Here is a 51,724-nt window from a genome sequence, read left to right as displayed (position 1 = left end):
AGCGTATTCCTCACATCAGTAAACAGATAAATCTTATGAGCAGGTCAAATGCTATATACAACATTTGCAAATTTCCTAACTTTTATTTTGAAGGATGAGAGTAGTGCAAGAAAGCAGACTGTGGAATACTCTTCTGTATGCCACTACTTTGGTCAGTGCTTCCCAAATGTAATCCGCAGACTACCCACCATGGGAACATTTGCAGTGCCAGCTGAAGTGAAAACATCCAGGTTCCATTCTTGATGTGCTGGATGAGAATCAGAGAGTAAGTTGGGGAAGAAATGAGCTTCTTCACGTTGGACACCCTCCTCTGATCATGTGTGCACATGTTCAAGTAGAAAACCATTCTTTTGAGGAGTCAACTGTGATTAGGACACACTTAATGGGTAGGATTTCCAGTTGTAAACTCAGAAATAAAATGTATCCTTAGGTAGAGGTAAGAGTGCACGGTGAAGAATACAAGGAGGATGTGGATGTCTTCAGCAAAGAAAAGTCTGGAGAGAGAAACTCGGAGATGCCAGGGTTCACAGAATTGAGGTGGGTTGAGGGAAAAAGTCTCATCATAAAGGGAGTTGACAAGGACTTTGAGGTTGCCTGTGCCAACCTCCCAGCTGCAACATAAATCCTTTCCATAAGCACACTTGACAGAATTTCATTAGTGGAGGTGTCCAGGGGCCTAAACTCAGTGTTTTTTTTTTTTTTTTAATAGACAAATGTAGTTGCCAGGATATTTTTTTCTCAATTAACTGGTCCTGCTCATGATGATATCATACAAGTAAGGGAGCATGGTCAGGTTTTGTGGAGGCTAAACTTTGGGAGAGCTTTATCTCAAGAATATGCACACACCTTGAACTTACACCTTTCGTTGGAACAGGCTTTGAAAGATACTACTTTGCTGTTTATGTTTTGAGCTCATTTCTCGTTTTCAATTTGTCTCCCTATGCAATTTATCTGTGCTGCCACTAGGGGACAGAAGGATGCCATTGTTTGTGCACTGAAGTTCAAGTGTTGAAGATTGTGCTCTCTGTGAAATGCAAAATGATGGCTCTTTGCTCACTTTGGCTCCTTGGTCAAAACAGATTGTTAGAGAGCTCTAGCTTTTCCTTTAAAACATATCCTTTTGTTCAAATGTTTGGAGTATGCCTACCTTTAAGCTCATCACACTGGAGCCACAGGCTCTTGTAATGTAAGTGGGAAAAACAGCAGCATTCTCTGGTTTGTTACAACTCTTCCCCAGAGAAAACACCAGAATTCTTATGCTTCTTGTTTTTCAAGGTCTCTAAGCTATGTCTCATTTGTATTCCGTATTAGCCCTTTCAAGGCCTCTTTTGTCTGACTTTTGAAGACATATTCTCCTTGCCTGGTCTTTTTCCCACATGTAAACAACAAGGTTAGGTCAGTAATTCATGCGGCAAATATTTACATTCACTATGTACCAGACATATGTCAAATTTTGGGAAAATTAATAAATCCTTTCCCTCATGGAGCTTACATTCTAGTGAAGAGGTAGACAATAAAAAAAATATGTCATGGGGCTGGGGATTTAGCTCATCGGCATAAGCGCCTCCCTTGCAAGCAGGCAGTCATGAGTTCGATCCCTGGTACCGATAAAAAAAGGAAAAAAAATATAGTCAGGTGGCAATAATGTTATGGAGAAATGATAAGTAAGAAATAAAGAATCAGAGGAGAATTATAAGTAAATAAGTTAGACAGAAATTAGTATACAGTCCATAAGGGACTGGAGTCTCAAAGAAGCCAGGAGAAAGAATGGATACCTTGTAGTTGAAATGGAGGTGCACCAGAAAAAAGGCCAGGCCTCAAGATAAAGATGCAATGGGCAGGCCTGTATGCCTCCATAAGGAATAAACAGTAAGTTGGAATTATAATTAGCATCACTTTGTCCAGTAAAGTCCATATAGACATCAGTCAGCCAGGTAGGTGCCAAGAGTATCTGAACCCATCCCTTCCCAAAATATTGCCTTTGCTCTTCTTATGTACACTTGCTGTGTGACTGGCTTCTCTATTGGATTAATATTATTAGCTCAGCAGCTACACTTACAATTCTTTAGGTTTATGGCAGTTTGATCCATATTGTACTCACATTGTGACTGCTGTATAAATTAACCCTGACCAGGGGTCTTGATGGAAACCTATTTCTGAGACCCTCAACTCATCTCTCAGGAGCCATTCCTATTCCCCAACTAACCTTTTGTACTCTTAACTTCCCTTGTTCTTTGGAATTCACTATTCAATTTCAAGGAATATGAACTAGATATATTTGACATCTAGCAGGTTGAGAGTTAAATTTTCCCCTGTATCAGGAGGACAGGGAGTATAAGAAAGGGAGGATACTGGGAAATTTTCTGTTTCAGATGAGACTGTCAGAAATATCTCTCTCGTAAAGATACTATTTCAGCTGCAACCTGAAGGAGGTGAAGGAACAAGGCACACAGATATTTGGGAGAACAGTGTTTCAGACAAGGGAAACACAAATGTAAAAATCTTCAGTTGGAACCAATCTCAGGATGTTTGAGAGACATTATGGTGGTTAGTATCACTGGAGCTCAGTGAGAAAGGGACAAAATGATGGGAAATGTGACCAAATAGGCAATTAGGGTCACATTATATAAGACCATCTCTTAAGATGATGCCACATTGGCGCTTTTGAGTAGAAGAGTGACTTGAGAGTGTGAGAAGAGAAATAATCTGGAAATGTTTTGAATGTAGGGCTTGATACTGAACTTCATGTGGTATGTACAAGAAGGAAGAGTTGGGGATATGCTAGGGTTTGGGCCTAAAGAAATGGAGTTCCCATTTTGGGGGATGGAAAAGACTGTAGGACAGGCAGTGACATGAGCAGAAATGAGCAGAAAACTAAACATTTTCTGTGGAGAGTATGATTTGCAAGTAGGAGGGACTGATCAATTGTGTCATACACTAATGAGTTAGTTGACATCTCATCTGGCTGTATCTGTGGCTATAATTGCTACTTGCCTCACAGCCTTAGTGTCATCAGTAGGCTTTTCTGCCATGTCAACTACATCCAAGTGTGAGTCTGTTCTATTTGACCTCAGAACATAATGGTTCTCTCTGCTCTGTCGTCAGTTTCTAGTTTCTCAGCATTCCAATAGATAATAGACAACAGATAATTCTACCATGTCAGGAGACAAAAGAACAAACCTCTTGAAGTTTGCATTCAAAAGCCTCCTCTCTACCACTCCCTGTGCAGCTCTTGGAGTAAGTCTGTGAGGCCAAACCTGTTTCCTCAATTTAGAGGGGTGCTCCTCCAGGTAGAATGCTGCTTGGGGTTGAGGATTTTATCTCATCTCTTCACGTAGTGCCAAGGGCTTCAAGCAACTCTGCTCCCTCATGACCATTAATGAACCCATGCATCCAATCCACACAGATAACACTATGTGTTCCAAGACACACAAGGGCCCTTGATTTAGAATTCACATTGTACTATATTTAAGGATTATGCTTTAATCATTTTGTTGAGTAAATGTGTTTACTAAAATAGATGCATATTATTCTCACCCAACTTTTTACTGTTTATTTAGTATCATGACCTAATTATACTTTTTCTGTAACTGTCACTCAATAAAATTCTCGGTTTTAAATTTGTATTCTCTTCCACAGTTAGTTTTTGAAATCAACTCCTACCTCTTTCCCCATTCCAGTGAATTTTCATCTCCATTCATTTACCTTGATCATTCATCATTATGATGAAGGTATAGCATAACTTTTGGGGGAACCACACTGTCCTGACTCAAAGTCTAACATTTTTTTGTTTCCTAGAGGCATAATATTGGAGAAATTGCATAACGTCTCTGTTTCAATTTCCTCTTCTGGAAAATACAGTTGATAATGGTTCTGAAAGTTAAATAAGATAAAGCATATAAAGTTCATAGCATGTAGTAGAAGCAAAGTAAAGGAGCTTGCTAGGCTGGAACCATAAGGGAGGAAAATGTTGAACAAACTCTCCGTCCCCAGCTAATGTGAAATAAATATATAAACAGTAGTAAATTTTTGTCGGTTTAAAATATTGAGATTTTGGAGTTATTTGTTGTTGTAGCACAACCTACACTTACTATATCAAAAATTGATTTTGGAAGCAGAGCTTACTTCTTATGGTTATATCTACACACACAGATGGCATATCTTTTTTCTCTTTCAAGTCTTGTGGATATTCCACTCATTCTATTGTGCTTTAATGATATATTGTTATGGTTGATAACTTACAATTTATTTTTAACCTTAGCTACATCTTCTATGATTTTTCTCTTAATTATGTCTATTTTTTGATAATGGGTAATAAACTCAGGGCCTTTGCACTGGGCTACATCCTCAACCCTTACATTTTTTCATTTTAAGTCAGGGTATTGCTAAATTGTCCAGGCTGAGCTCAACTCTACAACCTTCCTGCCTTAGCTTCTCAGAAAGCTGTGACTACAGGTGTGTACCACCATGATCAGCTTCTACTAATTAATTCTAAAATCAGAAAACTAATGAACAGTTATCGTTATTTTTCAGATTGATATGTGTCATATACTAGGATTAGTGTTCTCTGTGTTTCTAATGTCATACCATAACATTACAACGAATTTTTTGTTTTTTTGGGTTTTGTTTTTTGAGACAGGATCACACTCTGAAGTTCAAGCCAGCCTTGAACTCACTATGTAACCCAGACTGGCCTCCCACTCCTGGTGATCTTCCTGCTTCAGCCCCCTGAGCTCTGGGATTACAAGCATGTACCATTATGCACAGCCCAACTGAATATTCTTAGAGCAATGTTTGATTAGATTCCTCCTCTCGAGGAGAGGAAATGCAAAGTCACATTACAGAGAATACAAAGAGGCAAACAATTTGGTTTGATCTGTAATCAGTCTAGGTATCATTTATTTTTTTAAAGTAAAGAAAAGTATTCTATTAATTTTAATATTGTCTAGCTTGTTTCTTTTTTCTCTAATTAATGCAGATGCCATCTATTTGTTTCACTTTTCCTTTTCTATCTCCTCACACTTTGATATACAGTGTCTTAAAGCAGATTTTTCAAAATATAATTTTATTTAGAGCCAATGGATTGTAAAGTTTTGCTCATTATTTTCAATAATAAAAACGCAAAAACTACCAAAGTTACAGGTTATCTTACAGTTTACTACCTTTGTAATTTGGACATGGTTAAACTCATTGTTACGTTTGATCTCAATATGGCCACAGGCACATTGGTCCCTGCAAAATAGATCTTCTGATAATGAACACAGCAGGAAGATGGCAGTGTGTATGTCTAAGTGTGATGCTTCAGCCTGTGGCTGAATGATACAGACCTCCCAACTGGAAAACAATGATCAGATAGCTCTGCTGACCTTCATTAGCAAGGTCTGGATTAACTACCTTGCCAATAAAGTGCCTTGGTGGCTTCCAGCAAATACAGACACTCACTGTTCTCCTTGGATATAACTAGATAGCATTTTTTCTTATCAAACAAGTCAAAGATATCTGAGATTTGCTCTAACATCTCTTTAGAAGAAAAAAGGTGATTAATTTCATATGCTCTGACATGTCCCCATCTGACTCAAAAGAGTAATGTTTAGCTTTTTCTGTGAGTGTGGCTAGGAGAGTGATTTTTATTATTACTTAACTGGCAATTGCATAACTGAAAGAAGAAGTAATATTTAGCAATCAAGTGATCTAATGTAATGATAATCTTGTGATTATTATTTTAGTATAATTTTAAGATTTATGAAGGCATTTTGAATTTGATTTTTTATATAAGTCAGTTTCCGTCTCTTCAACAGTCCCCTCTAAAGGGTAGTTTCAAAATACAATATTGGGTGTTTTTTCTAAAGATCGACAAGTACAATCTCCATACTATTTGATATCACAGTGATTTCTGCCCAAGATCTCACTATGCAGCCCTGTGGACTCAAACTCACAGTGATCCTCCTGACTCAGCCTCCTGAGTGCTAGGATTACAAACTTGCACCACCACACCTGGCTAGCTGACTCTATTAGAACAACAGCCAATGTATAACTTTGAGTACCTATGCTTATCTGACCTGACTGAATTGTGAAATTAGGACATGAAAGACCAGTGGAATGGAAAACTAGGTCGTACTAGGCCTTCCATGTCTTCAAAATTTTATCCGACACTTCCTTATGCCAGTGCTATAAGATCATTAAGACACTGGCACAGAATTTAGTCACCAGTTTTCCCTTCCCAATCTATAAACCATGCAGTGTTTGGCATGTCATCTACAGAAGTACAAGTAATTTCATTCCTAGTAAGGCAGAGAAAAATCTCTGCTACCTGAAGTCACCCATTAGAACCAAAAATAATAACATGCAGACATTCTGTGTGTCCATTACTTTTAATGTTTAAGTGCAATTTTAAAAATTATTCCTAGAAATTACCTCCCAGATGCCTCCCCAAATAAACTATGCCCAAAGTCTGCAAGTATTTGAACTTCATAAACACAATATTGCAAAAGCAGGAAAATTAAGAAAAGCCTTGAGATTTAAAAAATGCTTCATTATTCTTTCTTAAAGTACCTGTTTCCTAAATGCTAAATACTAAACTCTAAAAAAACTGTGCTGCCAATGGCTGATAGCTGGTGACTAGAGACTTGGGAGAACAAAGAAGGAATCTCTCATAATGACAAGCACTTTTTCACTGATTTTTCATCTCATGACCAGAATAACATAGGGCAGACCTCTCTATGTTGGCAACTACTTTGGTATCAAATGTAAAAAATGCTGGAGCATCATTCTCCAAGCAAGAGTTGGGTTTAGATTATGTCACGTAGTTTAGAAAGAAACCGAAATTCTTGTATTCCATAAAACTGAGGTTCGCCCTCTTGCTCATACTTTGTTATAAAGAATTTGAAACTATGCATACAACTCCTGAGTCATAATAATAGAACAATAAATATTTGCTGAATAACTGAACTAATAGGGTTAGCCCTCACTTTTTCCAAGTGGAAACTTTCCTGCACATTTCTGAGAGGTGATGTTTACACACACTGGAGGACTTTATTTGTGAGAACCCTCCTCAATGCTTTGAAGATCCTGGGAAATCAAAGCAACTGTGCTACTGTAAGAAATGACTGAATTCTCAGTTTATCTTAGTCCTTCATATATGTGCACTCAGAATCAAAAATGTGACCAGAATATAAAAATATCAGTACTATGAGTAATCAAAATAAGGTAAATCTGTGTACCCCTTCTTCAATTACATCCAATACCTATAAAACTAAGAAATCTGGGATAGGCAATAACCAAAATGAGACAACTCCCTTACTTTTTTCTTCTGTGGTTTTGCTTTCTCTCACTGTTCTTGTTTCTTCCTCTCCTTCCTTCCCTTTCCTTCTGATAAACCTTGTGATTTTCTGCCTTTCTGTTTTTCTTCCTCATTACCAAAGCTGAAGGACCCTGGGGGGTGGGGCAGATAAAGCTGTTTTTTTAGTTCCTGGAAATGGGAACAGTCATAATAAAAACAACTGTTTCTGGCCACACTAAATGATTTAGAACTGTCGTTGAATTCACGGATATCCAGGACATTCTACTAGGTGTGATTTCAATATCAACAGAGTTAACTGGGGATTTCAGTCTCCAGGATGTATATTTCAGGAATATGATGGCAGCAGTGGTTGTGATAATTTAATAATAAAAATAAACCATTGCTCATACATATAAGATCTACTTTTGTATTTATACTAAACAAGAGATGGCCTGTATGAGCCCAATGTGCATTATCAGATACATATTTGTCATAATTCTGATGTTCCAAATTTGCAAGGAATGGTTAAAGGAGACTTTCTGGTAGTAAACTAGTGTACTTTTTTTTTCACAGATTAGGGAGCAGGATTAGAAGAGTCGGTCAGATTTATGACAGGATATTAGTTCCCTTCCTTCATCCTTCATTCCTCTGTGCTTCAAATAAGAATGTGAGGAACCACGCAGGCCATCATATAGGCTGGTGTCCTTAACCTATTCTGTACCCTCCAGAGAGTAAGGATATTTTGGTCTGTAAGAGTGACAGGAATCATCTCCTCAGATAATTCTGTATAATGTTTTGAATTAGTTCTATTCTGACATTGTTTGGTTCTGAATCTTATTCATTCAATAAATTGTCCTATAGTACCCACTGTGTGCCAAGTAATATGGTAAACGATGAGTACTGAATAAACTCCAATCAGTGTAATATTCTTTGGTAGGCAGAATCTCTGATCTTATTTTGCTGCTGTGTTGGAATGCTGGAAAGTACTGAGGTGTCAACGCTGACATTAGTATGTGTTAAATCACTTTCAGCCTATATTAGTTCCTATCTGGAAAAATCTCCCTCAGTATAACAGTAATAACCAAGATGGCACAAAATGGAAAATGAATAGCTACTCTTTAGTTTACATCTTTGGGAGACTATAAAAACTGATTTTCAAAACAGACTGCTGTGGAAAGAATACCAAACCTGGGGTCAGGTGGCCAAGATCTGGTCTCAGCTACATAGCCTAAGGAAGCCACTAAAGCTGTCTGAGATATCATTGTTTCGTCCTGAAAATGATTCCAGAAGTCCTTACCCTACCTTTTGCTGGCGGCAAAGAGATGAAAATGAAATGAAATGCTGTGAGAAACATAAAACCCCATATAAACATAATATCATTTGCAAACAATCTTTCAACAGAAATGTTACATTGTAGTTTCTTTTCTTCCTTTTTTTCTTTTTCTTTCTTTTTTCTTTTCTTTTTTTTTTGATGAAAGGAATTTATATTCTTAACCAATAATATCTGGGTTCATGGTAATGTAATCCAATTTTTCCTTCTGGGAGAGATGAGTTAGAAGTTTTCCTTGTTGAAAATGAAATGCACTCCCCGAGGAGCAGAGTCGGAGTTGGAGATGCACTGTTTATTGAGGGTTTTTGCCAAGGCTTCAGGTCCACAGAGGAAAACTCCTATTCTGGTACTTTTGGGAAAGAAAAAAGAAAAAGAGTTTTAGGCTTTGGGATGAGATAGACTACAAAGCATGTGGGAGACTTGCCATTGATTTGAGGCCCTAGGGCCTAAACTCCTGTGTTTTTTTTGTCTTTTCCAAAAATGGAAAGAGTTCAGATTACTTTGCAAGATGGTGATCAGCTCAGATTATGGAAGAGCTGCATAATTTAAAAGACAGTTGATTTCCCTGGAAAATGAAATCCAAGCAGAGTTTTGGAAAACTTCTACCACAGGAAAAAATGTTAAGTAGAAGTCTGTAGGGCTAATTTTTCACTGAGCTCTATGCCTCCAAAACATTTCTGGCACTTTGTGATCAAGAACAAAGCCTCTTTAGTTATCCTAACTCTGGCAACAGCTTGCTGTGGCTTCTTTCTTCTAAATCTTAGAGTTTAGATTCTTGTTCTTCAAGGTGCAACTCTAGACTGCTAGTCTAAGTATTAGCTTTTTAAGAATGCAGATTCTTGGTCTTCACCCCACATCTACAAAATCGGAATCTGCATTATAAAAGTATAGCCAGATGATACGTGTGCTCACTGAAGTTTAAGAAACAATAGTCTGAGGATCACATTTATGGGGAGTCCCTGAGTTTCTCATGAGTTCCAGAAAGATATGGGATCCCTCAAGACTTCCTGATGGCTGAAGCTTTAGGAGAGAAGAAAAGATGTAGGGACATCCATGGATGGACTCATGGTTTTAGACTCAAAAGCTAAAAGTGAAACTGAGGGTGTTGTCTCCGTAAAATTAAGTATAAATCATATCAAATATTTAAAAGAAATTAATTCACTAGTAAAATTTAGGCACTAAATAAAAGAACTAAGCTGTGGTTCAGCTTGGAACAAGGGATTGGGAAAGTTTGAGATGGGAAACTGAGAATTTTTGTTTTTAATAATTCTTCAGACACTTTTGATGTGATTTAAGGATTTTCTCTTAAAGTCAGAGCTATCTGAAATCTTCCATTGAACATGAATTCAGTCCCATTACAGTGACATGGGTTTCTTAGTTTGTGGAATTTACAAGTCTAGCCATGTTTGGATATAATGCTTCAGGCAAACCACAGTTTAAAAATGCCTTAGTTGTAGAAGGAGATTGCTGCTTACTTAGGGTGTTGACTCCCAATTGTCTTGAACTCATTATCCCAGTTAGGGCGTCCATACAAAGTCTTTTGTTTTAGGCCTGTGATCACGTCTTTCTCTTCATCATGGTGAACTGCAAAGTGATTGGCCTGTAGCAAAGGACATTAATTCAGAAATAGAGACATAGTATAAAATACGGACAGAGATAGTTCCATATTATCAAAGCAAGTTCTTAACTGCCTGTTCTTACTAAGTACACACGCGCGCGCGCACACACACACACACACACACACACACATATAACAAAAGATAAACAAACTTTCCCTCAAGCAATTTCCATTGCTAGAAGAGGACACTTTAAAAACTAAATAAAAATTTGTAAAATAGGTTCTGATGCGTGCATAGACGAGACCCAAACATCATAAGAAGAACAAAGAAAGTAGAATAAATAGATAAGAGAAAGTTTAAGGCCACTATATTTGAGTTAGATACTGAAATGTGAATAGTGTCTCAGTTTTTCTGTTGATTATGTGTTTCTCTCCTCTAATAAACTCCCAAACTTTTGAGAGAATCACTAAGAAGTGAAATAATCATAAAATAAATTACATTTGTATTTTGGTAACTTGAAACATCAAATCAAACCTCAAGTTTTGTGTGTACATACATGCTATTTTTCTGCTGTCATTCTAGGGGCATGCAGCTTAAACAGGTACTTTTCATAACAGTGACTAATTAAATGTATTTTACTTATTTATTTATTTGAGACAAGGTCTCACCATGTAGGTGCAGGCTGACTTTGGACTCACTTATGTAGCCCAGTCTGGGCTCAAACTCATGGCGACCCTCCAGTCTCAACCTCCTGAGTGCTAGAATTATAGGCATATACCACCACACTTAGCAAATTAAGTGTATTTTAAAATAAGTCAGGTTTTAAATTTACTAGACAGCAGATAGGTGATGGGGATGGAGAAGGCCAAAAAACGTGGTCACACTGGTGTAATAATCCCATAGTGACCAGTTCTGCAAAGAAAAATAATTATTTTTAAAATGATTTATTTTTCAGTGCAAATAAATGTCTCATTTAAAACTGTTTTGTTTTAGAAAATATCAGAACTGTAAGATAATTTATAAATTATACTGTTTCTCTCAGTTTATTTCTTACTTTTGTGTGTGTGTGGTATGGTGTATTAAACCCAGAGAATGTTTAGCTGCATTCCTAACCTTTTGTAAAGTTTTATTTTGAAACAGGGTCTCACTAGTTGGCCCAATCTGATCTTGAACTATTAGTCCTTTTGCCTCAGCCTCCTGAAGTGGGATTATAGGTCTGTGCTTCCATGGGTTTTATTTTTACCAAAGGGGTTGTATTCTGTTTTTAAATTGCAGAAGTAGCTGTTTGAAATCACTTTTCACGGAGTAGCAGTTTTGATGGTCATGTGCTCCTGGATCCACATGTGCTATAAGACTTTTAGGGCATCTATGATAGACAATAATGCCAAATGAGAAGTCATTCTTCCCAACAGGGTGCAATACCCTGTGTGGAACACCCAATGCTGAGGAGTCAACATATGGATATAATTCAGCAGCTGTGGGTGAGTGAGTCCATTCCAAATTCAGATGTTCTCAGTGTGATAGCATAAGGAGGGCCTGCTGAATGTGGTGGTTCAGTTCTGTAATCGCAACACTCAGGAGGCTGAGGCAGGAGATTAACCACAAGTTTGAAGTCAGTCTGGGCTACATAAGGAGTTCCAGGCAAGCTTGAACTACATAGCAAGACTGTATCCAAAAAAAAAGAAGGAAAGGAAAAGAAAACAAAAACAAATAACCATGTAAGGCCTTTAAAAGGTGATTAGTCATGAAGCCTCCTCCCTTAAGAATAAGAGTAAGGCCTTTTTAAAGAAACTGCATGTACTATTACAGGAGCTTGTCATTTATCAGATGTTTACACGGTCAAATTAACCTGGTGTGGGCAAGAAGGTGGTAGGGATTGCAAGGAAACTGTACATACATACATACATATATATCTCACCTTCATTTAGCACATGTTGATTTACTTCCCACAAATAATCATAAACTACTGAGAGTTGCTAAGAGTGTTCTGACTCTGTCATTCACTTATTAGGTGCCAGGTGCCTTCGGGTAAGTGACCTAATCTGTTTTGGGCCTTGGTTTCTTCATCCAAAAAATGTGCATAAGAATAGTAGGTACCCAACTGGGTTGCTGAGAGTATGAAAATAGACAGTTTATGTCAATGCTATGAACAAGACACGCTACATAGTTCAGTCATCTCTCAGTATCTCCAAGGATTGGTTCCAGGACTTCTCCCTGAAGACAGCAAAATCAGTCCCACATAGAAAATGGTGCATTACTTCCATAGAGCCTATACACACCATTTAATGTAAGAACCTGTTGATTACTCATTCTACCTAGGACAATGTAAATGCTATACACCTCATTGTTATACTGCATTGTTTAGGGATAAGTAACAGGAAAAAACATTCTGTACATGCTCAATATAGACATATTTTTTCCAAATATCTTTTGCTTGTGATTTGTTGAATTCACAGATGTAGAATCCATAGATATGGAGGGTTTACAGGGTACGCTTAGTTACTATAAATGTATTGAATGCATTATAAGACATGTGTAAACACATAATTAAAAAACATACGTATATTTTTTCTAATTACCTTGTGGTGAGTCTTGTCCATGTGGCACAGACTTTTTGGTGTGAGAATTATCCTAATAATGTGTCTTTGTTATTTGTTTTTGTTTTTGTTTTTGTTTTTGTTTTTGTACTGGGAATCAAACTCATGACCTTGCATTTAACAGGCAAGCTCTTGGCCAACTAAGCTACTCCCCTGGCTTTGTCCTAATAATGTTAAAGTCATGGACTTTACTCCCTCATAGGTGTTACAGCATTGGATCTAGTCTCAAAAATGTTGATATCATGATGTAATATCGAATAAATATGAATGAGCTGAGTGACTTGAATCTATCAGCTATCCTCCAAATAGGAGACAAGACTCAAAGAACAAGGGAATGTCAGCAAGTCCTGGGCACTGTAGAAGGACTTGAGATTTGGTCCCTGATCCTCACCTGAGACTCATCCCAGCCAGTAAGGTAGATGTTGTAGCTGAGGAAATTGGCATTGTTCCTTTCTTGCATCTGGGTCTCCAACAGCTGCAGCAGATCTGCAAACCACTCAAAGGCATGTGTGTCCCGACATAGCCAGTAGAAATAGATCTGCAAGGTGGTGGATCACAAAGAAGACTGTTTTTTAAAAATCCTCTGTGCATTCTATATTTTAACTCATATAAACCTGCTATGACATTCACGCTCACACTGGCAAGGCACTAAATAAATACAGTCAACAAAAACCAGGCTGGCTCATGAAGTTTTGTCCTGGGGCTACTCCTTCTTTCCCAGAACCTCTGTATTCCTTTCTATCTCCTCTCAGAAAGCCAAAGAAACCTAGACTAGCAGTAACTGCTGCAGGACTTCTTCCCAGTCCTCAGCTGCTACCACCAGACAGGCAAGAGTTTTTAGAGGAAAAACTCTTACACATAGAAAAGAGATCAGAGGGAATGAAAATTCAAGTTAGGCTCAATGTCCATAATCTTTTTAATTTTTTTTTATTTTAAAGGGCAAAAGGCACAGAAAAATGAAAAAGGTAATCAAGCAAACTAAAATTTATCTTTAGTTACTGGCATGACTCAAGGTTTTTTGAAGGTGTCCTCTATCAGGTAATTTACATGTAACACTCTCTTGGAAATTTATCCAGCAGAGAAGTAGAGATGAAAGTGAAAACTTGATATCTCTTTCCCTGCTCTTGAAAAACAAGTACTGAAAATTGAATTCATGTACAAAACAAAATGATAGAAAACCATTCTGTATATTCTCAATGGAATATTAACTAGTCATTAAAAATAATCATTCTGAAGCCTGTGATAATTGAAAAACATTCTTCATGTTTAAAAAATGGTTATGCAACTGTACATAGTAAATATTTACAATTTTCTAAATGTATGTTAAGCCTGTAGAAAAAATATTAGAATGTTCAAGGGGCTGAGGGTACAGCTCAGTGGTAGGGCACTTTCCTAACATGTACAAGGCCCTGAGTTCCAACCAGAGCACCATAAAAATAAAAATAAAATTAAATACAAAGGAATAGCTTTGGGATTGTGAATACTGTCTCTTCCCCAAGCTTTCTTTCTTCTGCATTTCCAGTAGGCCTATACTACTTTTTTTCATAGGCCTGTTTATTTAGAAGTGCATTTCTCTTATCAAATAGTCCCTTGAAGAGAAGTTTGTCTCTCTGAATCAACTGAAACTTCTCTTTACTTCCCTAAAGTACCCCTGATAGTACTTTCAAACTTTACTTGGTAGATCATGCTGACCAATTCCAAGTCATGAAAAGTCTGAAGGAACTTACCTTTTTGAGCTTCAAATTGGTGGCGTTATTGCAATATTTGTACCAGACTGATTTGAGAATGGATGCGAAAGGTGTCACTCCAATCCCTGCTCCCACTAACATCACCACCTCATAGCTGAACACATCTTCACTGGCTGTGCCAAAGGGACCATCAACTGCAATCCTGAATAGAAATAAAAAGGAGACAGTTACAGAAATATTTGCTCTTCACAGTAAGAGGGAACCCCTATTATTGCTGGAGATGTATAATGTGTCAATTGTGACTGAAGTAACGTATTTATGAGACACTTTTTCCTGTGAAGTGGATTTTAAATGATCAATTTAAGGCCAATATAGGGGTCGGAAGTAAGAAGAAAGGAATGTTTTGGTACCTGAAAACATTTGGTAACATATAACAGGAACTTTCCATCTCCTCATCCTTAATCTTCTTCATAGAATCTCTCTCTCTATGCTTGTTTCTCTGTCTTTCTGTCTGTCTGTCTCACATGCATCCTACACTTTAAATTTTTACTAACATTATTTATTGAAGTGAGAATTTTCTACCTCATTAGCATCTTGTAGATTTAATATTACTAATTTTCATTTATCTGTTCATTGAACTATTCAACATAGTTTTCTTCAGCATCTACTAATACCTGGTACCAAGTTAAGCCTGTGGGGAGGGGATGAAAAGCAAATAGTATGTGACATTTACTCTCAAACAAATGATGCCAATTACAATTTAAGAATACCTTTGTCAGAAAAATAAATATAACTTAGCCTTCTCCCTTCCACATTTGAAAGAATTTGAGAGTATGCATTACTAATATTTGATCTAAGTGCTTTATATTTTACATCAGAGTCATAAAAATATACATAAACACCCCCCTGGGTGCAATAGGGAACACAGAAAAAGCTACCTATCTTCTTATAAACTCTGTGTTTTGTGTTTCAGGAGATGGAATAATGAGATGTGAAGGAAGAAGAGTTAATTAGTATCTTTTCTTCTCGGTGTGTATACCTTCATGATAAATGCTTTGTACTCACTTGGGTAGTTTCCAGGCATCTTGAAACTCCTGCTTGTCACAACCACAAGCATTGAACAGCCCCTCTGTCCAGTCTCCAACGATGCGAATATGGATGCTGAAGAAATCTTCCTCAGGGGCAGAGGTAAGAGTGAAAGGGTGCCACTCCAGTTTGGACACTATGGGACACTTGACAAAAATGTACTGTCCCACCTCCATCTTGAATCCCTTCTTCTTCATCTGTAGCTCAATGGTTTTGAAAGGGTGAGTGACCACCTATGGAACAAAACATCCTTAGGAAGAGCTTTTCCCCAAATATTTACCTTTTCAATGACTGTATGGATGAAAGGCTATGCTAAGATGCCCTACCCATGTCTCTATCTCAGGGTCAATGTAGAAGGTCCTCAGGCAGGTGTGTCTGTCACTGAGACTTGCCCTTATTTGTAGCCCATGGTCAGTGATGAGATGACAAAGGAACGTAAAATTCTGGTATGTCTCCCTGTAGGATCAGCTGAGACTGAAATTGCAACTACACTGTGGATCAGCATTAGCTTTTCTTTCTATCCAGTTTCACTCTTCCTTTTTTTACAGGTTCAATTGCTAAAACTATGCACATATATGTTTCTGGTCTCAGAGCCTTTACCAGGGGATCCAAACGTAAGTTATCAGCTTACTTTTTTTTTTCTCTCAGAAGTTATAGTAGGGCACAAAATAGAAAAAAGTGAAGTTCTTGCTTAGCCTTACTATCTCCACAGAGGGTGAGAAAAGACCTTTGAAGACAGACAGACGAAATTGATGCCACTATCCACTTATATAGCAATAGACTCTAAAATAAGCTAACTATTGTGTCTGTCCTTGTCCTGAATCATGACTGGAATCTGTTCGTTTATCTCTACCCAGGATAGGTCCTACTTGCCCATTGTTAACTTCATTATCCATATACACAAATGTTCATAGCAGATTCACCCAAAACAACATTGTTATGGAAATAACCCATGCATCCATCAACTACTAAAATGGCTAAATATCTTTAAAATGGATTTTTTGGAACAGGTGTTGTGAAGCATGTCTGTAATTTGAGTACTCCAAAGACTGAAGTAAAAAAAAAAAAATAAAATCACTGTGAGTTCTAAACTAACCTGAGCTACATAGCAAGACTCTGTCTCAAAAAACCAAATAAAATAGAACATAATAAACAGCAATACAGAAAGTAACATACTATTTTTGTCAAAGAGATAATTGCAATTTACTTTTTCATCGACAGATACATGGGTAAAGAAAATGTCATACATATACACAGTGGAATACAGGGTAAAATTCTGTTATTTACGACAACATGGATGAATTTGGAAGACATTATGCTAAGTGAAATGAGAAAAACACAAAGAAATACTGTATAATATCGCTAATATATGGCATCTAAAAAAGTTGATCTCATAGAAGTTGAGAGGAGAATGGCAATTGCCAGAGACTGAGGAAAATGGGGGTCAATAGGAATGGTTAATTAAATTACAGTTTGATAGGTGGAAAAAGTTCTAGTATTCTTTTGTATATAATAGGGTGGCTTATGGATAAAAACAATATATTGTATATTGAAAAGTTGCTAGAAGAGAGGACTGTAAATAGCCTCATCACAATGAAATGATAGCTTTTTGAGAATTGAAAGTATCAGACCACAGTGATATATGCACACCTATGTTTATAACAGCACAATTTGTAATAATTAAATCTTGGAAACAACCCATATACCCATCAACCAGGGAATGGATAAAAAAAAAATGTGCTGTTTATATATAACGGAGTACTACTCAGTAATAAAGAAGGATAAATTTGAGAGTTTTACAAGTAAATGGAGGTAACTCAAAATCATACTTGTAAGTGAAATATATCAGACTCACATGTATAAACATCATATTATCTCCCTGATGTGAAAAATTGAAAAGTAAATAAGATTTAAAATGTACAAAAGATATTGTGAAATGGGAAGAAATTGTTTAGAATGAAAAAGGAACTGGGGGGGGGAGAAAGGAAAGGAAAAAGGAGAAAAATGCAAGTTAGCTATACTATTAGTGTCTTCACTGAAAAGGAATGTTTGTGCTAATAACAATTGGAGAATTTTTATTCCCATATATTGTACATTGAGTAGCAACTTTGAAGATGATAATATGCAATATATTAAGTATTTTTATTCTCCTATTACTTTGTTATGAAATTTTGTTTTACCTTTTTCCATAAAATAAAAATCTCTAAGATGATAATATTTAATCTATTAACTGGTGATTTCTTACTGTTTTTTTTTTTTTTTGTAGTTCTGTATTACTTGTACCCTTACACCGCTTTGTTTTGTTTTGTTTTTTTCTCTTTTTCCTTTTAAATAAAATTTAAAAAAAAATTAAAAGATCAAATTTGAGGTGCAACTTGTTATTAACTTGCTTAAGACTTTAAGCACTTCAACTTTGACATTTTGTGGTTACATATACCACAGTGAAAAAGGGGTAAAATCACATTGGAAACTATTTCAACCCCAATCTGGTCTATCCCAGGTTCATTGGTTATTTCAACATCTGAAAATTTTAACTCATTTCTTTTCCTTTTCTACTCATAATTAACCTCATAATGTCTCTATACCTCTCCCCATATGAGGGGGATTGATATACATAAAATACTTGGGTTCATTTTAATAAAGAATGTAGCACAACAATTTGATTCATGAGTTGAATATATCGAATTAAACTGCAGATCTCTTATTTGATTTACTTGTATTCAAGGAACCTGAGAGAAAGGCAGTTCTGACCAATGGCAAATAATTTTTTTTTAGATTCTTCTTTTCTAGATTTAGAGATTCATACTAGTAATTCATAAACCAACCAATACCTTGGTGATGACCACTTTCTGTTGAGATCGCCAAAATCGAACCAACCTCTCACAAAGATACAAGAACATGGGACCTACTATCCATTTCCAAGTCTGTAATCAGAGAAGAAAAATGAAAAAATTTGTGAAGAGTAAATAATAAAAGATGTGAAGGAGAGAAATTGTACAAGTAAGATTAATCTTTGTAGACTTGCTTAAATATTTGACATTGATAAGTAAATATCTTCTATAACAGAAAGTATGAAAATAAATATCTGAAATGATAATAAATTGTTGATCCAGTAAAAGTGAATATTCTCCTTAGCTATACTGGGGAGCTATATCAAATAGGATGCAACTTTCCAAAGAGGAACTATCTACAGCATTTCCTCTCAGTGTCACAACTGCAGTTGCAATAACCCTACACTAGAGGAAGGTTGGTTTCAGAATTAACATTTCTCTATAAGACTACATTTCAGCAACATATTTTTAATGCAACATTGCTTTATCTCAGCTATGGAGTCAGAGATTAATCTTTTGCAAGATGACAAATTTTGTGCAAGAGCTTAGCTATTTCTTCAATATTCTGGTAAATACCAGGAGCTACACAACACATTTGCTGAATGAAGAAAACAAAGATTTTTAGACTTGTATTGATGCCCTTCTTGACAGAGTATGCATTGTTTCAAAAGACTGAGATTACTCTGTAGCATTGTTGGCTATATAAAATGTTTAGGCCAAATTGATAAATCCTGAGACTCTGCTAATTAGATTTCTAATTTAACTCCCAAAGTAACCAAAAAACGTTTAGAAGGCTGTATCATTTAAGGCATATCTTTCCAAAATGGTGTCCAAAGAGGAAAACGTCAGAAATGTTTCTCACATATGATCTTTCTATTAAATTATATTTTTTAGTTTTAATAAACAAACTGCTGGAAGTTTAGAGCACTTGAATGCCCACATCTGCAAGCAAAGTTGAACAAAATCTGCACTCGAAGATAAGAATGTTCTGCTGCTAAACTTCCTTTTTATGGAATAAATATTAGCATAGTCTTGCATCTGTTCCCTGGTTACCTTCATGGTGCCACTGAATGGAGCTAGATTTTGGCATTGTCTTTAATATATCTAGTTATTGAGAAGCTCTTTTGAAGTAGATGCTTGTCAAAGTACTAGTATAAAGATTCTAGCAGTCATCAAGGAAAAATTCTTTCCCCAACCCATAAGAAGACTGTAAAAGTAGCTCCTTTTTTGTGGTGTTGAGGATGAAACCCAGGGTCTTAAGCACATGCTCTTCTCCCTTTTAGCCTTCTATTCATATTTAATGTATTGAATGGGGGCTGTATACTGATATGCACAGTTGCTTTCATTAATAAACAAGGATGCTCAAAGATGTTAAAATTTAACAACATGCTATGTTCATAGGAAGGGTACTCCCATGCCAAGAGACTAGAAAAGAAGAAAGGAGAAAGTGGGATAATAAATTTACCTGTATGTAATATCATGCTTAAAATAAAAAAAGACTATATTGAAGCCCATGCAAATATGGAATTTTGTCTAATTTTACATCAACATTTAACATGATAACCAATAAAATGTACAGTCTACCAATGGAAAAAAAGATATGAAGATTACAGGACTCATTTGTAATGGAGTAGAGATATTGCTCATTCACAAAATGGGGCTCTTCAGAAAGTCTTATAAGAGAAAGTAAGTATGTCATCCTCCATCACCCTTGTCACACCTCCACCCTATTATGAGGTGCCATTAGGTATTTGTGTCAACCAGACTGTGTAGTCTCCTTTATGTCTGATACACTGGATCTTCCAATTCCTAAGAGCAGCTCAATGTGATACCTCATCAATTTCTTCCCAGTGCAGAAATCCATATAGAAAGTTTTAACTTCTTATCACCTGAAGAGGCCCTTAGCTGCCTAACAGTGATTTATCTGAGCGAGCTAACTCAGCTAAGGATAGAATCTCTGTATGTCTCACTAAAAATCATTAACTGGTGTGACTATTTGTTTATATCTGGTAATCTGAGTAACTCTTTTGAAGATAACTATGCAAAATAACAACCTTAGTTATGTTCCTACCACCTTGTTTTGAGCATCTATATTGTTATGGTTTTGGACTCTGCTGTTATTTATTTGTCTCTTTTGTTTCTTGTTTTTCATGTATTTTTCTTTGTTTTGTGTTGTTTTTCCTCAAATACAGAAAGGATAGATGTACATGTGTAGGATTATACATGCCTAGAATTTCTCCAAAAGAGTTTATGAGAATTGATTTTATTACATGTGATGGTATGAACAGCTAGTTTGAAAAAAGTGAGTCATTATGGTAGCCATTGCTGATTTCCAGAATCTTGTTTTGAAGTCCAATAATGCTTTTGTTCTTTGTTTTGATTGGCATTAGTCTGTTTTCTATTATTTGATTTCAATATGTGTGAAGGTGTGGACAGCTATTTCGAACACAACAAGAGACATTATGGTAGCCATTGTTGAATTTCCTATTATCTGGTTTTGAAGGCTGGTAGCACTTTTATTGTTTTGATCAGTGTTATATTGCTCTGTTTTGTTTGAATTCATTGTGTGTGAATATATGGGCAACTGTTTTGAGTTGAACAGGATGCATTGTGGTAGCCACTGTTGATTTCCTGTTTTCTTGTTTTGAAATCCTATGTTGCTTGCATTGTTTTGTTTTCATCTGCTTTGTTCTGACTTGTTTTGTTTTATTCATTTTAAAATAAAAAAAAATTCTACTCTATAAGTATTATAAGGAAAAGTAGACATTTATAGCATCCTCGAAGTTTTATGGCATTTGTAATGGACAACTCAATGACATTTGTACATTTCCTACACATCTTGAGATTACCAGTAATAAAATTTTAATAGCAACAGTGAATTGTACATACCATAGGAGGGTTCCCAGCAAACTCTGGGACTGGACAGTTCTTTATTTTCCCCCACTCTGTGAAATTTTGTTTACATATCATTATATTGTGTTCCTCCAAACTTTTTGCAGTCTGCCCACGCACAATTCGTCTGTGAGGAAAACACAAGTTTATTTAATTTACTAGCAACAAATCAAGATGTCTGTGTTTCTCATATTCTTAGCTTTTTTCTTTTTCCCCAATCTGAGGATTAAATCTAGAGCCTTATACATACAGTACTAGGAAAACACTCTACAAGTGAAGTATACCTCTAGTCCTGATTCAGGGCATAATTATATACCTTAATGTGAATCTTGTGCATTTCACTTATAGTTATTCTCCCTCTTGAACAGAAGAAAAGAAGAAAATATGTGATATTAAGCAATAGAAAAAATGTGTGCAGTGCCATAAAGAATATCTACATAAAGGAAATGGAATAAACCAGAAAAAACTGCCATTTAACAATGTAACTATTAGCCCATACATTGCCTCTGTGCAAATTAGAAAAAGACTGCCCTCTGTGGAGTCAGTCCTGCAGACAAAGAACTTGATCAGCAGAATGTGGGATACTTTTGCTCTTGTTGGTTGATCATTTTTTTTACAGTGGACTACTCATATAATCATAAAAAGTGGCTTTGAGACTTAGCTAAAGTGCTTTTTGGGGGTTCAAAAAACATCTCAATTAAGAAAAGAGGCTGAAATTGTTCTAGAGGACTTAACTTTATGGGAATTATGGCATTTTCATAGACTGATGTCACCAATGATGTCACCAATATGAGTAGCCTGAAATTGCTTAAAGCTCACATGCTTCAATCCAATAAATCCAATAAATATCGAGCAACTACTAAAATGTAAACCAATGCTGAGTTTATTGATGATGGAGGAAAAGAGGCACACAGTTAAGTAACCAATGTCCTTGACTTTATCTCTCAAAGAAGATAAATGGCAAAGACCTCAGACGATAAAAGAAAGAGAGATATAGCAGTCCCTTTGTAAAAGTTTACTTTAGAGAACCATAATCTATCATACAATTTATATGCTCTGAGAATGTTTTAATTCAATGTTATTAACTATCCTTTCTATTTCTATGTCTTAGGGAAGAGACCACATATGGAGCACCTATTATAACTAAGCCTGAAGAAATTAACCTAGATTATCTCAGTTAATCCTCATACAAACCTGCAAGGCAAATGTTATTAACCCATTGTTACATGAGGGTCAATAACATAAAGCATATTGTGTTTGTGAAAACAATTCTCCTTTGAGCTGGATGGTTTTGGGTTCAAATTCCAACCTTTAGTACTTCAGTCAACGTGGAAAAATTATTTACATTTTTGAACCTTGTTTTCCTTAGTTGTAAAATAAGTATAATCTCTCATTACAGGTTTATTTAGTAATCAGCATGATACATTAAAAATGTCGGGTACAAAACAAGAGTATAAAAATGGTAACTTTTATATTGATTACCAGATTCACATGGGGGTGCTTTCAAAGTCTGAAGGCCTGAATTTTCATGCCTGTTCAAGTGTCATCTTGCCAGGACACTGTGAGCAATCACCTAACCAGTGTAAGCAGCAGAATATTTTCAAATGGAGAATGAAGTAAATGAATATCTGCTCTAAAGGGAGATGGAGATTTATGACACTATACAAATGTTTGGTGTTCAGATTACTAAAGAATGGAGGGGAAAAATTCCTTCCATGCTCTAGGACTTTTTGAAGCAGCTGCATTACATCTAGATTCCATTTAAAGACACTCAAATTGATTTATCAGTGCTCAGACTGTTTATCAGGGGTTAGACTCAAGAGGAAGGTTACAAATGTACACAGAGGGTGCCTGATGATGTTTCTCCATACACTTCTCCTTTTCACACTCAACTCTTGACCCCAACAGGCCTGACTTGGCTTGAAGTAGGGCATTTGAGGCTTGAGCATCTAAGTTCCCTACCACTACTTTCTTAGAATCCTATACCCACCAGTGAACTTCCTTGGGTTTGCCTTTGTGGTCATGTGCTGTTAACAATAGAAAAAGGAAACTTTATATTAAAGAGGATCCCTGCCAAGCACACACCCACATACTCTGTGCCTCTGTGTGTACAATTCATCATACCCTGTGCTCAAAATCACTTCCAGCTGGAGATGGTTTGATATACATGTTTTACAATTTTTATTTTCAGATTCTTTGTCTAAAACAAAATGGGGATACTGAGAGTGTACTGAAATATTTTAAGGACTGAAAGAATTATGTCACATAAACGTTTTAACACAAAGCCTTACTGCACAAGTACTCAGAAGACCTTAGCTTTTACTTTTATTACGTTAGAATGTTGGAAGGTTATTTCCAGGTAGATAGTTTTCCTGATACTATTCCCTAAGAGAGGTCCTCAATTTCAGTAGGTTAATAAATGATAAGTAAATGATTTTTGGTTTAAATCAAAACTGATTGAACTACAGCAAAACCTTTCAACTGATTAATCAGTCTAATTCACTAGTGATTAAGCCACAAGACTTAATCACTAAACACTATAGACATATGAGACCCTACCAGTGCTCTCAATATGATCCATACACTTGCAAACATAGGTTTTGTCTCCTCAAAGCATCATGAAGTCATAGATGGGGCTTTTTCAGAGGTGGATAGTTCTAGAGTGTGTGGAATTGATTCTTGTTGCAATGCTAGGATCAAGGGAATTAAGGATTAAGGATGTGTGCCCAACCTGCCCTAAGAAGCCTGGATAAGATGTAAGGGACAAAAAGAGTAATGGCTGCCTTTTGCATGTTTTGCTGCCTTCTGCCTGCCATGAACTGTTTCTCCTCCACAATGGTTGTCTGTCATCCACTCTGCCTTGAAGCCAACTGATTATGTGCTGAAATCTCTACAAACTGTGAGCTAAATAAACTTTGCCCCCTTTAACTTTTGGTATTGGATATTTTATCTCAGCAACAAGAGAAAAGTAATTAAAACAAAATTTGATACCAAAGCAGTGGGGTCATTGTTCTGATTATACCTGACCATGTGGTTTAGGAGCCTTTGGAATTGGCTGGTTGGAAAGGGAAGAGTTAGGAAAGGTTTGGAAATGCTGGCATAAGAAGTAGTGCTGAAATAACTTAGGTTGCACCTGTTGGGACATTCTAGTCAGAGTTTAGAAGACCAGAATGCTAATAGAAATTCTGCTAGTAAAGACCAAGTTTAGGAGTTTTCTTCTGGGATGAAGGACTGCATTGGTTGTTAAACTACAGATCGTGTGTTTTATGCTTAGGCAGAAGGTTTGTCTGCATTTTGCTTACGTTTAGAGATTTGAGACTGAAATTAAGGGTGACAGACTAATTAATCTGGCAGAAGAAATTTCAAGGCAATCCAATGTTGGGGCAGTGGCATGGATACTCTTGAGGGATTTTAGCCACATCTAGAATCAAGAGAAAGAGCCCAGCAGAATGATTCAAAACACTGTGAGTTTGGCCGGAATGGAAACTCCACTAGAGCTGCAGCCTGCAAAGGTGGAACAGAGGAGATACATTGTGGCTTGTGCTGAGATTAACTGCTTCTTCTCTGCAAAGCCCTTCTGCCACCCACCCTGCTTTGGATCCATTTGATTATAGACTGAAACCTCTACAGATTCCCAGTTAAATAAACCTTTTCCCCTTTAACTTTCAGGAATTTGGTCTCAGCAATGAGAGAGAAGTAACTAAGACAGATAGACTTTGGTATCTTCTTTAATCTTGTTGTACATAACTGCACTGTGAATAGCAATTACTTGGGTGCAAGGAACCAAAGGTGTTGCTGACTAGTTTCTCTTGAAATGACTTCTGTTGTCTTTCCACATTTCTTTGGCAGATATGCTAACCACACACAAGCAATGAAGTCAACTCGCCTCTAATAGAGCACCCTGCATAGAAATTAAAGGACAAAACACCCTTGATTTCCAAATTAAAAACTCACTCAGCTCCATGGATGGCAAGACCAATGAAGAAGATGACAAATAGATGATGTGTGTACCAAAACACTTCAAAGTAAGACCTCCGGATGGTTTTTGTGGAAGAGGTGATAATTAAGATGAGGCAAAGTGTGATAACAATTCCAGTGACTCCTGCCAACCGAGTCACAGCCACATAAAGGCCTCCTGCAGGGTTCTGTAAGGTAAAATCACACATACAAATGCAAATTTTTGTAGGTTTCCAAATACAGGACTGCATATTTATAGCATCTAGTGCACAGGAATAAAATGAATTTTCACTACTCCTTTGGATAATCTCAATCACTGCTCAAAGAGAGATATAGATAGAGAATAGATATTTCTTTTTTATTTTAAAGAGAAGAAAATAAAAACAAGCAGATCAGAACAAAACAATGAAAGCAACACAGGACTTTGAAACAAGACAATGGGAAATCAATAATGGCTACCATAATGTTTATTGTTTTCTTTGAAATAGTTATCTATATCACCACACACAATGAATTCAAATAAAACAAAGCAAGGAAGTCAACTTACCTCTAATAGAGCATCCTGCATAGAAATTAAAGGACATAAAACTGATCATAACAAAAAAAATTAAAGCATTATGGGCCTTCAAAACCAGACAATAGGAAAATCAACAATGGCTACCATAATGTCTCTTCAAAATAGCTTTCCATCCCTACATACAAATTGAAATCAAGTAATATAAAACAGACTAAGTCCAATCAAAACAAAGAATAAAAGTATTATTGGACTTCAAAACAAGATGATAGGAAATCAACAATGGCTACCATAATGTCTTCTTCAAAGTAGTTGTTCATACCATCACACATAATAAAATCAATTCTTGTAAACTTCTTTAGGAGTTTTAGAGGGAAAAACAAAACAAAACAAAATACAAAAAAACAAGAAACAAAAGAGACAAATAAATAAGAATAACAAAGAGCCCAAAACAATAATACTACAGGCTTTTGTATATATACACTTAAGATAGTTAAGGTGATAGCACTACTAAATCTATTAGTTCTTGGAACAAAATAGTTAACATTCATAGTGTTAGATCAATTTTGCATGTCTTTATCTGGTAATCTGAGAAACTCTTTTGAAAATAATTATGCAAAATAACAACCTTTGTTATCTTCCTATCACGTTGTTCAGAATAAATATTTCTAAATTTTAAAGTGTTTTACATGGTTGAGGAGTCATAGGAAATAGGAATTAGTACTCTTAGATACTTCTCAAGGAGCATCAAACAAAGGAAGTCATCAACTAAAAGATGTCTTTACAGTGTGTGAAGCTTTTTCTCTCTTTGATCTGGAAATAATCATAGTGCTTAGTTTCCAAATATGTTCTGGGATTGCCAAATGTCTTAGGCTGTGTTCCCCAAGAATTGACCATGAGACTTATATTCATGTGTATGTGATTTAGAAAGAATATTTCATAAGAGAAACTGACAAGGGAATGAAGAATAAAACATAAAAAAGGTCAAAGCCAAGTAAGACAATGATATTAGACAAAACTTCACAGGGGATAGCTTCAGCTTGATTCTATAGGACAGTAGAGTCTTTTCTGATTTGAGATGAAGATGTTGGGATTTCATAGCCTACACTAATCAGTTATTGGCTAAAGGACTATTTGGGATAGGTAAACTATCCAGGCCCTGTTATACCTCTAGTTAGTCCCTGGATAGGTTTTGGAAGAAATATAAGTTTTACAGTATAGGTCATGGAAAATGAAAGTACTCTATGAATATCTGGGCAAAGAATGAAGAATGTAAAGAAAACAAATCCAAAATATTGTAGGAAAAAATGCATTTTTTATGTTACTTAATTCTGTCCCCAAGTAGATTAGGCAATTTTTTCTCATATTAACTCAAGGATAATAAATTTGGCAAAATTAAGGGTCTTTTGTTGTGATCTTTTTCTCAACAAAAGGAAATACACTTTTATACTGTGGGTTAGCCACCTTTCCAAGCCATTGAGCATATGAAAATGGCTTGGGGCTTCTTCAGGAATCTTTAACAACTGGTAGCATGGAAGAAATCCTTGACTTTGGATACTCTCATGGCTGCTCCTGGAGAACTGCTGAATTACTCCTAGTGAACCAAGAAATGACCATTAACAGCCACAGATTACCCCCAAGATGTTGCAGGTAAAAAAGGACAAAAGCATCACTGACAACTGTCAGCTTGTGACTGACATGACACTAACTCCTTGGTAGGGTGCTCCCTAATTCACATAAGTAATCTCATAGAACACAAAAATCAGATGAGGTCACTTTGTGACTTTGTGAGGATAACATTTAAAAAAAAAACTGTTCTGAAATCATATCTGAGCCTAGAAAAAATTAGTGGTTACTGTTTCCTTACCTATTATGGATTTAGCCCCATTCTGTTCTTTTTGTTCCCTAGAAAGAATTAAGATAGTGATCCTAGAACTATTTCTAGTCCTTTGTTTTAACATCTTAGGGCACACCTGATTTAGGAATGAGATGCTTACCTTGATTTTCTCTCGAGCAAAATTGAGATAAGATTCACCATCTTTGTCTCCAATTTTAGAGAGTGCTACTGAATAAGGATCAGAATTGCCAACTTGGGCATCCACACACCATTCCACATTGAACAGATGTGCTACAGTATGAATTGCTAAAAAGGGCAGAGAAAAGAAAGAAAGAGTGTGAAAAATATTCACAAATTTATTGTAATCTGGATTCTGATTGCAGCAGTCTAAGGAGACATAAGGATGGTTTAGGGTACTTATAAACAAGAACAGGATCTCCATAACCAGACAGGCAGGTGGATTATAGTGGATACGGTCCTTCTTGCTTGTATCATTGTGAGAAAATAACTTACCCTCTCTAATCTTAGCTGTCTCATTTGTGAAATGAATATGTTCTGCTACATACTCCTGAAGATTAACCAAGTTCTAAGGATTCTACAAAATTGCCTCAGTCTCTGAGAGCATTAGATTCTCTCTCTCTCTCTCTCTCTCTCTCTCTCTCTCTCTCTCTCTCTCTCTGTGTGTGTGTGTGTGTGGGGGGGGGAGGGGGTGTGTGTGCTCAAACAAGAAAGTTCTTCAGTAATGTATGCCTAATAGTTGGCCCATTCACCTGGCTCTGAAGTTACTTATGTGATTGAATTGACACAAACTAGAAGAATCCCTTAGAAAATCAAAGAACATCCTTTATTTCACAGTTGCTTGCATAGAGGTTATTGGGTGTAGACAGTATTAATATTTTTCAATTACTTAATACTTATACTCAATGATACAGGTATAGTTAAAATCAGATCATCTTACAGTTAGAGAAACTAGAGCATAGATTACATTAAAACCTTGCCCTAGTCATTATGCCAGGATATAACAGATGTAAGAATCAAATGAAGTTTGGCATACAAGTCTGTGTTCTTAAACAGTATACTACAATACTTAACAATAGAATTAGATCACACATTTCTGTGTAATTGTTTCATTTGCCACAGCTCAAAAAAAAAAAAACTTACATGATGTGGTAGGAAAGGAGGAAACCAGGTAAGCACCTGTCAACTAAACCTATTTTACTCAAGTTAAGATTGAATTCCTTAAGGCAAATTAAAGCTTTCTGTGTTCATTGCTGTGCATGTTTGTTGACTGGCACATGAATTATCCAGTGAGTCAGTGGAGATTGGTTAAGTGTCCTAATCATAGCATTTCTTGCACTGATATTACCACTTTAGTAAGTAATTATTGTTATTGTTATTGTAAAATAACAACATGTAATGTTATGCATACATATACCTATTATATATATATATATATATACATATATATATATATATACATGATGATAAAATCATAATAATACTGAAGACGTTTTGTGATAAGGGCTTTCCTATTGGATACTCAACTTGGGGGCTGATATTCCTGCAGAATGACTGCAACAAAATTTACAAGTCTACATGTGCATCCACACCATTTTGCAAAATGAATAGAAGCTATCAGTTGTGAATTAACACATATTTTGCATACTGAAAAGGGTGGGAAAAGGTGAGAACATCACGATACACTTTTCTCCTGGTATATTGTCTATTTTTACAGGAAGATCCCAAGATGATAAAAACATTAAGAAGCAAAGGAATAAATCTTAGTTTGGGATAGTGAAAGAGTTATGAATACTTATGAACAGAAACGGAATTCATTCAAAAACACAGCATATATGATTACAACAAAATTGACTTGTAAAGGCTGATATCTTACACATATGTATCAAAGAATAGAGGGTACTCTGGTTATAATTTCTCTTCATAATTTCAATTATATTAGTAATCTTACCAGTATGAAGTGCTATCATCCATGCCACCATTTTATGAAAAGTGAGGTTCCTATCCAGTTGTCTTCGAATTCTTGTTGAGCAGCACTTTGGGTTAAGGGAGAAAGAATGGCATAGAAATTGTTAATAAGAAGGATTTCTATATGTCAGATATCTGACACATCATCTCATTTAATTTTCATGAGCATCCTACAAAAGTTCTCCTTCTATGAATCTGATAGATGAAGAAACTGAGCTTCAGAAATGTCATCTTCCCCAGTTCAAATACCTAGTGAGTGACATAGCCAGTTGAATCAGTGTGTTTCGCATTCACATACCAGTGTCATGGAATTTTACCTGGATTCCACTGCTTATTTGTATAAAATGTGAATTTGGACAGAAAAGATAGCTAACCACATAGTTTCTAATGTGGGTTAATTCATTCAATAAACAGGGGATATAAACATGAATAAAAGTAGGCTTGCTCTCACATGCCTGAATCTAGTGGGGAAACTGACCACTGAACAGTTCAGGAACAAGTCATTAGCTCTCCAAAAAAAGTAGTCTAAGACATACACAATCTGGGAGGAAAAAGAATCTGTCTTCCCATCTTTATCAGAGACATCAAAAAGGAGATCAATGAATAAACAATAGTATAGCACTGATAAAAATTAATGGTAACATTCACCAAGAGCTTGTGCAAGGAGCAGCTTTAAGTGTTTTAAAAGGAATTCATTCATTTAATTCTTACATCAATCCTATTAGGGTGCTACCATTATGACCCCTATATAACAGGTGAGGAAAAAAAAGAGTGATTACCATTCTTTAGATCACACAACCAACAAGAAGTAGAGATGGAATTTAAACCCAAGCCATCTGATAAGAGAGTTTATATCAATATTCCAATATTTTATACCTTATATGTTTAACTTGACATTGAAAGTAATATTTTGGCCCATATTTTAGTGTATTTTCCACCTGCATATTTTAGATGTGAGTTTGAAGTTGGATTCAAGTTAAAGTTCAGAGGGAAAAAAATAACTATTAATGGATGAATTAGAATTTTGCTTTCCTAGATAGTAGCCAATTTCTGACTCTGGCTACTTGGCTTCAGAATTTATTTGTTTGTTTGTTTGTTTATGGTATAGTTCAGGTTGACCTTGAATTCATTTTTTTGCCCAATCTGGCACTCAATTTGCAGCAATCTTCTTGCTTCAGCCTCCTGAGTGCTGGGATTATAGGCCTGTGCCACTGTATTGGGCTTTCATTTAAATGCACTACTACAGAGATTCAGAAGACTTCAAGAAGATGACAGTTAAATATCAAAAAATCTTAGATATTTTAAATATCTGGTTGTAAACGGTGCATTCAATTTAAATATCAGGGGATTGAGTATTTGACTTACTTATTTAAAAAAATTATATTTTATACAAGAATATAATTGTATGGAAGACTGCACTTATTTCACCACTTTTCAGTTAACCATACCTAGGGTGGGCAGGCTGTGTAAACCATGAGAGTTGATTGTTCAAATTACAGAAATACTAGTAAGAAAAATGGTGAGAATTCCAAAAGGGAAAAGTATTAGACACTATTATGTTTTTTGTGAATCAGGTAATTTGCGCATAATCATTACTGCGTAGTGCTATGAAATAACCATATTTGTCTTCATCATATAGATAAAATTTAAACTAAAATGTCTCATTGACTGGGATCCAAGTCTATTTATCTACAACAGATTCCTATCCTTTTTTGTCCAACCAAATTCAAGGAAGTAATTACTATTATTCTAAGTGACTAAAAGTCTAAAACAAGTGTTCAAATTTGAGTACTTTATCTAAAAGGTGATCACAAATGGAGGGTATGAGAAGTAAGGCTTGGAAGGAAAGGAAATCAATAAAGGGTGCTATCTACCACTAATCATACATCAGTGGGTTCAGTCCCATCGGGAACATTAGGAGACTAAAGAACTTGTCTCAAAGGACATGGATTTATTTTGTTCATTTGTTTGTTGTTTAGTTTTCATCTAAATAGTTAGGAAGTTTAGGTGTCCATTTGATAAATCCATCCATCATTGGCTGACGGCTGTTCCTAGGCATTGACTTGCTAGCATTTCTGGTGTGCACCAGGAGAGTACTAAAGGAAAATCCTTCAGCAGAGTAGTTTGTGCAGAAGACAGCTGCCCCATGTACTGGAACTGCCCAGGATTAGGGAATACGATGGGATACCAATTCATTGGCAATGACTCTGTTTACCAGGGCAGTCAACTGTTGATTCAAGCCCTCAGAAGAAGGGTTTACTGTTTGAAATAACTTTATGCCTGGTCATCATTTTTCAAATGTTGTCATTTGTCCTTATTTCAATTGCTGAAATTTGGTTTAGTATTTTGTATTCTTTACAATATTAAGGAAATATCCTTTTCCTGTTTCAAAGTTGTCACAACCCTTCATAGTTTCTAAGTATCCTCGTGATAGACAGATTTTAGAATAACCTACAATGACCTTAGGTAATCTTCTCCCCTTGAATTTGGATGGGACCTGTGAAATGAGAAATCATTTTTGTGATTCTGCAGCATTTCATGGCCAAAGGAATTTTGCAGAAGTAATTAAAGTCCCAAGATGTTGAGCCTAACCTAGTCACATAAGTTCATTAAATCTGGGTCTGGAAGTCCAGGATGGAAGGACTCAGGTATTTAAAATACAAGAAAACTTTTTATACATTGTTTTCTGGCTTGAAGATGAATGGAGATGGATGAAAGAAAATGGAGCGACCTCTAAGATCTGAGAGTGGTCCCTAGATGACAGCCAGCAAGGAAACAGAGACATCAGGCCTAGCAAGTGCAATGAACTAAATTCTACCATCAAGAAGGAGTTTCAAAGAGAATTTTTTCCCAGAGTATCCCTATGAGAACTCATCTAGATGACACTGGATTACCATCTCATGATACCTGAGCAGAGAAAAAAGTCTCAGGGCTTCTGGTCTATAGAACTGTAAGCTAAAAAATGAAGATTGTTTTAAGCCACTGAATTTGTGGTAATTTGTAACTAATATAGTCCTTATTGGAGTGCTGAAACCAAATTGGATTTCTAAGATTCATAGAAAGGGCATTAGTAAGGTTAAAAAGCAGTAATGAATTACATACGAGTACAAGTTTTGCCTTCAGATATACCTATGTCAGGTTCCCAGCCCTATGACTTATTTGTGTGCCATTCAACAATGTATTCAGACTCCAGCATGTTCACCTGTATTGTTATTGTAGTTCTTCCTTCATATTCCTGTTACATAGATTCATTGAGCAGTGTTTAGTAAGTATGTCGTGTTATTTTGTGTCATTATTTAACTTTTTAGCTACTGTGTTTTAGGTTCTCATCTAGAGTGCAATTTTCTTATATAAAGAGCATTATAGGTGGCTGGGGATTTAGCTCAGAGGTATAAGCACCTGCCTTGCAAGCAGGCGGTCGTGAGTTCGATCCCCCGTACCGATAAAAAACGAAAAAGACAATAAATAAATAAATAAATAAATCAGGCAGCATCCACCTCATTTTTCAAAAAGAAAAACATTATATTATGTGATTCAAAAATTCTTTAATAATTATTTGATTGCACAAATGAATTGTATCCTAACTGCTCTAAAACAGAAGATGATGACTCCAAACCCACAGAAGTGTATTTACTCCCATTTCCACACTTTTTTATTTTATACTTCCTGAGAAAATTCTTTTGTGATTTGGGAGGAAAATTCAATGGCTCTTGCATAATAAATCTAAAGAATACTACTATGTGTTTATTGTAGCCTCTACACTTTTTCCATAGTATTAATTTTTTTCTTTTTTCCATGTTTAAGATTTTATTTAAGTATATTAGTGCATGGATGTAGCATATAATGTTTTCATTCCTTGTGTGGAGTTGGTATATGTAAATAACGTGTCTCAATCTTTTTTTCATCTCTTCTCCCTTTCCTCTCTCTCTCTCTTATTCCCTTTCCTCTTATATTTATCACTATTATTAACTTTCATGATCAAAAATGTAAGACAACAGATGATGATATCCCTTAACAACTTTTGCAACAAACCCTTAAGAGAAAATAAGCTGAATGCCAGAACAATGAGGAAATGTGATTGACAATTACAATTTACATTTAGCAATACTGTTTTATCTTAATAGGCAGTTTTTAAAAGCTAGTTATTATAAAAAATTTAATTAAATAAAAAAAAAACAGGGGCTACTAGCTACTATTGGGTCAGTGGAATAGGTCCCATCTGAGCCCTAATAATTACTTTTTCCTGTATAACTTTTTGGTGTGCCCAGGTAGAGTAGACAAACCCAGAGAAAAACTTCAAGCAATGCTGATACTGGAATTTAAAGAAAAAGATTTCACTACTCCCTGAGAAGGGAACAAGTTGAAGAGTTGGTGTGGTGAGAAACAAGGGCTTTGCTGCCTTTGATTGTCTAAGGCCTTTCTGTTCTGACCATACAGATATTATTTCTTCTGAATTATTGCCAGCCACCTAGCAATTACCCAAACTGCCATCATGTCCCATAGCTTCCTCGCTCACTGAACTACCTGTTTTCTATCAATGTGTTTAAAGGGAATTTTCTCTGTTACTGTCACCAAGAGCCTTGAAAAGCCTAAGCAAACTGTCATTCCAAATCAAGGGACATTGTCCAGACACTGGTACATTTCTATGCTTTATTGAAACCATGAATTTCAAAAAGTAAGAAGTTAAAATTAAAAGAAGTATATATTTAGTGAGGTGTAACCCAAGTTCTGTAGCTCTATTTTATGTACGTTTGGTCTTGCCACACAGACCATTAATATAACTGAATTAGATGTTTATATGTAAGCTGGAGAATGGCAGAAGCATTTACAGAACTCAAGCAAAGAAGCCAATCATAACATCCATATCTGTGGAAGTATAACATGTGATAAGTATAAAAGACACTATTTTTACAGCATTGTTTGTAACTTTTGAAGTCATATGTTTATTCTCTATCTTTTCCAGAAGACTAAACTCCTTAAGCTTGTGATCAATTCATTTTTCCTCTTCACATATGTATCTGCAGTTCTTAGCACATGGATGACACAAATATTTATTGTCAGTTCACTGATTGACAGACAGCATACTTTTACTGAAAGCATGCTATTCATTTCTCCTTCCTCTTCTTCATTTTCTTCTTTCACAATACTTGAGATTGAACTCAAAACCTTGTGCATGCTGGGCACGTGCTCCACCTCTGAGCTAGAGTGGCATATTTGTTCTTATATTTCTACTATTTGACCTATTTTTGAGCTAAAATGTCTATCAGACACAAGGTCTATGGGACTCACTCCAGAAGGCCAAATGGTAACATAGAGAGCCAGAATGAGACCTTCTAACTCCCCGACTGTATAAGGTAGCAAATAAGACCTCACCTATTCACCTTTCTCTTTTTTTCCCATCACTCTCTTTTACCTTTCTGCTTCTTTCTTATTTAAGTCTAAGACCATCATCAAGTTCAAAATTAGTTTCTACACATCAAGGTGGACTTATTAACCATTCCTCTGGAACTTCTGTATGCTGAGATCTGACCTTGGTTGAGAACATTTACCCCAACCTTCTATAGGTGGACTTGAGGAGGGACAACTCTGGGGATTTCTTCCTTCAGGTAACCAAAGGAATTGCAAAGTAAGTCTGAATGATTCAGACCTCTACAAATTGAACAGAAATTCTGTGGCTGTTTGTTTGGTACAGTATTCCATTAATAAGCCTTGGAGTTACAAGTTACATTTCTAGCCTGGGTTATTCAACATGCTCAAATGCTCTAGGTATAACGGCTTTTTAAGACTGAAATACAGAAGTAGAACAGATTCAAGAAATTTAGTTGGCACATTTAAAAGTGAATAGGCTCTGGGGGTACAATGATTTGATTTTGAATCCCCAAACTCTCATTGAATGTTGTTCTCACCTCATTGAATTGATGTGCAAATTTCATGAGATGAGTTCTAGTAAAGGCATTATGCTTTCCAACATTCATAATAGTATATTTACTCATTTTAATACCAGTCAGATGAAAATAAGTTCCCTTTTCAGGTTGGGAATCTTTTTTGACTATAAAAGAGTCTTGTGTATACAAACACACACACACACACACACACACACACACACACACACATATAGATTACATTAAGATCTATGTGATTACATGCAGCCTTTTTGCACTGCTGCCTTCTGAGATCCTCTCATAGCTAGAATAACCTAGGAGCTGCCAGTACAAAATGGGACATGAGAACTCAGTGGCAGTGCAAACTGGAGCTGTGGGGTAATAAGGATTTCTTAACTGGTGCAAACACTGCCTGTTTCTCAGGCTTTACTTCCTCTAAATAGAAAACATTTGAATGGGGGAAGGGAGAATAAAGAATTGTGTCTCCATAAAAACAAGAAGCTATTACATGCAGTGTCATTTAGCAAATGTTAATTGGGCACATATACTATATCAAATACTGTACAGTAAGTAACTCATTAATAAAACTTTCAGTCCAGTGGAATCTCATCTCTATGCTTTTTAGGTTATGGAGTTTATTTGGAAATCCTTGTAATTAATATTTAATGCTAAGTGTGGTTGTCAGGTTTTTGGTTTTGTTTGGCTGTCAGTTAGCAACAAATTGTGCAACAACATTCATGACTGAAATAAAATAAAGGAACTTCTTCATAGTCTTTTATAGAGGAAAAAGTTATGACATTTTTGTTTTGTTTTCTATTGATGTGAAAGTATTAGTTATTTTTGCCATGTGTATATGTATGTAATTTTTTATTTGCAGTGCTGAGGATTGGGTCTAGGTCCTTGAACATGCTATACATGAGCTCTATTATTGAGTTACACTCCCTCTCCCAACTCTTACCTTAAAATTAGACTGGCAAGAATTCAATTTTAGTAGTAGATTTAAGATGAAATGATACTTTGTTGATAATTAGTACAGAAGAAAAACTAATTGTAGCTTACCAATCCTACATTAGTAAATTGAATATTGCATGCTCTTTAAATATCTCTTTGGACCAAGGTTAATTTAGTGTAATTAGAAAAATAAGAAAGTGTTCATAGCAAGCTATATCTGTCATTTGCAGTATAGTGCACTTTCTTCTTCACAAATATTTAGTGCTTGGCAAATCAAGTAGTAAGTGGTTAACTCTACATTAAAGATTCTATTTGTCAGCAAAATCCAGCATTTGTCGTTAGCCTTATTTCAGAAAACTGCCATATACAACCCCTATGTTCCCATAAAAATAATTTGTTTCCTGTTCTTCTCCATACTTTCTACTTACTATGTATTTTTAAAAGCTTGTTTTACGAAACACATACATTTTATTAAAATGATAAAACATAGGATGCTAGTCACTAATGGGCCAGAAGACTGGGTTACACTAGGGAAACAATCTCTAATTTATCTCAGATGCCCCCTTTGGAATGGTCAAGAATGGCAAACAAAACTAAAGTGAATCCACAAGTACTGCTGATAGTAGATTTGCTAAAAGGAGATTATCTCATCATTTCCTCCTGTGCTTTTGCCCATGGCATTTTCTCTCATTTACACTTTCATGACTCTTATTTATGCCCATCTCCAATTAACTTTCTCTTGGAAGCCTCTGGGAATCCGCTGCCCAACCTAACACAATTTCTTTCTCCTGTTTACAGTCTTTATTTGATTGTTATCTATAGTCTTAATTTGTGAATTTTTGAGGGACCCATAATATTTTGCTTTGTATTATATTTGAGTATGTATGAACATTGTAGTCCCTTGATTTTTCTTTGTATATCAGTAAGAAATTTACATTATATTTCATAGGTTACAGATATCCTTCCTACTCAATATTTCTGTCTTCTGTTGTAGTATATTCAGGAGTTCACTAAAGTTTTGACATGAGAATGAAGCCTTGACAATTAGAAAGCTTTGTACCCTGCAATTTCAGGGAGCCAACAATTTTTAGTTATGTATCATTATAATGTGACTCTTTAACCATTGATTCTATCTGTTTGGAAATTTTATACCCAAAAGATACTTTCTTTGACATATTTTTTTTAAATGTGCTTAACATTTAATTTCCAAATACCACATGTCGGTTTCATAAAGGCCTGTTATTATGCACACATATTACATATATATATATGTATCATGTACACATGCTTTCTTACTTTATTGCTATTGCCAGGATATAATTTGGTTGATTGCTTTTCATATTTTATTTTCTAGGTTAATGGTTGTTCCAGAGAGTTACACCCACAAATAGTATCAGAAAAAAAAAAATCTACAAAAGAGGGTGCAGATTGGCTCGTGAATATTCTACAAAAGTATAGTCTCCAAGAATCATTGGTTTGCTTTCCCTAAGAAAACGCATTTTTCACAATGCCTTTGAAAATTTGAGGAGCTCTGTAAAATGTTTTCTCTTACCGCACTGGAACCCCTGAGGAAGGAGAGTAGATTTCGACACACTGGCAGCAGTATCAGCATGCAGTTGAAATTTAGGCAGGCTGCAGGAGCCCTGGCCCAGGCCAGCGCTTTCTGGAAGCAGGATAGAGAACAGAGTGATTCCTGTGGGCATATAATGACCCCATTCCTACTTTCCCAGGGTTCTTAGCATGACAGCATACACCACAAACTCCAAGAGATCTGTAAAGAAAAGTCTTTCAGAACTGAGGATTTTCTTTCGGGACCTGCTCCAACTCTGTTTTTAATATGAAATTGGCCCTTTACCTTAATTTAATATTTTATTGTGAAAAGTTGTAAATATAAGGAGAAACATAAATAAGTTTACTTTGAATATGTATCTACCTATCTCCCACTTGTATGTTTTGTATTGTAATATGCTTGCTTTATCACATATTCATTTTTCCATTCATCCATCCATCAACTCATCTTTTTTTGCTGTGCTTAAAAGTTGAAGATATCAGTTCATTTCCTTCTAAATACTTAAGCATGTATATCATTAACCACAGTTCAGTATCAAAACTGAAACTTTTAAAGATTTTAACATGTTTTCTTAGCACATAGCCTGACTCAGTAACATAAGTTGGCATGTTATTATGCTTTGACATTATAATTAGTTTTGTAATGTCTAAAGAAGTTGCATATTTTGAAAGGGAAAGCACCAGTGTTGATAAATTAACAAGGATTAGAATAATGCAGTTTAGTTATGTTTCATAATTATTTATTTATGCACATGATTTATAATATTATAATTAATATTGAGTAATTAATTCATAGTTTAACCATGATGCAATGAATAATGTTTTGGGGTGAGGTGCAATTATAATTATTTTCATTTTGACAGCCAGTTCTAAGGAAACTGAGATTACTAAAGGATCCAAAGAAATTCAAGCTGGTCTACTAAACGGATGTGGCTCTTGAACAAGTTCCTTAATGTCTCCAAATGTGCAGAGAGGAGAGGCTGATTTTCTGAAGTTGATTTCATAACATGTACCAGTAACAGGGCTCTCCATGCATTAAAGTGGTAAGGACCAGACTTAGAAAATCTAGAAAATCTTACTTGTCCTAAGCATGTCACTCCTGGATGGGTTATTTTAACATAGCCAATCCAGAGTTAGTATTAGATTTTTTTCTTTTAAGCTAAACAGTGACACATGGTTCTGGGGGAAAGGGGATGGCTCTGCAATGCTCTGCTACACTTTTGTTTGTCACACTGGCAGGCCTGAGAAGACTTCTGCCTAGGAAGCTGCAATGGAGGGAGTAAGACTGATGGTACTGTTCCAATTGGTCATCCTATTTGCTTAAAATATTAAAAGGGATAATAACAAGAACATCTGACTAGAAATGAGATCCAGCCAATTTTGCATGCAATGAAAGTTATACTTACCCCAAGAAGTTTTCTAGTGTAAAAGTACTTTGGTTCTTCATCATAAAGCTTGTAGTAATGGACAAAGAGGAAGGCATTTATCCCCAGCCACAACAGCTGCACAAATAGAAAAAATTGCCTGAAGTTTTCCCATCTTGATTAGCAGATTCCAGATAAGATTGGAGTTAGACAAAGATGAAAACTTCCCCAAATCCAGACTTTGACAATGGTTGATACAAAGCTGGGTGTGACCAGTTTAGAGCCAGCTCTTTCTTGCAATAGTGTCACTATACTTTTCTGTAATTAATCTTTCTACCTTGTGTTGCTTATTATGATTGCCTTATTACCAACCCATATTCCACATTATCATTCTAACTTCTCCTTTCTTTTTAATCATTTTTTTCTTCTCCATAGACAGATAGATAACACTGGCTAATCAATAAAATGAGAAGGGAAGTAAATGTGATGCTATTTGCCTGCCTACCAGTAAGCCATTGTGTTCTTTTATCATCTCCCTGCACCACATAACATACCCTCGACACCAAGCTTTTTATTCTACCTAATAAGTTTTACTTACATTTTGAAGGAAGGAAATATTGAGCATGAGTAAGAGATTGGGGCACAGTTCTTAAAGACAAAAATATTTTTATAGATTGTGACCTCTCATCTCATTCCAAACAGTGACTTTATCAAGTAGTGATACAGCCCACCCCAGTCTTCTACTTTAGTGCAATAATTTTCTTAGCTTCTAAATTATCAGTTATTGATCTTTTCTTAGCTTCTAAATTATCAGTTATTGTTAATGCCTATAATTAAATATCCATGATATTTGAGAAAAATCTCAATTTACAAATAAGAAAGTGCTAAAGCAACACCTGCATTTCCTGACCTTGTTGTTTTTTCTTAATTCTGGCTTTCTAAGATGGATCTTCAATTTCAAGGATATGATTTTCTCATTTAAAAAAAGGTAATTTCCTGGGGAAAATTGTGCTGAGAGCTAAAAATATAATTTCAATCGTTTCCTATAGGAATAATCTGTTCTTCAGCTGGAGATATGAAATCAACTTTATAGTTTCAAATCAACAGAGTTCTGAACTGCATTAAAATGTTGGTTTTGGCATAGTATATGATAAGATTATATCCAAAAGATGAGAAGTATAAAACAAAAGAGGCCTTTATTCTGAGAACACGGAGAGAGAAAACCAAAACACCCCCGGCCGCTGCAGTCCGGCTTTCTCTCTGGTGGACAAGCGTGGGGGATATATAAGTAGCCTTGGTTTGGGGTGGAATCGAAGGGGGTATTAGGGATGCACAGGTAGCCCATTGGTCTTTGTTTGGCGCCATAGGTAAATTCCTAGGGGTGGGGGAGATAGGAGCTCCTTGGCTTTACCAGCTATAGTATCCTGTCTGGGCCAAAACTCTTTCAGTATATTTCCAACAATAAAACGTTTTTATTTTATTTGTGCCACTAGTTTCTTTCTATCAGAAAGGAAACTCAAAGATCTTCATATATTCCATGATAAATTCTTACAAAAGTTCTATTCATAAGTGTACTTTTTAAACATCATGTTTTCACTGGTTGCTTAGCAGTTATTTTGAAATCTTTCTATTTGTTCTGTTCAAAGTTGCTTTTCTGAGACCATCATCTTAAGAGCACAGTTATATTACTTATGTTAAAAAGTATAGGAATCAATGTCTATTTGAAAAGTCTCCAAATCTTTACTTGAAAATTGTTTTTCATAAAATAGATTATATTGACAAATATATTATATATTACATATGCATAAATCTATATAAGTAACCTAAATTCTCTGGAATTGTATAAATTTCATAAGTAGCTGAAATTTATACCTCGGGGGAAGGTAGTAGTTTTCAAAAAGAAATTTGAGGACTTTTCTTTTAGTGTTATTATTGAAATAAAGGCCAGTTTCCCACACATGATCCATGTATCCATCAGTCCTATATTTGCTATTTGGAAAACGGTATAAAGTTTCAACTGGACATTTTAAAAACAGTTTAAACACATAAAAAGCAGGGAAATTTTCCTTTGAGTAATTAATAAGCAGTTTGGAATTAGGGAGTGAAGACATAAAATACTTTGTATTCTCTCTAAAAAATTCTAGCTAATTTAGTACTCCTAGGAACATAGAAATAAATTATAAGAAATGAGTATTTAGATACCATCTTTCCATGAAGGAATGTGGAAAAATTAATTCAGTCAAATATATGTCTGCTCACCCAGTAAATCAGTTTCTCAAAGAAACAAACAAAAACACTTTACTCAATTTTAGTTTCTAGGAAACTCAAACATGTCAGATAATTCATAAATCATCTCTTGTTGGTACTTACAATGACAACGATGGAGATTCCCTCATTCACAGCCCAGTTCCCCATGATGACAGAGCTTCAGTGTGCTGTGTCTGCCGTTCTTCTATATTGGGCTTCTTCTTCACATGAGGAAATGAAAACAGAAACCTTGGGGCAATATGTTTCCTTTTTTATTATCAGAAATTGGCTAATCATTGGTTAACTAAGACTCCTATTTCCATACAAATTTAATTCTTTAAACCACAGAAACTACAAGAGAAAATTTTATAATGATCCAATCACAACTAAACATATTGGAAAATGAAACCAAATTCTACAACAGAGATGAATAGTGTGATCAATGGGATGTATTTTACACAGTGAATTATTTTACTAATTAGTTATCTGCTTGCAATTTTCATGTCACTCAACTAGCCATGCCTTAATGATGAATAAAACATAATAAATGAGTTTTACATGACTTGACAGACTTTTACAGTAAAATTTATAGCCTCATTGAAAAAAGTTACTAGAGTGATGGTTAATATTTATAAAATGCTTATTATGTGCCAATTTTACAAGCTAAATATGTATATGTGCATAGGTATCTGTGAGTTAAAACATAGATAAGCATATGTGTATATACACAGAGGCATACATGCACACACACACACACACTTCAATCCATTTGATTCTCACAACTCGATACATAGAAACTAGGTTCTTTTATTATGATTACATTTACAGATGAGAAAACTGTTACAAAGAGAAGTTAAAATACTTTGGATATAGTCACACAACCAGGCAATAGTGGAGTTGGGATTTGAGAGCCCAGAAATGTGGCTTTTGATCATGATACCAGGGGGGAAAAAGCTTAACTGCATCAAACTGCACCCTAAATCACTTCACCTAAAACTATAGGAAATGAAACTCTAACAAAAATACCAAAATGTTCAGATGATAATCATCCTGGCAGGCAGACATGACATTTTCTATGTTACGTGTATAAACAGGGTCAAACCTAAAATATATCACATATATCATATACCAAAACTAGATGCAAAATTGTTACCCCCTTCCTGCTTTCCAGCCATCAAGATATGAAAGAGACAGGAAGGTAAGAACATGACTCTACTATAAAGTTATAATCAGCTAATTATCAAAGGTAGTTGTACAATAGTTATAGTTAATAGATAAAAAATATATATTGGAATAGTGGATGGGAACAAAGAATAAAAGAGAAACTCTTTTGATTGTTGCTAAAAATACTTGAGAATGGAATTATGACAAATAGTAAAGCAGTATAATATTGTTTCATATTATTGAAGCACTCCATATTATTGAAGAAATACTCAACTCTGACCGTGACGATTAGAACATATGTAACTCACATAAAGGGAGGTTGTTCTTTGGTTCCACTCCACAAAGATACCAGTTCAAAGAAGCTTAGATGAATAATCAAAACATTGTGTACCTCCTTGCTCTATTATTTCTTCTTCAGGCTTTACTTGCCCCACTGTGTTTTAGAAATAATTACATTTGGCAGGCTCTGTGTTTAGCTAAATCAGAGCATGGGGATCTAGAGAGAATATAGAGTGCTTCTTCACTTACATTTCAGTTTCAAGTGACATCCAAAGAATTATTGAATCTCCACTGAAGCTCTACCTCCCACTAGTCAACCCCCCTCTCTACCATGATACCTTACTGGCTAACACTACTGAAGGTCTTGATCTTGCCAGATGGCCCTGGCTGCTGAGCTGGAGTTATACTACCTCCTCCCAGTTCCTCTCTAACTCTGAGGGTGGTAACCACTTCCGGAGGTTCATCTTTCTGTACCCACTTTGGGGATTCTCCACTTTTCCATCATCCATGCAATCATTTCATAACATAACATTCTTCTTGTTAAAATATGGTGGCTGCTGTTTCTCTAACTGGGCTTTGACTAAATCGAAAGTAACTCAGATATGTACATATTTTCTCATGTAACTAAAGAAATAAGACATTTATGCCTAAAGAGCAGTTAAGAACTTTAAAGAACTATTCTCTCTGCCACTTCCAAACTCCTCCACAGGATGACTGCCACTCATTGTGCTCTTCCAAACTTAGTGTGAAGCCTTCTATTCTATCGTTTTCTCTGTTTACTTTTTCCTCCTTAATAGTTCATTTTCACTTGTCCTATTTAATTCTTCAAACCTTTTTTCATTTTTTTAAATCTATCTCTTGAAGCTTTTGCTCTACTGGAGAGTCCATGAGAAGGGGATCACGAATACTTGCACTAGGAATAATGCTTCATGATTCATATAATACTATTTGTTGACCATTTTCCTACTCCTTTGCTCACTTCTATAATTTCAGAAGAAAACATTTTGAAAAAGAATATTTTCCATAGGCAACTAACTATTCTCTGCTATTCTTTTTTTTCCTGATTTGTGAAAGTAATCATAGGGATGTGAGTAGGGGTTCCTTGAGAGCTTTAGGAACTTCAATCAGTTTCTCAACTGAAGGAAGAGAGACTAGATATAATAGAGTAAAATATTTTTATATGGGAAGTACTTCCCTTTTTGAAAACACTGCTTACAAAATGTAATGTTCATAGTTAAGCTTGAATGCCCAATTAGCATTATGGTCTGAAAGTATAACCATTTTCATACAAATGACTCAAGTTTATATTTTTATTTTAGAGTAGTATTCCGTGGTGTGCAAAGTCTACATTTTCTTTATTCATTCATCTGTTATTGACATATGGAATGTTTCTAAGATGTAGCTATCAAGAATTGTGTTGCTTTAAACAAGTGTATATATATATATATATATATATATATATATATATAAAATGGTGTCTTTAACTCTTCTAGGAAGATACCTAGAAGAGGAAGAGCTGGATCAAATGGAATTTCTAGTTTTATATTTTTGAGGAATCTCTATACTGATTTCCATAGTGGGTGAATTAGTTTACATTTCTACCAACAGTGGAGAAGGGTTCCCCACAGCTACATCTGCATAAATCAGATACGTAACTTAAATATCACATTTGTCTCTTATATTAGAAATATAAAGTAAAAATAAAGAATAAAATAAAAGATACTTAATAGGAAGTAGTGAGATAGCTCATTCTCAAAGGGGGAAAGGATCAAGAGATGGAGAGAGAGGAAAAGAGGTAACAGATAAGTAATTAAAAAAAGAATTGGGATGTGTTATGTACATGTGCCAATTTCATACAAAGAGTGTAAGCAGGGGCTGGGGATTTAGCTCAGCGGCATAAGTACCTGCCTTGGAAGCAGGCAGTCATGGGTTCGATCCCTGGTACCGATAAAAAGGAAAAAGACAAAAAAAAAAAAAAAGAAAAGAAAAAAAACAAAGAGTGTAAGCATTATATTCTGCAAAGATGTACAAAAAGAAAATACAGGGGTCAAAGGATAGGTGAAGTGGTGAGGGAGGAAAGGGAAAGGGGATGGAAAAGGGATTAAAATTTGTTATGTACATGTATCAACTCTAAATAAGTAGTGTGAGCAATACGTACTACACACATATAGTAAACTAAAATAAAAAATAAAGAACAGTAAGGTGTTAAGAAAAAAGTGTAATGTGTACTGCTCTTCAAAGACAGGCAGAAAAATTGATAAAGTAGCAAAATTTATCAATGGCATCAACTAGACAAGAATAAAGAAACTTAAAACTATGCATTCCCTAATGGCATATTTTCTCTCAATCCATTTGGCCTTCATTGTTCCTAAACTGTTTGTGTCAGGCTGGACTGTTGTGAAATTAAGCATATAATCACCTGCCTCAGTAGGCAATAATGGTTAACCACTTTAGGCTCATAGTTGCATCCTAGTTACCTCTGACTTAGCAAAAGAACAGAGAAGAGAGGCAGACCTGTTTTCACAAAATTCACTGATTGCATCCTGAAAGTGATTCCTTCCTGATAACTCAAATTTAAAATTAGGTTCCTAATTATTCCAAGAAGAGAAATTGCTAAAGAAAAGGAAATATACTACTATGTGAAGATTCTCAATGATTTTAGTCCTTGATACTGATGATTTTTTGTTCTTTTGTAACTCTTGTGTGCATCTCATATCTTGCCAGAACTCATGTTTTGCTTCTGATGGACCGGAACCCACACAAAACCAAACCAGACATTCTGCCATTAGAAAGAAGCTTTATTGGGCTGCAAGCAGGCTGCCTTGCAGATTAAGATAGCCCCATATGGCTTGGGGAAGGGGTTTTTAAGGGTTATTCAGGAAGGGGCATGCCCTGCAGGTGAGCCAGGTGCGAGAAGCAGAGTGTGACATAGTCTTCATTGGGTACCCTCCTGGGCAGGGTTGACTTTTGCGGTTGGAACAAAAGGGAAGTTTCTTTTTTTTTGAAACTCAAGCATGAACGGCTCTGAAGACAGGCTTACCCTTTAGCTGCTTCAATGGGTGATGTGCACCCACATTCTCTGCCTAAGGATGACTACTGAGAAGTCTTCATCTGCTGAAAAGTGTTGCAAGTAATCATCTCAGGTGTGGACACTTAATCAAGACCAATTAGCCTTTTTCATGGGGCAGGGGGAGTTAGGACTCTGAAGGAAACAAGGTCAAACCTTTCTCTCTTCACCAGTGATATAGGTCATCTCTATTATGTTGTGTTGAAAAACTGTGTGAGAATTCTATCAACATAAACAGAATCAAAATCAGAATTAATACCTAAGTAAGGATGGGAATATTTGGAGACAAATATGATGGCAGTTTTTGAATTCTTGAGTTCCATCTTCCCGAGATATTTGGAGATCTGTTATTCTTGCAGGTTGAGGCTCCTGAGAAGCAGACTCTGAGATAGAGATTAGCACACATTTCATTATAAGGAAGTGTTCTCAAAGGTAAATGCATGCTGAAGGGAAGTAAAGACAAAAAACAGGGTGGACCAACAGAGAAGTTGTATTATATGGTCACAATAAGGCCTCAGCCCTCAGTGGGGAAATCCTGAAGCAGAATGACCCAGAGTGACCTTGGAAATGTTCAGCTTTACTGAGACAATTTCTATGGGTGTTGACAGTAGGTTAGTAAGCATTTCATTTTTCATGTTAGACCTGTGATGGCATTACAATATTTTAATACAATGATACAAGACAAAAGGTATTTGTATGCTTTAATTTATCAGAATGAGGAAGAAAATGGCAAAATAACTCTATTTAAATTTAAAACTTTTCAGTATGCCTTTAGTGGTAAATTTGCTTGCTTCTTTTTTTGAAAATGATTTTCTTTTCAGACTTAATTTGGTCTTATTAACAGTTAACATTTACAAGGCATTTTATATGTGCCCGATAGGCTTTTATTATTAATTTATCACAATCACTCTATAAAATGATTGTAATCATTGTAAAATGATCATATCCACTACCGATGTGTCTTGGTACTCATCACCAAAATTTATAAATATGTTACCTTACATGGTTACAGGAGCTTTGTAGATCTGAATAAGCTAAGGAATTTGACATGGGGGAATTATCATGGGCTAGTGTGCGTGCAGTATAATCATAGTACCCATGTTAGAGGGAGGGAGGACCAAAGCCAGAGAAAGGAAATGTAAGGATAGAAAAAGTAGAGAGATTATGCTGCTGATTTTAAAGATGGAGAAAAGGGTAGTGAGCCAAGGAATACAGTTTTAGAATCTGTAAAAGGCAAGGAACTCTCTAGACTCTGAAAAGAATGCAGATTTGTGAACATTTTGATTTTGAGCCAGTGAAACTGAGTCAATATCTCTCACCTCTAAAATTGGAAAAATATCAATTTGTATTTTCTTAAGCCAGTCAGCTTGTGGTAACTTGTTAGAGCATCAGTAGAAAGTTCAAATTCACTTTATAGATGAGAGATAAAATATAGAAGATAAAGTAATTTGCCCAGGGTTGCATGACTATTTGATGCCAAACTGGGAACTTTAGTCTGTGCTGTCTGACATAGTTCTGCTTATTTGAGTCACCAGGACCATTCTATAAAACTAGGACTTAATTGTAAATAATTAAATAAAATCACCTCATGAGCTTCAGTTTTTGTTCCAAAGCCCCTAACTTGAACTTAGTCATCCTCTTCTCAACTTGCAATGTACAACATAGCTCTTTCTTACAGAATTGATCAGAATCACCGTTAGCTTCCAGTCTTCTGATAGCGCAACTGTTGCTGACAAGTTCCTGATATTACTATATATGTGTAGAACCTTCTCAGTCCAAGAAGCTTAAAGAAGTTTGAACAGGAGGCATTAGGTTCCTATAACCAGTTTCTTCATTTTAAAGATATAACTGAAAGTGAAAATCTATGACTCTTTGTTTCAAACATCATTTTTTTCCTGCCTTAAATTGTATCTGCATACTCGTAGTCTCTCCTTGGGCACCTGGCAAAGGCTCATCTTTGTGAAGCTGTTAGCTAGTAACTTAAGTGCTGGCAGAGTGAGAGCTTCAAGTATTATCTTTCTTAGGAATGATGAGACTTCAATATTATTTCCTCCATGAAAATAGGTCCATGTATTTCATATGCCCTGAGGTCTAGCTCCCTTAATACTTTCAGAGAAATATGTCTGGCTTAAGAAAACTAATATAGTCTGACTGCCTACTAGTGAGAAATTGAAGGTGATTCATGTAAACACATTCACATACACTGATCTACTAGCATATATAACTGTTTGGCCTATGTTTAGATGTAACCCCAAAGCCTTATGTGGTCATAGGTGGGGATTTTATAGAGGTGGCTAGATCAAGAATGTGTGACACTGGAATTGATTCATGGTGCAATGCTAGGATCAAGGGCACTAGGACTAAGAATATGAGTGCTACTTGCGATAAGTAGCCTGGATAAGATAAAAGGGCAGAAAGGCATTGGTAAGGCCCCTTGTTGCTTTGCTACCTTCTGCCCACAATGAATATTTCTCCTCTGAAATGCCTGTCTACCGTGCCACCCTGCCTTGGAGCCAGTCGACTATGGATTGAAACCTCTACAAACTGTGGGCCAAATAAACCTTTACCCTTTTAACTTTGGGCATTAGGTGTTTAATTTCAGCAATGAAAAAAGTAATTAAAACAATAGCGATAGCACAATTGCCAACATTAGAAAATGAAACATGGACACGGTATTATTAACTAATGTACAGTTCTTATTCTGAGTTTGCCAACTGTCCCCTAATGCTCTTTTATTTGTGATTGTTTTACTTTGCACCCTGGTCCATATCTAAACTAAGATCATACACAGAATCAAGTTGTTAGGTTGCTTTGGGGTCTTTTAACCTAGGCCAATTTTTTGGTCTTTAAGTTTTTTCTTGATATCTTTGAAGACCACAGACCATTTATTTTGTAAGGTGTTCCTCATTTAAGATGTGTCTGATATTTGTTGATAGATTCACATTACTCATTTTTAGTTAACTTTAACCTTTTTTTGTACTAAGGATTGAACTCATGACCTTGCACTTGCCAGGTAGGCACTTATGCTGCTGAGCTAAATCCCCAGCCCTTTAGTTAACTTTTTTGGCACCATAATGTGAGTCATCATGTCAGAAGGCAAAGATGTTGGTTTGTCGCATGATTGGTGATGATCTTTCTCTTAAGATCACTGTATATATTACAGTGTTTAACAAAGTATATATTCATTTTTTTCTGAAGTGATTCTGTAAAAAAATATTCTAGAGAGAAAATGCTCATGTAAACGTGGCAATAAATTAATGGTTGATAAATCTGAACCAATAAAACACTTGGTTTCTTTGTAGTATCCTTGTAACTCTTCTGTATGTATAAAATTCTTTTAAAATATGTTTTGAAAATCTGACATATTAAATCAAATCTGACATCTTCACTGTGCATTTGCTTTAAAAGTTGAGTGCAAAATTAGTTTTGAGGAGATACTACTTTTTTGTTAAGGGAAGCACTTTAAGGACTTTTTGGCTAATCTAGAGATCAGAGGTTGATTCAGAGAAGACCTAAAACTCTTTAGTATAGTGAAATGAAAGAGATGATATTATTGCCTGGAGAATCTTATTATCTAATTGAGTCTTGCACAGGAAGATTATGCTTAGAAGTGGTTTTCATACACTTGAACAACAGATTCATGAATTGGACAGAATGTGTAGTATAAAAGATATTATTGTCAATAGACAACTTTCATATTCATGGTAATGACATTAGAGAACAGAGCTATATAGTCATGATGACTGATATTCCCTGTCTTGTATTATAACTGCTTTATGTTATTTGTGTTCAATAAAGCTGAGTAACAAGCATAGTATAGGATCAGTCTTCAATAAATTATCATCTTGGAGGATAAGGAAGAAACTGGACACAGAATAAAGAAAACTAGAAAGGGTTGAGATGGCAAGAAGCTTGATAACATGGTGATGTGACCTAAAGGAATAGCAACAGACAACAAGAAGGATAAAGTATTTGAAAAACCCAAAAGATACTTAGGAAAGACATTGGGCTTCCAGGCATCTTCTAGGGTTTGGATTGTAGTGATTTGGCTATGAAAAAGAGGGAGATTATAGAACTCTGAAGAATTTGATTATAAGTATGAAAGTTTTTTTTAAAAAAGCAGGAAAATATATTTACCATATATCGGTCATAGACCTTAAAAGGTTTTTAAATGTTTCAGTGTTTTATTCAAGTTCAGAAGACAGGATTAGTGTGCCAATTTTTAGTAAAATTATATTTTTTAAAATTTTTAAAATATGCCAAATATATTCTTATGTTTTTGAGACAGAGTCTTCCTATGTAGCTCAGGCTGACCTTGAATTTGCTATGCATTCCAGGCTGGCCTTGAGCTTAAGGCAATCCTCTTGCCTCAGCCTCCTTAGTTCTGGGATTATAGGTATGCATTGCCATATTCAGCTGAAACTACTATTACAATAATAATTTAGCAAGACAAAGTCAGCCAATGCAATCAAGGTGGACTAAGAATAAGAATTATCCTACGTGTCTATTTTATACTTTGCTAATTGTGGTTTATGTGTTAAAAAACAGGTAAGGAATATTTATTTATTTGAATGTTGTAGGAATATTAATTTGTGAATATTTGTGAGATTTATGGAATTATGTTCTAAGATTAAGTATTTAAATAATTAAATAATTCTAAGAAACTTTAAGTATTCAAATGAATTATGAAATTTTAACATTTCATGGATGACAGAAGGTATCTACTCACAGTAAATCTGAAACTAAATGCATAAAATGTGAGTACTGTCGTCAACTTAAGGAAGTGAGACTAGAGTCAAGCTAGATATTTATATAATTCAGACACCACACTCATTTTCTTTGTTAAACTTTTCAGGGCTAGAAAAGTTAACAGTTTTGCACCAAAGCAAATGATTTGGTGGAAATGAACATTCATTTAAAAATAATTACTATGGGAGACATCTAAAATTTTATGTGTTTGAAATTTCAGTATCAATATCTACACATATATAATTGGTCAAATATCAGTCTTGACAGTGTGCTTTAGTTTTCAAAGTACTAATTGGACTTTAAAAAAAGAAACATGCTCATCAAAAGTGGCCAAGTATACATAGAATTACGGTACACATTTTACTCTAAGTCATAAAACTCTCAGAGAATACCTAGCAATATGGCTGAAAGGTGAGCAATAATTGGATACTAGGTGAATATGCTAAATTGCTGTCATTGATTTAAAACAAAAAAAATCAAAGAGAAAGTGTTAGCTATGCAAAAAGAGTGAAAATCAGGTACTCGCTGGCTGTCTCCACTGTACATGTTCCTAGAACAGTTTATTCTGTTAAATAACACTACGATAGACATTGTTTAATATGCCAAATATTTTCTTATGTCCCTTCTCCTCTTCTGCCTCCCTAATATATCGGATTAAAAAATAAATACTATCTTTCCCACCCCACCCTTCAATCTTCCTTGTAAATTCTTACAAAAAAATTTCCAAGTGAGAAAGAAAGTAAAGTCTTGCTACCTTGTTGGGAGAGGATTTTATCTAAAACACAGTTAAAGTAAAAAATAATGTCAGCAAATATGGTGGTATAGTAAACTGCATTGTGGTTCTTTCTCTCATATTAGGAAACTCTAATCCTTAATGAGACCTCTATATTTAGAGA

The 51,724-nt window shown here is 35.5% G+C and overlaps 1 protein-coding gene across 1 annotated transcript; it reads right to left on the bottom strand.

Moving 5' to 3' along the window:
* Positions 1–6,352: 6,352 nt before the first annotated feature.
* LOC100735552 (cytochrome b-245 heavy chain) lies at positions 6,353–41,846 on the bottom strand. Its single transcript, XM_003469376.4, has 13 exons — positions 41,693–41,846; positions 39,365–39,460; positions 37,942–38,052; positions 29,540–29,624; positions 27,731–27,876; positions 25,217–25,407; positions 21,260–21,389; positions 18,371–18,463; positions 15,519–15,772; positions 14,493–14,655; positions 13,157–13,303; positions 10,085–10,209; positions 6,353–8,958 (listed from the first exon to the last, which is right to left on the bottom strand). The coding sequence occupies exons 1-13, from the start codon at positions 41,735–41,737 to the stop codon at positions 8,832–8,834; spliced, it is 1,713 nt and encodes a 570-aa protein (XP_003469424.1). The 5' UTR covers positions 41,738–41,846; the 3' UTR covers positions 6,353–8,831.
* Positions 41,847–51,724: the final 9,878 nt, after the last annotated feature.

Source organism: Cavia porcellus, unplaced genomic scaffold (assembly GCF_034190915.1).
Source record: "Cavia porcellus strain 051 isolate PalLab524CR breed Dunkin Hartley unplaced genomic scaffold, mCavPor4.1 scaffold_3, whole genome shotgun sequence".
NCBI lineage: Eukaryota > Metazoa > Chordata > Mammalia > Rodentia > Caviidae > Cavia > Cavia porcellus.
This window is presented reverse-complemented; position numbering and strand designations above follow the sequence as displayed.

What these genes read in the sequence shown, in the direction of transcription:
- LOC100735552 (XM_003469376.4), bottom strand. Translation starts at nt 41,737, where the DNA reads ATGGGGAACTGGGCTGTGAATGAGGGAATCTCCATCGTTGTCATT. An exon ending in GAATCTCCATCGTTGTCATT is followed by an intron (nt 39,461 to 41,692) that starts GTAAGTACCAAC and finishes CTATTTGTGCAG; the next exon opens with CTGTTGTGGCTGGGGATAAA. An exon ending in CTGGCTGGGATGAGTCTCAG is followed by an intron (nt 10,210 to 13,156) that starts GTGAGGATCAGG and finishes CCTTTGCTACAG; the next exon opens with GCCAATCACTTTGCAGTTCA.